This window comes from Perca fluviatilis, chromosome 13 (assembly GCF_010015445.1).
Source record: "Perca fluviatilis chromosome 13, GENO_Pfluv_1.0, whole genome shotgun sequence".
In the NCBI taxonomy this organism is placed as follows: Eukaryota; Metazoa; Chordata; class Actinopteri; order Perciformes; family Percidae; genus Perca; species Perca fluviatilis.
Genome location: NC_053124.1, coordinates 58262 through 130350, shown reverse-complemented (window position 1 = coordinate 130350; position 72089 = coordinate 58262). Strand labels below are relative to the sequence as shown.

The 72089-nt window shown below is 38.0% G+C and overlaps 1 protein-coding gene and 2 long non-coding RNA genes across 4 annotated transcripts; 2 read left to right on the top strand and 1 right to left on the bottom strand.

Annotated features, from left to right (window-relative positions):
* Window positions 1-20732: 20732 nt before the first annotated feature.
* On the top strand, window positions 20733-27357 carry LOC120571947. Of its 2 annotated transcripts, none has more exons than XM_039821107.1 (13): window positions 20733-21113; window positions 21246-21347; window positions 21450-21682; window positions 21773-21951; window positions 22034-22124; window positions 22619-22966; window positions 23059-23176; window positions 23334-23425; window positions 23598-23715; window positions 23917-24021; window positions 24685-24885; window positions 25101-25274; window positions 26027-27357. In XM_039821107.1, the coding sequence occupies exons 1-13, from the start codon at window positions 20735-20737 to the stop codon at window positions 26242-26244; spliced, it is 2358 nt and encodes a 785-aa protein (XP_039677041.1). In that variant the 5' UTR covers window positions 20733-20734; the 3' UTR covers window positions 26245-27357. The 2 variants fall into 2 exon arrangements, with proteins under 2 accessions (XP_039677041.1, XP_039677040.1); XM_039821106.1 differs by having other exon boundaries at window positions 25101-25277.
* A 6862-nt stretch (window positions 27358-34219) lies between these two features.
* On the top strand, window positions 34220-38676 carry LOC120571948. The gene is made up of 5 exons (XR_005641325.1): window positions 34220-34302; window positions 36169-36239; window positions 36843-36969; window positions 37501-37693; window positions 37985-38676. It is a non-coding gene; the product is annotated as an uncharacterized LOC120571948 (long non-coding RNA).
* Window positions 38677-47138: 8462 nt separating this feature from the next.
* On the bottom strand, window positions 47139-49673 carry LOC120571946. The gene is made up of 4 exons (XR_005641324.1): window positions 49540-49673; window positions 48086-48303; window positions 47809-47977; window positions 47139-47274 (listed from the first exon to the last, which is right to left on the bottom strand). It is a non-coding gene; the product is annotated as an uncharacterized LOC120571946 (long non-coding RNA).
* Between the last annotated feature and the right edge of the window lie 22416 nt (window positions 49674-72089).

Sequence of the window (72089 nt, the reverse complement as noted above, 5' to 3'; positions counted from 1 at the left end):
CATGCGAATCAGTCATGTCTGTAATTTGTAAAGTAATAATTCCCCCGCAAATGACCTACCATATTTCGCCGAAAACGGAGGTCCTGTGATAATATTAGTCCCGTGCGAATCGGCATCTCTGTGATTTGTCCAGGATTTGGCGGAGCTTTTTTTTTTTTCAAGGTACCTATTTCCTTCTTGCGCCTTTTTATCCATCTTTCGCGAACAATGGAGGGTGCGTTGGAGTGTTTTGACAGTGTTTTGGGTGCTGGGTCATGTCGCTATACATATACAATTTGCAGAAAAAGAAAGATGAAAAACACCACAAGTGCGAAGACAAAAAGAATGATTAGATGGAGATGGATGACATGTATAGCAGCATGCGGTAAGTATATCTTTTTATGTTTGTATCATACATCTAGAGATAACGACATCTCCAAGCAATAGCTTATAAAAAATAATGCACAATCAAGCGAAGGGGCTCACGTCATAATTAGAGGTTAATGTTACAAATAAATCAAGCGTAAAGCTTGAGCTAATAGATTTTAACTTGGTGAAATGTTTTGTTTTATCCATCTAACCGGACCTTCAACCATACGCAAAAAGTGTACAGTGCCATATAGTCGCCCATTGAAAACATATTTCCACTGGGCTACAAGAAATGTAATATTTTTATATGGTTATAGTTTATTTTGTAACGTATTTTTGTTTATTTATCATTGCTATCCGTATCTAATAGCCTACATGGCACTTAAATAATAATAGCCTATGAATAATTATAATAAAAATTATATATATAATAATAATAATGCTTGCCCATGTGATACAGTGAAGAATACAGACTACAGTAAAGATATGTAATAAAAATGTGCTACACAAATGCAAGCAATATTGGCATTTTTTTTTTTGGTGGTCTACTTGTATAGTTATAAAGTGTAGTCAGTCAGGGCTGGGTATAGGTATTAAATTTATATTACCTGAAAATCAAAATGTAATTCTTAAATTTCTTAATACATGTTATTGTTCTTAATACATGTTATTGTTCTCATTTGAATCGTTTTCTGTATTTAGGTACTTAAATTTGTAAAAAAAAAAAAAAAAAAAAAAAAAGTGGGCCTTCCTCTGATTTGTATTACTTACGTCTGTGTTGAATATTAACTGCAAACTGACATTATGTACTGATGGCCTTCTCTTTTTCATAGCAAATTCATGGTACATTGAGAGAACAACACGGGAGCGAGGCCCTTCCTTTTGGGAAACAGAGGTGCTCCAGAATTTTCAAGACAATGATTGGTACCTCAACTTCAGGATGCCCAAAGAGGCCTTCAATATCCTTTGTGACCAGCTGCACCCATACATCAAACCCCAAACTACCAACATGTTGGATCCAATACCTCTAGAGAAGAGGGTAGCAGTTACAATCTACAAGCTTGCCAGTAATGTTGAGTTCCACGATGTTGCCAACCTGTTTGGTATTGGAACCACCTGTAATATTTTCTGGGAGGTGTGTGAGGCACTGAGCAAACTCAGGAGGGTTTTTGTGAAGAGGCCAAAAACTGTCCCTGAAGTCCAAGCCATCATTACAGGATTTGAGAGGAAGACAGGATTCCCCATGTGTGCTGGGGCTTTGGATGGCACACACATACCAATCATAGCCCCATCGAGCTATCCCACCGACTACTACAACAGAAAAGGATGGTACAGTGTTCTTCTTCAAGGCCTTGTAGACCACACTTACAGCTTCCTTGATTTTGATGTTGGCTGGCCTGGGAAGTGCCACGATGCATACGTTTTTGAGTGTTCACGTCTGTGCCGCAAGCTGGAGGATGGTACCTTTTTCCCTCCAGTCAGCAGGAACATCCAAGGGGTCGACATACCTGTCCTGATTGTGGCCGATTCTGCCTACAGCTTGACTAACAACATAATGAAGCCATTTCCAGAAGGTACAGCAAGGGGTCCCAGGGCAGCCTACAACGCCTCCTTGAGCCGTGCTCGTATCCACGTTGAACACGCATTTGGCCGCCTCAAGGGTCGTTGGAGATGCATTATGAAAAGAAATGACTGTCAAACCCAAAATGTGAAGTATGTTGTGTCTGCTTGTGTTGCACAACTTCTGTGAAATGCAGAAAGTTGCTTACCAGGAACCCCTGGAAGATGTGTTGGATCAGCCAGAGGCAGGACCAGAGCAGCAGATATTTTCTGCTCTCTCCCCAGCAGAGCACATCCGGCAGGCCTTAGTAGCCCATATTAATTCAAATAAGTAAAGTGCAAAGAAGCTTTGGAAGCTCATACACCAACTGTGCAGTCAAGACGCACGTGAAATTGAAATCAAACATTTATTTATAATGCAGAGCATCCTTCATTTCTGAACTTGGCAATTCACATAAGTTTGAAGTTTTGTTCAACTTTTTTTTCCAGTGTTTTGATATAAAATAAACATTTTTTACAAAATATAAAATAAATGTGCAAATATTGCTTTCCTAAAAGAAAAAGTCACATTCGGGGGTTTTTTAAGACCTTTTTCCCTACATAAAATGTGCTAAATATTGTTTTCTGTAGGGAAGCACTGAATGCATACACAAATCAAAATAAAGTGAAATAAATAAAATGGTGAACTGCCAGACCTTGTAAACACAATAAATCTAAAAGGCCTAAGAACAAATAATGCTTTCCTGCAAGATGTTAAGGCACAAAAAGCTAGTTGGGTGGGTCATTGTAGTAGTGCACTTGATATGCTGCTGGGGCAGGGGGTCCAGGGGTTGTGGATGGAAAGTCCATGCTCTCAGCTGATGGGCGTTGATGAGGTGATGTATAAGGGTAGTAATGTGGGGCTGAAAAAGGTGAATGCTGGGACTGGGGCCTAAAGCACTGAAACATCTGGAGCATTAGCGCCCTGTTCTCTTCTGCTCTCTTTTCATCAGCTTCCATCTTCTTTATTTCAAAATCTAGACGTTTCCTTTCCAGCTCCATTCTATTTCTCTCTATCTCTTTCTCCCATTCAAACCGGTCCCTGTCGTAGTCATGGGTGTTCTCATTTTGCAGGAGACGGTCCAGACCCTTGGCCTCCTTTTCTTCTGCGCGATTTGCTGCAAAGACAAAACAATTATTTCAGCAAATTCCAATGTTACAACCTATAAATACTGGGAACATTCAATGCTACAGTGATTAATTTAAATTCCTTTGGTAAGAACTATGTAAAGGTAAATTAATGGTCTGTGAATATACCTTAAGGACATTTCTTTTGTTTACATCTGTGTGCCTGGCAATGTCAGTGTGCCACATAATGTGCCAAAGTTCAGTTGAGTGATGCACCTGTTAAGAAATGGATGTATTTGAGCTCTCATAATTCCTTTTATTTTTATTCTCAATGTGATGTGTGGTCTGTATTTTATGCTATAATGATCGTAGTCTACTATAAGCATGGTGAGGGAGACGGTCCTTGGATTTTTTAAGTGCAGGTTTATTGCCGTCCACCACAACATAGACCAGACAAGTCTCGTTTCACATCCTATTCTATTCATACATGAAAGTGCACACACAAAGCATCACTGTAGATGATAAAAACAATAAAAGTTATTATGGGAGCTAAAATACAATTCCCTGCTCTTAGCAGGTGCATCAATCAACTGAACCTAGTGTGTGGTAGTGTACTAAAGGTACATTGACAAAATATTGATACTTTTAAGTATCATAGTAAAGCTAACCATATCATGCATTCGCTCCTAAGTAACTACCTACATTGGTGAAGCTTATAGAAAACTATTACCAACATGAGAGCCCACCTTGTGGCTTGGGTTCAGCAGCAGGAGGATGTGGTGCTTTGGAGGCTGAGCCATGACTGGATGCCTCATCCTCTGCATCATTTCCCCTTGAAGTGTTGTGATCATTAGTGCTCTCAGATGAACCTGCTGAAAACAAAAGAATATCAAACAGGTTCACTCAGTAATGATTTACTATGCTTCTACTTATTTCTTTATTTAACTATAGAGAAGATACAATGTCTACATATAAATTAACACAATATAACGTTACAGTAATATGTACTGTACAGGCCAGTGTAGGCTGCTTACCACAGTCAGATTCCTCATCTGAACTCCCCCCGTTATCCATCCTTATGTCTCCGGGGTTGTTCATAGGTCGGCAACCTGTATATAAAAACATTAGAAAACGAATGTAAAACTAATGTGCTTTGCTGTGGATCAACAATTGGTTGTCTAAATTGTGTGGCATTACTAATGTTAGCATAAAGTTAACGTTACTGTACGTTGCTGATAAAGTGGCTTTTACTGTAGCACGTTTGCATTACGTTAAACTTAAAATAACTTACGTTAACTGTTGAAAAGGAGAAACGTTTTATAGCGGCTAAACTGGCTATTACTGTGCCATGTGTTAGCTAGCTGCCAACGTTAGAAGGGAAATGTTGATTAATCTTACCGAGAACAGCGTCCAGTTCATCAAAATAAGGACATTTAATGGGGTTTGTTCCGGTCTTGTTGTTTTTGAGGCAATCACGGTACTTTCTTCTCAGGTAGTCCAACCTTTCTTTACACTTGGTCCAATCTCCAAACTCCTGTATAGACGGGCACCGGAGGACGAGGTCTTGGTAAATATTTTCCCAAATGGTGTGGTTGTGCACCATTTGTTCGAATTGCTTTTGGTAACGTGGTTCATCCCAAACATCGATTAAAAAGAGTGTCTCCTCACGCGTCCAATGTCGGGTTTTCTTCTTCGCACTAGCAGCCATGGTTGAGAAGCGTAAACAAGGAAGTAGATGTACGCAAAGTCTTGACGTCACATCCGGGTTCCGGCTTCCGGGAGATATGTCAGTAAATTCGAGTAAAATCACAGGCTTCGCTTATGCCGTTCGAATGCGCCAGATGAAAATCAGACGTGGGTGGGTAATTTAAAATTCACAGAGGTCCCTAGATAATACTTATCCCGTGCAAATAGGGCTTAAGTCTGGTCGTGTTTTGTCCAGAAGTCACTGCTCCAAAATATACACTCTTCAGTGACTGTTCCTTAACCCTTGTGTTGTCCTTCGGGTCCCAGTGACCCGAAGGACAACACAAGGGTTATGTACTTCCGTTTACTTTGTTGAGAATTGCTCTCTAAACAAGGGTTAATACAGCACCTTAGTTCTTGTTTGTACAGCATTTTGGTCAGCTTAAACTGTGTTTAAATGTGTTCTAGAAATAAACTTTACTTACTTACTTTACAAGAAACAGGGTTTAGAGAGCAATTCTCAACAAAGTAAAGGGAAGTACATAATCCTTGTGTTGTCCTTCGGGTCACTGGGACCCGAAGGACCACACAAGGGTTAATTCCAGACGTCATTAATATATTGTTCGATTTAACAGATAATGTCTAAATTATAATAACGTTTGACTTTGCACGATCCCTGAAAAAAAACATTTTAATTTCGGCTGATATTTAACTTTAACAGCTCTTCTGTAAACTAAGTTAGAGCACGACATTAAGCTGGCTCAGTTTAAAACATTCTTGACGTTTCTGTTTTACTGTCATTAATGTTAATGATAGCTGGGTGAAAAAAGGCTCAGCTATTTGCAAAGGGGTCCCTTGACCTCTTAATTTAAGATATTTGAATGAAAATGGGCTGTGTAGGCACCCACGAGTCTTCCCTTTACAGATATGGCCACTTTTTGATAATCCCATGCAGTTTATGCAGCGCACATGTGTTATTTTCGCCTGTTCTATAAGGGTGTATTTAGATATTTCAGCAGACTGGGGTCCCTAAACAGCCTTGGAGTTGCATAAATTTAGTCGACTAGACACTTTTGTGGACTCAATAAATGTGTGATGATGAAAAAAATGAAATTCTTGCAGAAATCTTATCAAACGTTTTTGGTAACAATGACAGAATTAATTTTGTATCTCATATCTTGGTGTCTTAATGTGGTATTTTGGTGGTAATTTGACAATTTTTAACCAATTCTTGAGTGGCCAATAATGGTTAAATTTAACATCAAATCTGTGTAACAAATTATATCAACCCAAATAGCTGTAACAACTTATTTTAAAGGAGGAAAATGGCCATCATATACTTCCATCATAATGTTATACACTCTCAACTTTCAAGATTCAAATATGCGCCTAACACTGTTTATTACAGATTTATGACTAGAAAACTTGACACACCATGCTTAGCTGCATCTCAAATTTTTCACCATCCCAATTTTTGGATGATGTAGACCATGCTTTCCTCGGGTCTATGTTGGGTCTCTGAGGGTTACATAAACAACATATTATTTTTCTTTTTGTATAACGGGCCTTCAGACTGGCATGGCAGCCAAAACAGAATATAATGAATATTGGCTGAGATAGTTAGAGCTTTTGCTGATATTGGGTTAGATCTTAGTTCATGTTATACTAGGCAGGCATCATTAACGTAAATGTGCCCAACCTTATTAGTAACCAAATGTGAGACTAATCCAACATAACGTGTGTTTTTCACCTTTTGTGTTGTTTAAGCTAGCTACAGGTCGAGGAGAAACATCCTAAAGTGAGCGCCATCGCTGCACAGTGATCAACAACATACGTGGCTGAAGATGATTTTCACACTTGATTTAGAAAAGTTACTGTAAATTTTGAATCCATTTTTCTTTATCTTTTAGGTGTTGGCAACAGCAGCTGACGTTGAACAAACACTACAGCTTCCTGACTCTTTGAGACTAATTGTCTTAGGTAATCTATTTTTTTGTAATCAGTTGTAAAGCCTTGCAAAGACAGTCTATGAAGGACACACATTAGTTAAATGTAGATATGTTTATGTGGAAGGCAACAGAATTTTTTTTGCATGTAAACCATTTGTTTATTTATATTTAGGTGAATTGCTCACAGCAAGCTTTTGGATGCTGAGAGTCGAGGGTCAGGTGGTTTTGACTCCACATCCCAACTTCTTGGCTGGAGTGGCAGCTTTGTTTTCTAGCTACTACAACTTCAATCTGGTGTACCAGGAGCAAGCATCTTGCACACTGGAATTCATTCAAAGGTAACTATGTGCTTGAAGTAGAATGCGGTCATTATTTTGTAAAGTTTGCTATTATGAGTAACAGAGATTTTATTTTGCTTTAAGTGTACTTACACTAAATACCTTTAACGTGATTTTTGAGTTTAGATAAAGGGTAAGTTAGCAGTTATTTACCCAAATGCTTTATACCATTGCAGAACCAATTCCTTTTATAATAATGACTAATGCTAAACTGTGTTCTGTTGTTTTTCAAACATTGACAATAAAGATCTATTTGATTATACATTTTGAAAAGTAGTTCTGCATTGGGGTAAACTGAGCATTTAGGTGAATAAACTGCAAACTTGCTTTGTTCTTTTTTTATTGCATTCACAAGAAATCCCAGATGAAAGTTAATTTTACAGTTATGCATGATTTTCTATGCCCACCCAGCCCCCACCCTCCCCACTATGGCACAGTGATGCTCAAAGCAAACACACAAAAAAGGATCTGTATGCATGTATATACATATACACACTCACGTACATATATTGATACATAAACATACCATACACACCTACCTACATGTTTTCTTTTTAACAATTTTTTTTTTGAGATTTGCATGACCTTTGACAATAATTCAATTATTCATGGGTAAAAATGAGACTCAGACAAGTTTTAAAGAAGGCGCTTTGTTGTGGAAAACAGAGTCGTAGACATAGTTCATTTGGAGTTTTTCGGGCGGTAGAACCTGTACCTGACCCGTGTAGTGATATAGTTGCATGGACATAGCCCTGGGCTAAGAGTTCTTTAATTGGAGATCTCCGGACCAGCCCAACAGCAGCAAACTTAGACAACCGAAGAACATTTACCAAAGACATTTCTTGTGTTCCTCAACAGAATACATTTTATTTTCCTGCTTTATGGTGCCCTCAGACCACTCCCTACGTTGGAACAATTTTGTTCATTACAGACCGTATAACTACGCAGTAGAGCCTTTCTGAAGCCTGCCCGGTGAGGCTCCGTCGTTATCCAGAATGTTTTCACAAACAAAATAGTTCCAATGTAAGGAGTGGTCTGAAAGCACTGTAAAGCAGCTAAATACACTTAATATGGTGTATTATGTTATGAATACTAAAATGTTATATTGTTGTGGTTTGTTTGATGTATTGTTGTCCTTTGAAGCCGGGGCTAATCAGAAAACTTTCAACCAGAGGACCTGCTGCTTTAGGTTATGTTGATACAACTAAATGATATCACTACCTAACCCTAACTCATACAATTTTGTGACTAGAAATCCAAACCATCCTAACTGTTATGACCCTATATTTTCACTATATTTATTTAATTTGCATTGCAGAGCCACTTACTGGTTTAGCTTGCCTGGACAGCACAACTGAAATGAAATGACTAAGAATTACCAGCCTCATTTTTCTTTTGCTAGTTTTCTGCACTTAAGCTGAAAGGGCAAATTAGCTTACCTTGCACCGCCTGATGTATGTTGCGCTCTCTTGTAGAACAGTTAAGGCACTTTTACTTTTTCATGAAGTTTATTTTCATGTGATTTTGTGATTTCAGATGCTTTTTGGACTGAACCCCTCCAGTGGGACCAAGACAACAAAGATGGTGAGCCAAAAAAGTGGGAAAGTACAGGAGAAGAAGAGAAACCCTCACGTTTCCTCTCTACTCAAGCAGATGATGGATTTTGAATGGCTTCAATTGTAAGTCATATACAAACGACTTCCTCACTATTTGAACGGACATTGTTCTAATCTTCTCATGTTTTATTTTTGCCTGTTGTCGAGGTTATGTTTTGAACAGTTATGGTAATCCAGGTCCTGACATTAAATTGGATCTTTAAGCAATGCATATTGTGAATTTTAATATTGCTGGACCTCGTTGCAACTCTTAATTTGAATTCCATTGAATGTTTAATTAGCTGTTAAGAAAAAGAAAAGTTACTACTTCTGAAAACGTACAGTCTTGTAACACAGTATTGCTTTTTAATAATAAAATTTCATGATTTTGCATCTCGGACTCTGGTTTTACTTAACAGTTGAAGAGAATCTAATGCAATGATTTTTGGATTAAAAGCAAGCCTGGTCTTATTTAAAACACTTTACAATAGGAATCAGCAAAGCTGTGAATCTAAAAATTTCATTTTGTATTGTGAAATATTTACAGCTTTTTGCTTGTATTTCACAATACAATATGTTGTTGTAAAAGAATATTTACAACAACATATTGTATTGTGAAGAAATTACAGATATTACCTGGCAACTCGAGTGTAATTTGAAAAGAATACAAGATAATGTTGTAAACTAAATTACAATAAAGTGTTGTTTTCCTGTAAAAATAGCAATACATTGCTGTAATTTATGTACAACAATAACCTGTAAACGAAATCCTGTATTATACTGTAATTATTTTCACAGTTATTAACAGCAATTTTACAAGACTTTACTGGCAACTTTTTTGCCAGGTATTTACTGTAATATCTACAGTCAAATTCGTTACAGTGTTCGTTTTGAAAAGAAAACGCAGTAGTGTGGCTGGGGCCTAAATGGATGTTAAAATACTGACAGACAATTATGTGGCGGTGGCGCAATGGATAAGGCTATGCCTTTGGTGTGAGAGATCTGGGTTCAATCTTCCACTGTGACCCATCCACCATTGTGTCCCCCCGTATATAGCAGCTGTAAGTCGCTAAATGAATAAAATGTAAATGTAAAATGTTTCTACAGACTCCATCGGCCCTCACTCATGGAGTCTGTCATGTTGAACATACATGAATAGACAAACAGAATATAATATATATGGTATTTTATTTTTTTGTGCATTTTTCACGGCCACCATAGCTTTTCCTTCTTGTTAGGAAGGAGAGAGTGAGGGCAAAGCAAGGTGGTTACACTGATAGATGCCACTAAATCCTACACAACTGTCCTTTTCAATGTTTTATTTTAATATGACCTTCCTTTTCAACTTGTAATAGCATTGCAGTCTTTATTTAAATTTGTCTTGCAATATAAAAAATACACTAACCAAAACCCCCTCTATTTATACTGTTGTAGAGCAGTGTTGAGGTACAAATGGAGGTAGCCACAGAAAGCGACCCCCCACTCCCTCAAAGTGAAGATAGATCTGTGAGACATTTACAAGACCACAGGAGAGTCAGACAGCAAGGGCCAGCAACTCAGGGCCACATCAGGGAAATATGCCAGCCTCAGTACCACGTCAGGGACATGTGCCTACTCCTCAGACCAATGATCTACTTTCCTTTGAGGAAGGAGGCTTTGCTGGTCTGTTAACTTGAAATTACACATTGCATGATTTATTTTAGTAATTTGTTGTTCTCAACATATATGGATTAAATACTCCATCTATCAAGAGAGAGAAAATTATATATATTGGGTGTATATATAATTGATGATTTTGTGTTTGTTTTTTTACCATGTTAGATTGGGACATTGAGCCAGATCCTGCAAAGGCAGCAAAGATGTTCAAAGACAACATTTTGAATCTGCATGCAACTGGAAAACCTCTAAGTCTTGCCATGGATCTTGGAGACAGTGCAGAGGATAGGGAAAGAGCAATCCTTTCTTTTATAAGAAGGCTCATGTTGAGTGGGCTTCCCCTTTGACATGCACATTGAAGGGTAAGTGTGTGTGTGTGTGTGTGGGGGGGGTTAACAAGCTAAAAGATTCATTTTTTTTGTTTATTAAACCTACATTTATACAGGGCAGCATAGCAAAGCATACATGTTCTTTTATAGCAATTTTGTGTTTGCAGTTAAATCACAAGGAAGATAACAAAGCTAGACAAACACGTGCAATGTGCAAGCTCAGTGAAAGCAGTCACAATCATGTGTAGAACAGTTATTGGGAATGTTCGGTAACGCTTTAGATTACAACCCGGAAATTAATGCGTAAGTACTCGGAAATTACAGCGTACTTTTCGGTAATTATAGTGAACTTATAAAGTATGTATATGTAATTATCAGGGAACAATTTATAATATTTGGGTAATATAGGGGTAACAACCAGGAAAAGTACGGCGTAAGTACACCGAATTTACAGCGTACCTTTCAGTAATTATAGTGTACTTATAAAGTATGTATATGTAATTATCAGGGAACAATTTATAATATTTGGGTAATATAGGGGTAACAACCAGGAAAAGTGCACGGGGGGTGTACACGAATTTACAGCGTACCTTTCAGTAATTATAGTGTACTTATAAAGTATGTATATGTAATTATCAGGGAACAATTTATAATATTTGGGTAATATAGGGGTAACAACCAGGAAAAGTACAGCGTAAGTACACCGAATTTACAGCGTACCTTTCAGTAATTATAGTGTACTTATAAAGTATGTATATGTAATTATCAGGGAACAATTTATAATATTTGGGTAATATAGGGGTAACAACCAGGAAAAGTACGGCGTAGGTACACCGAATTTACAGCGTACCTTTCAGTAATTATAGTGTACTTATAAAGTATGTATATGTAATTATCAGGGAACAATTTATAATATTTGGGGAATAAAAACCAGGAAAAATATAAATAATATGCAATATTTCATATCTAAGGGCTAACTATTTTAATATTACATGGTATGTAGGCTATGACATATGCTAAAAAAATATAGGGCTAAATGATTTATACAGTAATTCATATCTTAGTGGTAACTATTCAAATGTTAGGCCTATGTGATATAGCCTATACATGCAAAACAACAATCTTATGTTTTTAAGAGCAATAGCGAGAACACACATTCACTGAATTTGCTCTATCACACTTGTCTCCATATAGCTGGTGTGGGGTGATGGCACTGGTGTCGTTGTACCATGGCTGCTTTCACATCATCCAAGTGGTTTCTGCAAACTGTGTTGATTCAGAAGAGACCTCTGAAATGGTTGTAAAGTGTGCTGGGTCTTCATTCAATCATAAACCGCTATGGTTTTATCTAGAATTTTCAATAGCTTACCTTAAGAAAGTAAAAGAGTACAGGATTTTGTTGGGTCATCAAGCAATATTAAAAATAGACAACTATGCTGAAAACAAGGCAAGCAAAACTATAAATATTTTCTGCAGTTACAGTATAAATATACCATTGTTTTTTGTTGTTACAGTGTAAGTCAAACTTGTTACCCCCTTGTTTCACGTAGTTACAGGGTAATTACAACATCTGCGGGCTGTAAATTAAAGTGGCTTGTTACCCCTTGTTACACGTAGTTACAGGGTAATTACAACATAGCGGGCTGTAAATTAAAGTGGCTTGTTACCCCTTGTTACACGTAGTTACAGGGTAATTACAACATAGCGGGCTGTAAATTAAAGTGGCTTGTTACCCCTTGTTACACGTAGTTACAGGGTAATTACAACATCTGCGGGCTGTAAATTAAAGTGGCACTTGTTACCCCTTGTTACACGTAGTTACAGGGTAATTACAACATAGCGGGCTGTAAATTAAAGTGGCACTTGTTACCCCCTTGTTACACGTAGTTACAGGGTAATTACAACATAGCGGGCTGTAAATTAAAGTGGCACTTTAATCAAACAAACAACTTCAAAACAGATTGTGAACTTTTCAATTTTAATGATATAGACATAAGTTAACATTTTCCCCCATTTTTTTTGCTCTTCCTTTGTTTCTTTCTTTTTCTTCTTCTTTTCTTCCCTTTCTCCGAGGAGTCTGATGATGAGGAGCTGGTGGAATCCCCGACGTCTTGCTGTTCTGTATTATATAAAAAGAAAAAAAAAATATTTGCAAATATGTTAAAAACCTACTTTTGCAAACTAGTCCCTTTTTTTGGCCAATCAGAACCAGACCAGTCTAGGACACCTCTCTGGACTCTCTAGATCAATAATTATCGAATTATTGATGTTTTACTTTTGGATGGCTATAACAGGGTCATTTAGAAAAACGGAATGAAACAAATTGCACCCACAACCAGTACTACTTTCAATTTGAGATTATGTAAAATAATCTCTTACCAGAAGTCTAGCATGGCTAAACTAAATGATTCAGTATGGTAATCAAATTTAGATAGGCCAATTAGGTTCAAACCCAATGTACTCAAACCACAACTTAAATATCAAAAACAAAGAAAATTAGAAATATAAAACCAAATTAACCAAAAACTGAGATCTCTCATTTCATAGAGATAAACAGGGGAATACTAAATCAGTCTTTGTTCAACCCTGTTTCATTAGTTTAAGTGCACTCAAGTTCCTACCACCACCCTTAGCAGGTAAAACTGTCCATCCTGGCTCCTCAGAGAATGATGTAGGGAAACGACGGGAACATCCTGTGAGTAGTGGAGATGATGATGGCGAAGATCTAGTGAGCGGTAAGAAGATGGTGATGATGAAACCCAGAAGGCAGTATGACGACAGTGACTTGAGCAGCACAGTTCTGTCTCTAGTAGAGTCTCACCAAAAAAACAGCCTGCACAAAATAGAATAGTAACTCACTTGTCCATAGTAACAGTTCACTTGTGTTTCTCCTCAAGATACAAAATATTCTTACATACTACACATTTTAACCACATTTCACTTAAACATTTTAGCTTAAACTCAATGTTATTTGTCCATCTTAATTGACTAGTTAGCTTACAGAAAACATAGCAGTCACAACTAAAGGACGGAAAATACATACGTGTCTGTAGCTGAATTAACCAACAGCTAAGTTAACATTTTCCTATATGTACAATGACAACAATTTCAATATTAACCATACCCTTTTATCAGGTTCATCAGGTTAGTAGCTAATTCCGACTGGCTTTAAAACACAAATCAAGCAACTCTCAAGGTAAACAACACCGATAGTAGTAATTTGCTGTTAGCTAGCTAGCAGCTAAGATAACTCACCGGAATATTCAATTTCACGCCCCTTACGGGGTCGGCAGCTCCACGACGTTGTATAACTTCTCTTTCACCCTTTCAAGAATCTCTCCTTGTTTATTGTTGCTAGTTTCCTACTTTAATCAAAGTGGTTAGACCATTTCAACAACACAGGAGCTACCTGCTGGCGCTACTATTGTGTCCACGTTAACTCTCTCCAGTAGCGGCCGGGGAAGAGTTGAATGACAGGTGTTGAGAACCAATCAGATTGGATAAAATAACATATCTCCCGATTTGCCAGACGCCAGCGAGGTGGCGTGCCGAGGAGGAATCTTTAAGAAACCAATTAGAGAGCCAGCTTCAGGTCACATGCTGGCGAAAGTTTAAGGACTCACATACCATCCATTTGGCCGGGCCCTGCAGCCAAACCGGAGGAAACATATTGAAACATAGAAAATAGTTAACGGATTAAAGCCAGTTTTTATTAAATGCTGAGGCTCTTACTACCAGCCGGCATATCGTATGAGTAAACTATTTTATTTTATTTTTCATTTTTTTTTATCATTTTTGTATACATTTATATTTACGCCCCAGCAAGCTATTGACAAGCCGCCACTGCAAACATAAGATTGTTGTTTTGCATGTATAGGCTATATCACATAGGCCTAACATTTGAATAGTTACCATTAAGTTATGAATTACTGTATAAATCATTTAGCCCTATATTTTTTTAGCATATGTCATAGCCTACATACCATGTAGCCTAATATTAAAATAGTTATCCCTTAGATATGAAATATTGCATATTATTTATATTTTTCCTGGTTTTTATTCCCCAAATATTATAAATTGTTCCCTGATAATTTCATATACATACTTTATAAGTACACTATAATTACTGAAAGGTACGCTGTAAATTCGGTGTACTTATGCCGTACTTTTCCTGGTTGTTACCCCTATATTACCCAAATATTATAAATTGTTCCCTGATAATTACATATACATACTTTATAAGTACACTATAATTACTGAAAGGTAATTTCTGAGTTAAAAAAAGCTGAAATTATGAATTATTTCGACTAACGGTTGAGATAAACCGGAATATATGTTGATGGGTTATCACAGTCTGGTATAAGTCAAAGTTTAGTCAGGATACTGTTTTGAAACAATTTAAATTTTTTTAATGGCAGCCAATATTCACACTCAAAATTTACCCGGTCTGTTTTGCCTATTAATAAAGCGTAAAGTATAAATTATCACCCAATTCTATTTTACACCTTCTTGACAACTTCATTCCAAGTCATTACCACTAGTTTTACACTTATTTTTGGAATTTATGGTGAATAAACTTCATTTACATGAAAGAATACCTAATTTTTGTAGGAAAATAAGCATACATTATGAATTATTTTCATTATAGTTAAGATCAGATGAACCTATGTTAGTGATTAATCAGGATATGGTTTTGAAACCATTTTATTATTTTTAATGGCAGCCAATAATCCCACCTGGTGTCATCCCAGGTTAAAAGTGATATAAAAGTTTATAAAGCATAGGCAAGTATAATTAATCACTCAATTCAGTGTTACCACTTTTATCCACCTTCATTCCAACTCATCACAACTAGTTTTACACTTATGTATTCCATTCATGGTCAACATACCCCCTTTACATGAAATTATACCTAATTTCTTAGTAAAATGAGTATCATCAATAATTAGTTGTTTTGGATTGATGGCTGGTATGTGACAATTATTAGCCAGGATATCCCCAGGTCAAAATTAACTGATGCAATTGTATTCACAAACAACGAAGGGCTAACAAAAAGGAAAAAACTAATTTATGGAAAATTGTCTTGTCTCCATTTAGGAAAAGACACATCAAAGGTTTACAAAGCTGTAGTTTGAAGTTGTGTCTGTATGTTTGTATTTGTGTGTGCATGTTCATGTGCTGGAAAGCACAATAGCGTGATCTTTTGCAGGTCTTAGCTGTGTGTGTGTGCATGCGAGCATGTGCGCCTGTGTGTGTGTTCATCTGCTGAAAATCATAATGATCCATTGCCCAATTTCAGTATGTTTTGTGTTTGTGTGTGTGTGTGAGAATGCATTGTGCGCACACACTTGCGAAGAGCGTCATTGGGGAACCACTTATTACTTTTGGTTATTTGGTTGAAAGAAACCCATATTTCTGATAAAGAAAATTTGACATGACAACACAAGGGTTAAACGATAACACTTATGTTTTTCTTACGTTCCAGGCAGCCATTGATTTTTCTTTGACAATTTAGTACACTATAAACTTCAGACTTAAAACCTGTTTGAGTTAAGTAATCAGTCATAATGAAATGTCTGATGTCGAGACTATGTTAAGTAGTTGATATACCTTTTCATTATCACAGCTTTTCATTCATGTTACTTTAATAGGTTAACCTAACTTTTGTCATATAAATGGAATTCTTATTTTGTGATTATTTAGGCATAGGTCTTTTTGAAACTGAGATCACCCTACTTCCAGTGAGAAGAAAAATGTGATAAATCCAAAATGTATTTACCCATGTCAGAAAATGTGTTCATGTAGAACCCCATAGCTCATTTTATATTAGCTGATGATATAGGCTGGTTTGTTCATAAACAAATAATGAATTATGGTACAGTAAAACATAGTAATAATATAAAATGTCTTTTATAGAAGGAAGTTATAATTGTTGACAAATACATTAATAAACACTTAAAATTTCTTTATAACTGCATCCGTAATAAATCATGTTTATATGCTGATTATACGCAACAAATATGGGGATTTAAGTGTTACTGAGAAAATGGTAACGATTAGGGTCATCTGTCTTTCACAGAAAAACTTGGTGTGTATGTATATATATGTGTATGTATATATATATCTCAAGTTTTGCAGTTTAACATGTTCCTTCTAAACAATCTCTGCACTGATATCATTGAAGCAGGAGTTAAAGTGATGGTTCGGAGTAATTTCACCCTAGGGTCCTTTGCACCATGATCTCGAGCCAAACACCCCCCCAGAAGCTTTTTCACCTGGGTCGAACATTGGGAGCGTTAGCGTAGAGTAGCGTTAGCCGCTGAATAGCTTAGCGCAGAGGCTAATGGATCCGAAGTGTCTCTTAACATTACCCCACTAATAATGCCCGAAATGATACCAAAGGTCTACAGTAGTACAAATAGGTTATGCACTCATAAAACGATGGATTGTAAAATTTTGGAGTACACCAGAAGTTTATGTAAATAACACTTGCCTGCTGGCTTCTGCTCTCTGCTGCTGCTGCTGCTGACTACCGGGCAGTAAGAGTGCTTAGGGACATCTACAAATTACAACACCGAAAAGAGATGCAAAAATAAAAATATTTATTAATTTAATGATTAAATAAGGTAATGTCTCCAAACTTACCTCAATTATTAATTGTCTCCTGCTAGTTATACTACAGCACTTACTTTAAAAAATAAGTTAAATTAAAAAATATTTTTGTTGCATCTGTTTTCGGTGTTGTAATTTGTAGATGTCCCTAAGCACTCGTCTTACAGCAGCAACAACAACAGCAGAGAGCAGAAGCCAGCAGGCAAGTGTTATTTACACAAACTTCTGGTGTACTTACAAACTTTACAATCCATCGTTTTATGAGTGCATAACCTATATGTACTAGTGTAGACCGTTGGTATCATTTCGGGCATTATTAGTGGGGTAATGTTAAGAGACACTTCGGATCCATTAGCCTCTGCGCTAAGCTATTCAGCGGCTAACGCTACTCTACGCTAACTCTCCCAATGTTAGACCCAGGTGAAAAAAGCTTCTGGGGGGGTGTTTGGCTCGAGGTCATGGTGCAAAGGACCCTAGGGTGAAATTACTCCGAACCATCACTTTAAGTGAACTATAAGGGGGTGAAAGCTCTTTTATAACGTTCCTTGTGTTACATTAAGTAAACCGTTAATACAGGTGTTTAAAGTGAAAAGAACTGGACTGGTTTCATTTTTGTAATGTTACTATGCTGCACCTTCCTCATTTTCTTGTCTTGCCAAAGCAATAACAATAATACAATTCAGATTATGCAAAAAATGATTGTCTCTCTCAACTCAAAACTTAAGTCATTCTGATCAGTTCTTTCACAGACCAAGAAGCTGCTCACAAAATTGAACTGCAGCTATGTAAGTATCGCAGCCAAAGGACTGGGATGCAGCTCTTGGGTTAACTGCATGTCTTAAAGCTGTCATTTGTCCATCGGTCAGGGGGCATGCAAAGTGACAGCAGAAGTGTGTTTCATTGGCAATGCTGAGGATGCCCTCTTTTTCCAGGTAGTGGAGAACATCATAGTAGATGCATGTTGCAGCTGCCCACAGGTCTTTCCACAGCCGCTCAATCCTGGAAAATTTTAATTGGAAAAAAATAATTATTATTTTATGAAAAAGGTTTTTATCCACAAATGCACACAAATGTAAGATATCCAACTGATTTAATAGTCTTTGAATTTCTTCTATATTTTGTGTTTATGCATAATCCACTATATTTGACTCGCTCTGACTGATATACTGTATATGACGTGAAGCATGAGTGTTAGAGCAGCATGTTACTGTTCTAGGTCCACCTCCAGTAGCTACTTTACACTACTTTATATACAGTAAACTAGTTTAGTCCAGTGGTTCCCAACCTAGGGGTGTGCCCCCCCCCAAAGGGTCAGTAGATAAATGGGAGGGGTGGTGAGATAATTGGTGGGAGAGGAAAGAAGAAAAAACAAAGTTCTGATACACAAATGTGTTTTTAGTTTTTGAATGTTTTCTCTAAACTTCTCACATGGTTTAAATTTCAATAAATGTTCAAATGATCCAAGATTTCAGCAAAAATCAAAGATGAGACAAAAAGGTTGGAAACCATTGGTTTCATTTTTAACAAGCACCTCAAATTTGTACTTAAATGTCCCCCTCGACTCAAACAATAGTATTTCTTCTTGTTGCCGGTTAGAGTTTCACTGTGCAGAATTCGATACGTGTTCAGAGTTCAACCCAGTATCACGCCTAAGTGTGTAATACACCCGCTGGTCCACTGGGTTTTGCGTGTCAGTGTCACGGTTTGCCTCGCCGAGGCGTGAACATTACACGCATTATGAAGGTACTCTACCAGCAGGGGGCGATACTTTTCCTCAATGCCAACAATTCCCCGCCGACCAAAGAGAAGAATAGTATATTCCAACTTCCTTCCCTACCAGGTAAGAGAAAGATACATCCTTGATAGATTAATGTATTTTAAGTAATGAATTGCTTTTGTTTCAACTGTGTTAGCTATATTACCTGTAAGTGTTGCCATGTTAATTTAATTTCATGGTAGAGAGCCGAAGGTTATTAACGTTAGAGATGAGAATTGAAGGATTTAGGAAATAAGTAGCATAAATAAGCTAGCCTTTTACGCTTAACGTTTAGCAAAACAAGCCTTAAAAAAGGCTAGCTTTATATATTTTAATTCATTAATGGTTTTGTTTAAACTGTTATAGCTTGTCTATGAGTGTTGCCATGTTAATTGCATTGCGGGTAGAGAGCTGAAGGTTATTAACTATTAGCTAATAAAGTAACGTGATTTACATTAATACGCTAACGTTAGCTAGCTCTAATGTTAGCTGCTGAAAGGCTATCTTGACAGGTCCGACGCGATCCGTCGGAACGGGTCATGTCGTGTCCGGTTGGATCTATTTAAGCAATCGTTTATCCTTATTTTGCGTACTTTCAATAATGCTGTAAAGTGTTGTAAACATAGTTTTAGCCTACGTTACCTCTGACATTACGTGTATTCGTGAACTGTAACGTTAGAGCTTTGTAATAGTGAGCTCAAATAGCAATCGTTACTGTCCCTTATTTTGCTAATATTCATGCAGTTTACATGTTGAGTATGACTAAATACAAATTGTTTACATTAATCAACATCTCCATCAAGGTTATCTTTTTTTTCATTTTGATACACTTCTGTATTTTTAATGTGAGAAATTCATGCTTGCTGCAAGATAAATAACCATGTTTTGTTTTTATTTTCCTCTCTTTGACAGCTCCTGTTACCAACCACCCTTGTCCCTATTACCTCCACCTCTACAGTACCTCCTTTATTAATAAAGCAACGGCTCTTTTAAGAGCCACTCCTAATATTTTCGACACACACAAACACACACACACACACACACACACACACACACACACATACACACACAGGCAGTTTCTCTCTGTCTCTCTCTCTCTGTCTCTCTTTCTCTCTCTGTCTCTCGCTCACTCTCTCTGTCTCTGTCTCTCTATCTGTCTCTCGTTCTCTGTCTCTGTCTCTCGCTCACTCTCTGTCTCTCTCTCTCTGTCTCTCTCTCTTTCTCTCTCTGTCTCTCTCTCTGTCTCTTTCTCTCTCTCTGTCTCTCGTTCACTCTCTCTGTCTTGCGCTTCCCCCCCTGCTGCGATCTCCTATGGAAGGCCTACTGTCTTCAAGTAAGTATTGTCATTCTATTCCTTCTTTTGTATTTCACATTACTGTCTTACTGACCAAAAAACACAGTGCATGAACATTTGAATGTGCCTATGGCATTATTTTTTTCTGACAATGTTTTTGTCTCACTTATACAACATAGTATTGTTGAAATGGCTGATCAGCAAGACGACTGGGAAGCAGAAGATGCTATTTTCCTTGCTGATATGCTTCTGGCTCAAGAAAAAGTAAGACTGTAATCTTGCCAGTGTGGGAATTAGAGAATGATATTTGTATTTCAGTGTTGTCATACAATGCTATATTTCTGCCATCCAAGGAAAAGAAAGCCAAGGGCGAAGCAGACTCTGCTACAGGCAGTAGTTTTCAGGTCCGATGGGTGGAAAAAAATGCTGAAGGAAGTCCACTGCTAAAAAGAAGCAGAAGTGGAGAGACACGAAATCGTGCTTCAGTGCTTTTCAGAGACTGAGATGAACAAACTGCAGGACATTCTGCAGACCTCAGAAGATAATCCAGATGCAAGTGGGCATCCTTCCACCTCCACATCATGGGGCTTGCGCCAATCTGCAGCCCAAGATGAGTGGCGGAAAGCGAGGTCTCATCATCTGAGCTGCTTGCTGTCCTGCAACGTGGTTCCAGAGAAGAACTGCAGCCACTGCACATCTCCTGCCATCATTCGATGCAGAGACTGCATGCCAGAGGAGTGGCTGTGTACGGAGTGTGACATACACATCCACAAAAAACACACACTCCATAACAGGGAGTCCTGCATTGGGGGAATTTACAAGCCCATAGAGCCAACAGTGTGCTGCGTAAAGCAAAATGGCGGATATACACTCGTCAATCAAGGTAGTCCTTTGATCTTTTTGATAAAGTGGTTGAAGTTGTGTCCTTGTTTTTATTAAAATTTTAATTTAATAATAATAAATTGCAAATAATTGTTTAAAGCTTCTCACTATTTATTGAACTTCTCTCTTTCAGTATGTCTTTTGCCTACAGTGAGGCCTGTCCAGTTGTGCACGTGTGATCCTGCAACCATAACAGAATCAGCTGGTAGAGCAATAATTATGGTTTGCATAAATGGTATAAACTATGGCTTTTTATTTATTTATTTTTTCTTTTCCTGTCCAGAGTTATTTTCAGGACCTAACCATGCATTAAATGTACTACCTTTTCTTTTTATAGGTCGGTATGATTTGCACTTGCCAAACTTGTCTTGCAAATTATGTCTGACACAGTGGACACCTGACATGAGTGACCTCATACGCAGTGGGTACTGGCCAGCATCTGTGAATGCTGACACATTGTTTTCAATGGATGTCTTTACTTCATTTGAAGAGTTGAAAACTGTGGCTCCCAGTTTGTCGCGTCAGGGTTTTTTGCGGATGTTGGAGAAGAGGACCTGTCAATTTGGAAGGGTAAGATCAGCGTGGATAATAGTTGCCTCAAGTAAAAATATTTTATAACTATTTAATTTGACTTTTTACATATAACTTGCAAATGTATAGGCTGGCAAAATCCACGGAGACGTATTCCAAAGGAGTTATTTGGAGTACACATTCTGCCAGTACCATTGTGAGAATATGGCCAGTGTAGAGCACTTCACCTGCCCGGCGTGTACACCCAACATGATAGCTCTTTGCGCAGATGGCAACAGAAAGCAGTACCGATTTCGACAGTCAAAAGGGTTGGTTGTTTTACACTAAGTCAAATGAACTGAACAAATAATGTCTTACACTGAATAAGATCTTTTTTCTTATTTTATTTAGGTCAGAGCAACCATATTTTGACGGTACTTTCATCGCCAAGGACGCTGAAGTACAGCATTTTGTTGAGGAGATCAGGAGTAAAATGAAAAGTGTTAGTTAAATATTTATATATTGTTTTTGCAATGTATGGCTTAAAACTTGAAATGTAGGATTTTCCATTACAAATTAGTTATTTCTTCCCTCAAGACCAGATGGTGTCAGCTTAAATGGAACAGACTAGTATCTCCCAACCAGATATTTAAGCAATATGTTGCATCTCATCAAAGTAATTTGGGGTTTGAAATTGGGTATGTGTGGTGACATCCAAAGTGGCTAGATTTTGGTAATAGGTAGTGAGTTATTGTTTGTTACGTAACTGGAGATAGGAAAAGTAAAGATGCATTTTCTGAAGCTCATTGAGCCCTGACTAAACCTCCAGTTGTATTTTGAAAGTAAATATTTAATGTCTCCAATCATTAAACAGATGCTCTTTGGTGTAATGTAACCTGACTCCATGGTCCTGATGGATTAAATAATTACATAGGATATTTTTGTTTTGTTTTTGTTATAAGCATAACTATTTTGTCAAACTATTTTGTCATGCAGACTGCCGGCAGAGGAATCTGTGGAGCCAGTCGGTGGTCTGCTGCACGGGAGACAGCCAGAAGAGCTAGTAAACTGGATGAAGAGGGCATTGAGGTGGTTGTTTGCCGACACGGAGTGCTATTGAAGGCCCTCAACATGTATAGGGGGGAAATATTTGCTTATCCGCTGTTCCTGCAAAAGGAGCTTCAGGCAGCCACAAATGGACAGTTCTTTTGCACGGATATTGCTTGCAAGTATTGGCCCTACCTTGAAAAGTTGTCGGTCTCCATGTCAGAACTCAGACCTTTACTGCAGATGAGACCATTCCTTTCTGTCATGCATGCCAAGGCCCATTCAACAAAGTGTGAGGTACTACATGTTCTTTATCATACAAATTTAAACGGTAACTTTTATGTATAATACATATGATTATAAAATAAATGTCCACACTGATTTGTTAGATAATCTGGAGTGGCAAAAATCAAGAGGGTGCTGGTACAACTGCAGGGGAGGAGGTCGAAATGGTAAACAGCTACCTCTCTCGTTGTGCCCTCACAACCAAGTACATGACAAAATCTGGTAAGTCGATCTAATCTTTGTTTAAGATAAAACTCTAAATAATCCCCTATGATTGTTACATTTATCTGAAATTAAAGCTCAACTGTGAAGAAGTTGACTAACTGAATGACCATTAATGGGACTTTCCTCCATCACTTTATTCATTATGTTTAAAAAGCCAGGAATGACATGTTAACAGTCCATGCTATTGGATGGAACCGACGGAAGCAGGAAGGCCTTCATCTTGCATTATCCAGCAGATACGTCAAGGTATTGACCAGATAACATGAGACATGATCAGGTTTACTGACCATATTCATTTAAAATCAATGTCATGTTTGACCAGTGTGTCTTAGATACTGTATAGACAATATAAAGCCTCTATGATTTGTCTTACCCTTTGAAGATAACATCTTAAAAATCTTGCTTTTTTTTACTGTAGACTTGTGAAAAGGCGGAGGCTGATTCTCAGAGACTGGAAGATTTGACCAATCATCTTGGTTGCCCTGAGAACATGGTGCATCAGTGGGTTCATGATGTCAGAGAATGGGCTTCCGATGGTATAATATTTTATGGAAATCCTTTACATAGTTTTCTAATGTATTGTGATAGTCAATTATAATATATGACTCAGACTTGTTTCCTTGCATGGCCCTGCACCTCCTGCTCCTTCCCCAGCCATTAGCTTTTGCTTGTACAATCTAAAAGATCGATCAGATTTGTTTTGTTTTTGGTTGTTTATATTGCTTTTGTATTTTAAGATTCTGCAGGTACCAGATGTGATGACCAACAACCTCTTCAAGAATCAATTGAAGAAATGTTCCTTGCGGTTCATCACAGAAAAGCCAGCCTTTATAATCAGACTGGTATGTTGATAACTGATCTAATATTGTCATTTATATCGCTTGCAGATATCTTGTCTGGATTGTTTTATTTCTGTATCTACTAGGGGTGGGAATCACCAGAGGCCTCACGATACGATATCATCACGATACTTGTGTAACAATACAATATTATTGTGATTTTCAACATATTGCAATATTCTGCGATATATTGCAATTTCTTACCTTTTTGTCCAACTTGAAATTTTTCCCAATTTCAAATGATGTCCCCAAAGGAAACTTTGTCAACATCTGTTTTATCTAAAAAGATACTTTTCTCTGTTTGTTCATCTCACTTCAGTTTATTGCTGTAAAATGGGGATTGTCAAGCAGACAGACTGACCAACACGATAAAAGATTGATACTTGCGTCTGTGTATCGATACAGTATTACCACGGAAAATATTGCAATACTCTGCTGTATCGATTTTTTCCCCCACCCTTAGTATCTACAAGTCTTTAGTTTTAAAATCTATTTCTTTTGAATTTTACAGATACTAGGGCTATTTTGTCTTTTAATTCATTTGTTTTTCTTTTTTGATTTATCAATTGTTAAATGATTTTAAGTATAAGGCTTTAACAGTATTGCATGTATCATATCTGCATACACATACTTGTGCATTATGTTTTCTCTATTTTGTAACTATAGACAGCAACAAAATCCGACAGTTGCGACGAAGGAAATTGGGAGAAGAGAAGAAAAAACTGTTTGAAAAAATCAAGCTGTACAATGAGCAGGTTGCAGATGAGGAGCGCATCCTTGAGGATAAGGTGGAAAGCAGACTCTCTGTGGTGGAAGGAGACAGTGGGGCAGACTGTCTAATATGGCCGTGGGAAGTGCACAGCAGAGGTATTGAACAATTTCTGTATGTGTGTATTGCTAGTATTTATGGGTTTTGCTTAGGAGTTGGGCCATTTTTCATTACTCATTGCCAGACCCTTAATCTTTCGGATTTGGGTTTGGATTTCCAGGCTAGGTTTTGCCTACACTACTTATCTTTTAACAGGTATGCTTTCTGTACAAGTCAAACTTGTGTTCAAAGGATGTTATTTTTGTGACTTCAGAATCGAGCAATATCCTTACGAAGAAGAAGATTTTTGATGTTTACATGTCAAAAATGCGGCTTCAAGAGGAAAAGATCATTTTGATAAGGGAGATGAGACAGCATTGCACCTACCTCAGAAAGCTGGCCTGGAGTCTCCGCAAAATGATGTCCGAAATGTCTTCTGGCAGGAACAGTGGTAACAAGCCAAATTACATTTTTTATGTTCTCCTTACAGTGACACTATAAATTCCTAAGCAACTTGTGCTGCAGGTCCTGCCTATTGATTTGACTGACACCATGACCTTTTGTCAGTGGTCCTTAACCATCCAGTGCACCGTACTTAATTGGACAGTGCAACATTAACAACAACCGCTCAACTGAAATTTACATGGCCAAACCTCGTCAATTGTTTTCCAGTGCAAAGACACACTATACTTTACAGGCAATGATAATAAAGTGCTACAGAAGGTTCACTTTATAAAATCAAGTGGTATTTTATAGTCACTGTTGCTAAATGATCTCTTTGTTCAGCGTTTTGTAATTTGCTCAGTAGAGAGATGCTAGTGAGGTAGGCTATGGCAAAAGGTCTGCGTGAAGCCTCTGCAGAAGTATAAATTAAGGGGTAAAATTAGCTAGGCCTAGCAACTTAGTGTTTTTTATAATTGGGGTACACAAGTCTCCATAAAGCACAGGTGAGTTTTCAGAATTGAAAAAAACAGCTTCTGAAATCACTCAATGCGGTTTCAAGGTCCCTTGATGATAACAAAATCATATTTGAATAAATGTGCCCATTCTCGCAACAGGGAAGCCTATATGACCTGGACTATCACTTTGAGGTCCTCGGGTATTACATTATCTGTAGTTCATTCAGTAAAGTTAATGACTAGCTGAGCTACATTAACTCAATTGAGGTATTGTCACACCTCTTTTTCATTTTCTTTCTAGGCAGTTTAAGTGAAGAGGGGCATCGTGGGCTGCTGTGTCTTCATCAGAAAAGGCTTGCTGATGTGGAGGAGAAGTTCCAAGTCGTTAGCTCAAGGTACAGCCAGGCTTTAGGACCGAATGCTGCTTCTCTGCTTGAGGATGGACCCGAGGACATACCGGAGGACGACAAAGAACATGTATATGAGAGTTCAGATGAGAGTGATTTTGAGGCAGTGTAAACCAGTTTTTCGAAACACTAGCTTTATAGATGGAAAGGTATTGCATCGGATTTATGTATGTCAAGCGCGATATAATCTTCCCTGCAAGAGCATGTATGACCTCCAGCTCTCTCAGAGCAGACACTTCCTCACACGAGGTGGCTGCTCTGTGCGCGTACTGTGTAGTTTCATACATGAAGATGTCATTATGTAACTCTTCCAATGCTTTGTGTCACGCTCTCAGCTACCTGCACGAGTCTTGGTTGTAGAATTGTTATGCAAAGACTAAAATCTGTGCGCAGCATATATAATTTGCTTGTGAGCATGTTTTATCCTGCTCGCGACATATGACATAAATCTGATCCAATATTCAGAAAAATATGAAAACAACACATACAAAACTACAAAACCAATACAACAACAAATATGTGCTGCAAATATAAAAATATGTAGCTAAATGCCTTAACTAATACGCAACTGCAAACTGCTCTAAACACAAATTAAGTAAAAAACAAACACTGAATACAAGTGCATTAACAGGGATTGACCACACCTAGAGGATGACACACACCACGCAAACTATTTAAATTCATTTTTACAATGACAATGTAGTAATTGTAATTTCTCTGCAGTTACATCTGCCATGTCGTGTTGTACATTTGGTTGGCTGTCAGTGTTTTCTATCTATAACTATTTTCCATCAAATCGCTCTGAAAGTGATCCCAAACAATATTGTTTACCACTGTTTGTCATTATTACATATATATCATGTCATGCTGTTTCACTTAGCACTCCTTTTTAGACAAGTAGAACTGTTTTGACTAGATATGCAGTGTTTAAGTTGCATATGTTTTGGGGGTTTGGAATATTCACTGCATGTTTCTGCTAGCATAAGTGCTTTGAACCACTGTAGCGCATTTGCCCAGGTCGGCCACTGTATGAAACAGCATTGATCGTATGACACGCATAACGGCAACATGAATGTCCAAAAGGCAAAGAGATAATCATATTTAAATAGCTACGTTAAAGATATCTTTACCGTATCTGCCCCATCCGTTTGGGGGCAGAGGACTAAATATTGTAAAATCATGCTCTTAACTGTAGAATTAATCGTCATTCAAAAATGTGAAAAACCCTGTTGTAGATACAGTGCCTTGCGAAAGTATTCGGCCCCCTTGAACTTTTCGACCTTTTGCCACATTTCAGGCCTCAAACATAAAGATATAAAACTGTAATTTTTTGTAAAGAATCAACAACAAGTGGGACACAATCATGAAGTGGAACGAAATTTATTGGATATTTCAAACCTTTTAAACAAATAAAAAACTGAAATATTGGGCGTGCAAAATTATTCAGCCCCCTTAAGTTAATACTTTGTAGCGCCACCTTTTGCTGGGATTACAGCTGTAAGTCGCTTGGGGTATGTCTCTATCAGTTTTGCACATCGAGAGCGACATTTTTGCCCATTCCTCCTTGCAAAACAGCTCGAGCTCAGTGAGGTTGGATGGAGAGCGTTTGTGAACAGCAGTTTTCAGTTCTTTCCACAGATTCTCGATTGGATTCAGGTCTGGACTTTGACTTGGCCATTCTAACACCTGGATATGTTTATTTGTGAACCATTCCATTGTAGATTTTGCTTTATGTTTTGGATCATTGTCTTGTTGGAAGACAAATCTCCGTCCCAGTCTCAGGTCTTTTGCAGACTCCATCAGGTTTTCTTCCAGAATGGTCCTGTATTTGGCTCCATCCATCTTCCCATCAATTTTAACCATCTTCCCTGTCCCTGCTGAAGAAAAGCAGGCCCAAATCATGATGCTGCCACCACCATGTTTGACAGTGGGGATGGTGTGTTCAGGGTGATGAGCTGTGTTGCTTTTTACGCCAAACATAAGCGTTTTGCATTGTTGCCAAAAAGTTCGATTTTGGTTTCATCTGACCACAGCACCTTCTTCCACATGTTTGGTGTGTCTCCCAGGTGGCTTTTGGCAAACTTTAAACGACACTTTTTATGGATATCTTTAAGAAATGGCTTTCTTCTTGCCACTCTTCCATAAAGGCCAGATTTGTGCAGTATACGACTGATTGTTGTCCTATGGACAGAGTCTCCCAGCTCAGCTGTAGATCTCTGCAGTTCATCCAGAGTGATCATGGGCCTCTTGGCTGCATCTCTGATCAGTCTTCTCATTGTATGAGCTGAAAGTTTAGAGGGACGGCCGGGTCTTCGTAGATTTGTAGTGGTCTGATACTCCTTCCATTTCAATATTATCGCTTGCACAGTGCTCCTTGGGATGTTTAAAGCTTGGGAAATCTTTTTGTATCCAAATCCGGCTTTAAACTTCTCCACAACAGTATCTCGGACCTGCCTGGTGTGTTCCTTGTTCTTCATGATGCTCTCTGCGCTTTACACGGACCTCTGAGACTATCACAGAGCAGGTGCATTCATACGGAGACTTGATTACACACAGCTGGATTCTATTTATCATCATTAGTCATTTAGGTCAACATTGGATCATTCAGAGATCCTCACTGAACTTCTGGAGAGAGTTTGCTGCACTGAAAGTAAAGGGGCTGAATAATTTTGCACGCCCACTTTTTCAGTTTTTTATTTGTTAAAAAAGTTTGAAATAGCCAATGAATTTCGTTCCACTTCATAATTGGGACCCACTTGTTGTTGATTCTTCACAAAAAATTACAGTTTTATATCTTTATGTTTGAGGCCTGAAATGTGGCAAAAGGTCGAAACGTTCAAGGGGGCCGAATACTTTCGCAAGGCACTGTATGTGTGCCCTAGTTTTTTTTTGTTTTATTGCCTAATCCAGTATATTGTTATTCATAGTGACAATGTGGCTCATTTGAATTGAAGGTACATGCTACTACATTTAACTTTTTTTTTTAAATTACAATGATCATTACCCATGAGTTTTGATTGTAGTGTTTCCTGTTTATACTGCTGTTACTGTTAAAAAAAATCAACAAATTTCCCAATGCCATTACTGCAGGAATAAAACAATGTGTAAGTGTAAGTGCATGTAACCTTGTTTATGCTAATATCTTCATGAAAATAAAATATGTGCAAAATAACAAATTTCTTTTAACATTGTATGCCAGTTGTATACAGGGTGATTAAAATAAGTAAAAATAATTTTCAGACAATAACATTTGACATTTTGGATGTCAAGTAAGTATACAGTTAGATATTGTATTAATTATTGCATAACATTAGAATAAATATATTTTTCATCATCCTGCTGAAGGACTGCTGTGGATACTATAATTAACACAATGGGGGTTCTTATTTGGGTTCTTTTACCAGGGATACTGGATTGCTAAATTGATATTTTAAAACTATAACGTTACATTAATCTACATTTACATTTTACATCATGGTATTAATTTATTTAATTCAATTACATTATTTTGGTCTTATTACTGGTGAAATATACCGTAGTATGCTGCTGTAAACAAACACTACGGTACAAGCTGAGCGCACTCAAATTCCATATCCCACAATGCATCATTCATTCATGTCATAGAATCGGACAGCGATCAGGCAGTGCTTTAACGGCAGAATCGCTTCAATGTGGATATTAAATGAGTAATTTTGTCACCAGCAACCGTAGCTTAGTTTTTCCAGTAAGTTAAGTACCGTCTAATAACCATACACAGTATATAAGATAATAGGCTAACGTTTACTTAACCGGGGATCCGCCGGATGTGACGTAGTAATTGCGGATCCGAAAGACAAAATATATATCACAAAAATACATATCACAAGTATATTGATTTATTTGTCTAACGTTGTATGTGAGGATGTAAACAATAATGATAACAATAATAATAAAATACAGTTTCATGTATTTGTCTCATGTATTGTGTGCTCGGTCAGCCGGCGGACGGCCGCAATCTGAAACGGAATGAAGCCCACTCACGGCGGGCAGCAGAAACCGGAGTCGAACACGTCCACCCCGGAAGAACTACAAGTATACTGGTTTGGAACAGATTCTGGGGCGCGTATCTACTGGGAGTTGTAGTTTTGAAATATATTGGTATATTTCTCATAATTAGAAGTTGGCAGTGTATAATTTTGGATACACCCTGGGGTTTTTTGGGATGGAGAACACACTGGTGTCATCAGATTTTAAAAATCAAATCGTTAAATAGGTGAAAATAGCGTTTTACCATATTTGACAGTGCTTACAGTGGGTAAATTTTGGTGACCATATCTACATAATAGCTGAGGTCCAGAGCTTTCTAGAACAGCTGGTCTTATGTGTGTAGCACCTTCTGTTGCTAAATGACAAGCCTTCAAAGATGTACTGGGTTCAAGGTTCAGAGGTCAATATTTCAAAGCAGGAGTGATGGATCCTCTTCAGACTGACATATGTTACTCTCCAGATTGAGACCTTTCCAACGATGTGTTTAGTATAGTCTTACGACAAGGTTTTATTTTTTACTACATCATGGAGACCACTTTGCAGGCAATACTTTATTGTCCCCAGAGGGATATTTGTCAACATAACAGTTGACATATTGTTTTATCATACAGCTGGCATATACTTTAAATTAAAAAAAAAACTCAGTGGAAGCATATCACAGCCAAAATCTATTGCTCATCTTTCACAAAGAGTGATTAAGGCAGCCTAACCTCATGCACCATATAATGAAGCAATTGCCCCTGCAGCCTGAAGAAACATTATTTTAAGTTTCAATTGAGGCAAGTCCAAATCAGGCCTAGTTTAAAATAATGTCGAGTTTACATTGGTTTACCCTATATCTTCTTCCAGAAGACCTTATACTTGCTGCGCACACCGGTACGCACTCTTCTCGTTATAAATACGGACGTGCGTTATGCAGTCCTGCACGAGCCTTACGCTCCTCCCAAGGTCGTCCCATATTTGTCCTAATAAGGTCCATGTTAATCAATCAATGAATATTTCAGCCTTGAAAGGAGCCCTCGATCACCAATCACGAAATGGAAAAAATGGGGAAAAAACACGATTCAGTGATTGTGAGATGGAGGTGCTCCTAACAGAGGTAAAACATCAAAACAAAATCCTGTTTGGAAGCCTTAACCCTTGTGTAGTGTTCATATTTTTGATACACAAATTTAATAATGTAATGTAACAGATTTAGCTCAATTTACAATGACACATCATTTATGTTTCGTATTTGCCATTTACCCCTATGAGATCACATTTATGATCATATGATCATTGTCGTTTTTTGTTAAAAAAACAAGGAAATTCAATTATGCAGTTGTGCTTATTTCTTAAAACTTAATCAAAACAGGTGAAAGTGCTTGAAATGTAACAATTTGGTAACTTTGTGTTGGAATAGCAGGTGCAGAAAGACAACATTCCCACACACAGACACCTACAATCAGACACTGGGTTGACACGACCACATAAAGATATGAGGGGCCGTCAGGGACATTATTCAGAATTACCTCTCGCACACACTACTGAAACGCTCTCACACATACAAGTGAAACGCAACGCTCTCACACATACAAGTGAAACGCTCTTATATATACTACTGAAACGCTCTCACACATAAGTGAAATGCTCTTATATATACTACTGAAACGCTCTCACACATACAAGTGAAACGCAACGCTCTCACACATACAAGTGAAATTCTCTTATATATACTACTGAAACGCTTTCACACATAAGTGAAATGCTCTTATATATACTACTGAAACGCTCTCACACATACAAGTGAAATGCTCTTATATATACTACTGAAACGCTCTCACACATACAAGTGAAACGCTCTTATATATACTACTGAAACGCTCTCACACATACAAGTGAAACGCAACGCTCTCACACATACAAGTGAAATGCTCTTATATACACTACTGAAACGCTCTCACACATACAAGTGAAACGCAACGCTCTCACACATACAAGTGAAATGCTCTTATATACACTACTGAAACGCTCTCACACATACAAGTGAAACGCTCTTATATACACTACTGAAACGCTCTCACACATACAAGTGAAACGCTCTTCTATATACTACTGAAACGCTCTCACACATACAAGTGAAACGTTCTTATATACACTACTGAAACGCTCTCACACATACAAGTGAAACGCTCTTATATATACTACTGAAACGCTCTCACACATAAATAAACGCTCTTATATATACTACTGAAACGCTCTCACACATACAAGTGAAATGCTCTTATATACACTACTGAAACGTTCACACACAAAGTGAAACGCTTCAACATACAAATTGAAACGTTTATATATTCTACTGAAACGGTCTCACACATACAAATTGAATATGTATATATACTACTGAAACGTTCACATACAAAGTGAACATAACGTCACATAAGTTACGCTCTTATTATTACAATACTAGCGGGAACATTCCATATTCACTGTGCAATATATTGCCTATGTGCAACTGCTGCTGATGCTACTATTTCTGTTATCTATTGTTTGTGGATTCTTACTGTTTTTTCTCTTGTACATAGTGTTTTTATTTGTTATTTATTATTGTCCTACTCTTACTGTTTTGTTATACTGTTTTTTTTCTCTATCCACTTTGCTGCTGTAACACTGGACTTTTCCCATTGTGGGACAAATATAGGAATATCTTATTTTATCTTTTCCACCTGATTACATAAAGGTGCATACACATACCACATAGCTAATAATAAATATACAAGATACAGCTTATGACAACGTGCCCTTCCAATTCAGATTACATACGTCTAATAAACATCATACAGAAACTGTTCTTAATGTTTTTATCTGGAGATACATATAAGTATGAGCATTTTCAGAATTTCAGTCCAACAACCGACGTTAGTTAATGTTACGTTCTCTGTCGCAGAGAGCTTGATTGACAACGGTGAGCGCGTGTTATGGCGAATCAACACATGGCTCATTTGAATATTAAAATTAGCAGGTCACGACAAGAAAATGTAACCAATGAAATTACTTATTTTGACACGGCTTTTTTGACACACATTTTAGCCAATAAGTATTAAACTAACAAGTTAATCTGTCAAAAGGTGGACCTTTTTGTTATTTTATCAAAAGTGAAGTCAAGTCATTTTATAGCACATTTAAATGAACAACAGTTGACCCAAAGTGCTTTACAGGTAGAGCAGGGAGGGCATAAACAGTATACCTTAAAGATACATTAATCAAGTAAACAAGGTACCATGAATACATTTTGGCAAAAGTAGAATCAAATAAAGTAACATAGAATAAAACAACAATGGAACATTTGTAAATACGAAAGGATAAGAAAAAGATGAGTTCAGTTCATAGCTCTGAATCTTAAAAAAAAAAAAAAAAACATTAGGAATCAAAGGAATTTAAACGCAAGAGAGTAGAAATGCATCTTCAGATTTGATTTAAAACTAACAATTGTATTACATAAATTGATCTGGGGTGGGAGGGATTTCCAGAGTTTGGGGGGCTACTACAGAGAAGACTCCGTCCCCCTCTGGTTTTTAGGCATGTCCGGACAAATGAGTGTCAGGCTTAGCCGGACTGTCCAGCCTAAAGCCTGAGGAATGGCCACCTTATATATATATATATATATATATATATAATATTTCACTATAATGTGTGAAAGGATTTCACTATAGTGTGTGAGAGGTGTTTCACTTGGTTATATGAGAGCTTTTCACTATAATGTGTGAAAGGATTTCACTATAGTGTGTGAGAGGTGTTTCAGTAAAACCGGAAGGCATTTCAGTCAAAACGGAAGGTGTTTCAGTAAAACCGGGAAGGGCTTCCGTTCAACAAAAAATGCGCAATTCACAGCGCCATTCACGTGTTGATCGTCAGCCACATTGTTCGCAAACACATAATGTCTGCCCAACAGCCTGCAAGCAGCCTAACCGAGGCAGCAGCGTTACTTCACACCGTACTTGCGTCAGCGGAGACCATCAGAACCGGCAACTTCAAGCCGCGACACACTGGACAGTCACATAGCGTCACTTTCCCCTCCGGACAGCACAGCAGCATGACACTGCCAACTGCAGCTCCAGTGTGAGCAACGCTTCGGCTCTTGGACATCAGCCACGAGGTGGAAAAGGTAATTATAAATAGTTTTTTTCTAAATTATTGTTTAATCCAACGCCAACGCAACAAGGCATGGTAGTGAGCTAAACAGTTAGCTGTTTGTGTCTCCACTACAAACATGCGCCATCACCGCAGACCGCTCACTACCACCCTAATAACGAAGGTCCTAAGAGTCTCAGATCTACTGCAAACTTGGCATAGTTCTTGCAGGGGCCTAGATAGGTACACTGTCGAATTAGGTGCATGTAAGTGCCAGCAGCTAACTTAGTATTGTTTGTAGCGTGGTTGCTATGGTAACATACGGCAATGTGCCTCACGTGGTGGTACGTCAGCAGGTAGTAAAAATCAGCTGTTCTTCACCTGGTGTGTATTGACTTGATGTTTTTAGGACTGTAGGAACATTTCACTTCTTGTGTTTTTAGCAGCAATAAATATACACAAACCAGCATTCCTCTACTAAATGTTTCTTCATCATTTCTGCACTGCTGTTACACCAAGCATAATCTAATGTTGTTATTTGGCCATATTGGTTGTTTACTTGAACAGTGCCATATCTTAAACTAATGTTACTGACTGTTGTTACTGTTGTCTGTTGTTACAGACTGTTACAGTCTGTAAATCCTCTGTTATTTTCTGCCCCACACTGAAGCAATAATGCATTTACCAGTGATGATCTTCACTGCATATTACTGCTGTGATTAAATACATCCTTCATCAGTATTTGAGTCAAGTACTTAAGTAAAAAATACTGATTATAAATAAAACTACTTTTTATGTATGCCCCCTTTTTTGTCTTAGCTTATTTCTCATCTACAGTACAGGCCAAAAGTTTTGACACACCTTCTCATTCAATGCGTTATATTATTTATTTTCATGACTATTTACATCGTAGATTCTCACTGAAGTCATCAAAACTATGAATGAACACATATGTAATTATGTACTTAACAAAAAAGTGTGAAATAACTGAAAACATGTCGTCTTATATTTTAGATTTCTCAAAGTAGCCACACTTTGCTTTTTTATTAATAAGGGAAATAATTCCACTAATTAACCCTGAGAAGGCACACATGTGAAGGTAAAACCATTTCAGGTGACTACCTCATGAAGCTCATTGAGAGAACACCAAGGGTTTGCAGAGTTATCAAAAAAGCAAAGGGTGGCTACTTTGAAGAATCTAAAATATAAGACATGTTTTCAGTTATTTCACACTTTTTTGTTAAGTACATAATTCCATATGTGATCATTCATAGTTTTGATGCCTTCAGTGAGAATCTACAATGTAAATAGTCATGAAAATAAAGAAACACATTGAATGAGAAGGTGTGTCCAAACTTTTGGCCTGTACTGTATGTCTCAGCATAAAGGAATGACCTTATTGCATATCCCCTTTTCACGTTACATTTATGTCACTCAGAAACACCAGTCCCATTTCAAGGTGGCTGCTGAACTCTGACCTTGCGATTGTCACCTCAGTTGACAAATTATAACCTTCCATGCCCTGTCCACAGCCTACAATATCTAATGAGTCTGTGTTAAAGGGAAGGGCAGACATGTGGTTTTTCATGGTAGATTTATGGCTCAGAGAGAAATCACGTATATAAGAGTGTTCAGGGCTTGAAGTGATAAAATTGGTTACATGAATATATTTGACCAAAATCTGAATATTAATGGGTTAAATATAACTGATATTGATAACCACTACCCATTATTTACTGTATATAATATTGATAGCGGGTGGTGGTTAGTATTTTGTATTGTATTTCCTATAGCAGTATGACATTATTGTACTGGCTGTTTTCATGTGTTCTGAGTAGTGTGCAAACAAGGTCCAAAATCATGGTTACACAAACATGGACACATCCTTTCTGATCCTTAGGACTGGGACCACCAGACTGTTTTAGAACGCATCAGGGATGGCTTTGGTGAGCACCTTCCAGACGATGTCAGGTAAATGCCTCTTTTTTCCTCTTACTTTCATGATTATTACAAACATTTGCTATATTTGCATATTTTAGTATGAAGCGTTGTTTTAATCTGCCCCTGTTTGCCCTGTTACAGTTACTGCATTATGTGATAAATTCAAAATCAGGTCTTTCTGTATCTGTTTTCAATTAAAATCCCTCTGCAGTTTCATAAAACATTTGCAGGAATGTGTTGTGCAAAACTTTGATTTGCAACATTCCCACATTGCCCTTGAAATTTGGCTACTGTCATCTTGTGAAACATGTATGGTACTATACAATCCAGTTTTCTGAATTTGGATAGTCACACTGAAAAGGAAAAGTCAGTATTTTTCACCCTGGACCAAGCAAAAATTATATTGCTTAATTTATTAGATTAAGTTATTGGAAATGTACATCATCCTTGGCATGCATATTATATTGCAGCTCACTTCTCCATTCATGTTTTACACCTAGCTTTTTATTTGTTTGTGTCAACCACGGCCCTGGTCATCATTCGAGACCCGGCCTTTAATTGACAGCCAGTTTTTGTTTGCCGAAATGTGGTATTTATCAATATTGTTTTTCCTTTTATGCCATTGTTTTGCAGCTATAAGAGAGGACTGGTAATACATTGCTGGCAAAGCCATTGCTGTGAGCTTGGTACATGGCGGTCCACCACCAAACTTCCTCTCTCAGACATAGCTGACACAGAACTCTTGGAAAAAGTCAAAAAGGTCAGTTGATAGATTTTGAATGTTATACTGAATTAGTTTACATTAAAAGGTTCTCTTGTTGTTTTCCCTTTTGAAAAGGAGTATCAGCCCACTTTTTCCATATTATGTTGTAGTTTGAATACCACCACTATTCAACGGACAAGTGTCGACAGCAAAGCATATTTTCCCTCTTATTTATCGCATTGTAGCAATGTACAACCCTTGAGGACCTTGAAAAGTCAAATGCACCTTTGCTTGACTACTTGGCCAATGCAGGATGTCTGAGGCCTATGCGGTCGATAAGAGACAGGGATCTGCTGAAATTGTCATGTTTCAGGTCATCCACAGAGTTCAAAGTCCATTTCAAAGGTATTCAGTGTTAGTTGTTGTACAGTCAGATCAATCTCAAAAGGAGTCATAATTTTAACCATTGACCAACAAGGTGTAAGACTAGCTTCACAAAATCTATTGTGTTTGTATAAAACCAAGGGACAATTTGACAGTGTACAATTGAATTATGGATTGCACAATTATTCCATGTTGTTTGTACAGATTCTGTGAAGGACTGAAAACTCTTTGGGTTCAGGACCAAATACGACGACATCCAGACAGCTTTCGACCCCTGTTCTGCTATGAGCTGTGGATGATCTTTTCAGCATTCGTCTCTCTCCAGAAGGGAGCAACAAGAGAGCTGCTGACGAGATGGTCGTTACTTTCTGGAGGGACTATCTCCAAAATGCAGAGGGTAATTAATGGTTTAATGGACATCTGTTTTTTTTAGTATCATTGTTTTTATTTTATTCTCTTGGTAGTCATAACATTATCACAAAGCAACCTGCGAATGTTGAAAGATGAAAGACCTGTTATAAATGAATTGCTATAAGAGGCATTCAGATTTTAGACGCTTTGGTTTTGAGAAGTGAAATACTCTTACTGGACAATTTATTCAGTATCAGCTGATGTTAATTGCTTTAGAGATGATTCACATACATATTAATTGGACCAACTACCACTGATAATGTTTTTCTTTTTATAGAAGAAGAAGGGCCATCCAAACTAGAGAAGATATTGGCCTTCACAACTTGAGCATCTGACCAGTTCATTCACAAAGGAGATGATGGCTTCTCTACATCAATGTTCCCTCTTGCCAACAGATGTGTTAACTGCATCAACTTGCCACTACATGTGTCTTACCAACTGTTCAAGGAGAAGTTTGACTTTGCATTAGGGAACACATATGGGTTTGGCAGGGCATGAACATGTCATGCTCTGAAAACTGTTTCTGTCTGTGTCTCACTTTCTCTGTTTGTCTCTACCTTTCTGCTTGTCTGTCTGTTTTCTGAAAAAAGTTTCAAACAAGAGTTATTATTTTCACTTCTGAATGCCGTATGCAATATAACTTATGTATTTTATATAGTTTCACCACGATTCAGTTGACTCAGTCAGCCTATGTTTTAAAACATATTTACATTTTAACGGCATGTTTCATATTTTTACCAAACTTTTTACCAAATGTTAATTTATTTTTCATAAAATGTTTTACGTTTTAACAAAACTTTAATTCACAGAATACACTGCACAAGTGAAGAAAACATTTTAACAAACCTTAACATAACTCCTATGCTATTCACTTAAAGGAACACACCGACTTATTGGGAATTTAGCTTATTCACCGTAACCCCCAGAGTTAGACAAGTCGATACATACCCTTCTCATCTCAGTGCGTGCTGACGGCTCCAGCAGCATCAGGCCAGCACAGAACATCAGGTGAATGGTTCCAGTAATCCTACTGCTCCGAATAAGTGACAAAATAACACCAACATGTTCCTATTTAAATGTTGTGATTTATAGAGTCACAGCGTGTACAAAAAACAACGTAACATGAGACACAGCCATCTTCTAACTGTAAACAAACCGGGAACTATATTCTCAGGCGGAAGAATATAGTACTTGGGCGGAGTGATATGCTCGCAGCAAGCCTGTCTGAGAATATAGTTCCCGGTTTGTTTACTGTTAGAAGACGGCTGTGTCTCATGTTATGTTGTTTTTTTGTACATGCTGTGACTATACAAATCACAACATGTAAATAGGAACATGTTGGTGTTATTTTGTCACTTTTGTCACAATTCGGAGCAGCAGGCTAGTTGGAACCAGGTACCTGCAGGATCTGTGCTAGGCTAAGCTAATGCTGGAGCCGTCAGACAGCGTTACAGCACGCACGGAGATGAAAAGGGTATGTATCGACTTGTCTTACTCTGGGGGTTACGGTTAATAAGCTAAATTCCCAATAAGTCGGCGTGTTCCTTTAAAAAAAGTGCAGAAGTGAAGAAAAAACATCTATTCCATGGTCCCCATCATTTTCAAGTGGGTTTACTTGTTGAATAATGTTAGTTGTGGTCTCATTAATAGTTACATCTATGTCTGGAATTACAACATTATTATTGGTTTGAAGTTCAGGTAATGGCCCTTCTTCATCAATGCCATAGTAGTTATCAGCATCAAAAATGCTGTTTAGAGCTGGATGGATTCCTGCATTATTAATGACACCTGAATGCCACAGCTGGAGAGGTGTCTGCCCCCCTGGTGTGGAGAGGTCATGGTGGTTCTATTGATTGATTGATTGATGAATTATGTTACTGCTCTTTCAATCCTTGGTAAATAAAAATAATGCAGACAAAATAAATGTAGTTCATTCAATGAATCCAGTACACCCTGTTCCTCCATGAAGTTAAAGATGTTTATAAAGTGTCTAGATACAACACTATTGAGTTCTGCCCATATTCTCTCAATCCTTTGGTTGTGTACTGATAAACCTGTAATAACACTGTTCAATCATCTTCTTTCCAACATAAAACAGGCAACATTTATATTTTCCTTACCATGATCACATCTGACCCTTAAGGGCAAGCTATATGAGCACTATTTTACTAGTATTTGGTAAAGCTTTTTTGTAGTTTATGCAAAATGTTGTGCGTGTAAGCAAGTTTTTCAGTAGTGTATATGAGAGCATTTCAGTAGCGTTTATGGGAGTGTTTAAGTAGCATTTATGAGAGCGTTTCAGTAGCGTTTATGAGAGCGTTTCAGTAGCGTGTATGAGAGCGTTTCAGTAGTGTTTATGAGAGCGTTTCAGTAGCGTGTATGAGAGCGTTTCAGTAGTGTATATAAGAGCGTTTCACTTGTATGTGTGAGAGCGTTGCGTTTCACTTGTATGTGTTAGAGCGTTGCGTTTCACTTGTATGTGTGAGAGCGTTTCAGTAGTATATATAAGAGCATTTCACTTGTATGTGTGAGAGCGTTTCAGTAGTATATATAAGAGCGTTTCACTTGTATGTGTGAGAGCGTTTCAGTAGTATATATAAGAGCATTTCACTTGTATGTGTGAGAGCGTTTCAGTAGTGTGTGCGAGAGGTAATTCTGAATAATGTCCCTGACGGCCCCTCATATAAAGACACACACACACACACACACACATCAAACAAACAACGCATTTTACGGGGGAGAGGCAGAGAAGAGCAGCGGTGTACAAAGGCAATTGCGCTGGGTGCAAAAAGTCTTAGGGCCTGATTTACTAACGCTAGAGCAGTTTGCGCTGCGTCTGTTTATGCGAGTTCGGCAATAGCGCACGCTATGCTTCCACATTTTGCTTAGTAGCCTATTTATCAACCCTGACACCCATCAGGCAATCAGCGTCTTTCTCCGCCCACTAGACCATAAATTGCGCTGTAGCAAAGCCATACTGGTGCTATGATATGACTGAGTGCAGACTGCGATATTCCCACTGCTGATGCTAGGACTGTTTTATATGATCCTGATGCCAATATTTGTAATGTAGCGAGGAGTTTAACAACTGCTGGAATGGGATGTGAACGCTGAGTGGGAGATTCAATTTCATCTTTGATTTCTTCCAGTAACTCTAATATTGCACGGCTGCTTGATCTGTAACGCTAAATTATGTTGTGCTCACTGACAAAGTGTGATTCTTGTGTTAAAAATATTTTCAGCCTCGCCTATGTCTTCGTCTTGCTCAAATTACTGTTGCCATTTCACCAGCGGCATAAAGGTCTACGAGGAAACTCGACTGCGGCTGGTTTAGACCTGCTTTAAGAGGCGGAGAATTTCCCCCGCAAAATAGAGGCGCGCTCTTACTGACAGTCTTTGTAAATACCACGGGATATATAATTAGGCGCACTTTGCGCTTATGCACCCACCTTTTTGGGTGGAACTCCCACTTTCCCCACGACCCTCCCACGAACGCATATTGAAAGCGCAACTTGTCTCTTCTCGCTCATGTGGCAGACAATCTGCGATTTTACCCAAGTGCGCCCTGTTTGTAAATATGCCGCATCGGTTACGTCCGTCTTTGCGACCAATTAGCTTGATAAATCTAGCCCTTAGTGTAGTAGGCTGAGGATAGAACAAAATAATTGACTATTCATAGGATAGCCAGTACGGTTTCTATATACTGCAGAAATTTTAAGGATGCCACAGCTAAGAATGTTGACGTGCTTTTTTGAAACTATTGTTTTAACCAAATTCCCGGATATATTTTAGGTTATCTTGGATGTTGATAAAACTGAAGTAGACTATTCAATTAAAAGTGTGTGATACTAAAAAAAAGAAACAAGTTCATTTGTCTGTTTTATTGAATGAAGTGCACTAAACTGAAATACAACATTAGCTTAGAGTGACAATTACAAACAAACACAAAAAAGTACATGCATTACAAGTTATTACAATATTAACACAGCCGCAAAACGGAAATGGATATATGACACTCGAACACTGACTGTAAATATTAATGTAAAAAGCATCTGTTTCAGAGAAGTGCTGCAAATGCGTTAGTGTCTTAAACCTGTAGAAGTCTAGGAGAAAGTCAGCCACTTCTAACTTGATTCATGACCTCAGTAAACATTTTCATAATGAGTTTATGGTCTCAAACGCTAGTTTTAAGTCTTCTGCAACACAGAATGATATTCATTTTTTTAATTATGGTCTCGATTTTTAAATCAGCGATAAAGCAGGGGGTGTTTAAGGGCGTGGCTTTGATGTGATTGCCAGTAAAAGTGTGTAACGTAATGTAGAGTGTAAGTAGCGTTGATGGCTCCTCCCTCACTCGTCTAAAACTGTCACATCCCCAACCCTGATCGCTGCGCCTAACGGCAAACTCGACGACTCATAGCAGATCTCCGCACACCAATGGCACCTACAATGGAAGCACTAACAAGTGTTGTCATCCGCCACCCACTCCAATGGCCACTTCTTTCCACTGTAAAACAAAAAGGAAAGTTTGAGTTTGAGTTATGCAGATAAAATGTAGACACAATCAGGCTTCAAAATTAACATTTTCGTCTACCAGCCAAATGGCTAATGAATGTTCAAATATTACCAGCCATTCAATAGATTACCATTGGGTTTTTTGGCTGGTGAGTGAAGCAAATCTACCAGCCACTTGCATATTTCACCAGCATTTGGCTGGTAAACGGTGCTAATTTAGAACCCTGGACACAATGAGACAAATTTAGACTTCCTGTAGATGTTACCATAGTATAATATTCCAATGTTACTGTGTACAATAATTCATTGAGTTTATGATGTGAATCACGGTTTGGAATGCAATATATATATATATTGCATTCCAAACCGTGATTGATCGATTATTTATTTATATATATATATTTTTAATATATATAAATGTGTTCGTGTGTGTGTTTATATATATATATATAGCCCTTATTATGAAGTGTTAAGTAAGATTTATGGTACTTTGTGTCTACCATCATCAAAACAAATGAGGAATATCCTTCTGAAAGGTTTTTAATCCAAAAAACAAAAAGTCTGTAAAAATCCAGCGTTACATCATAAAAATATGTAAATTGTTCACTAACAGCCGGGATTATAGAGGGGGAGTCAGCCGCATACTATGATACAATACAGATGTTGTCTCACTGTGCTTTCTGCCGGCCTGTTAGCTGGTATTTGAGTCATGGTGGTGGTGTATCATTAACGTAAGTGCAAAAACATGAAAACATGAATCAATCTCTCCCTCTTACTCGTCGCTAAGTAGACTGTATGTGCACACCTGATTACCTTAACGTTAACAACCTGCAAGCAGGTGGGCAGTTCTTGAGCGTACTATAAAATAAATCAAACAAAGAGAAATAGTCTTCCCTCGTCTTAAAGTGATAAAAAAACAAAACGATACTATAGTAACCTATTTGCTTTTCCATTGCAGCGGAAGAGAAATCGTCTGCACAAAATAATTTAAGTGTCTGATGGTTATTTATGTGTGCTTTAGAACATAATCACTGCAAAACAATCATTACTAAGCTTTATTTATCCCTCTCAACTACACAATAACAGATTCAAGTAGCTACAAAATATGAGTTCTGCTGGTATACAGCTGGACGGGAGTATGTGATGTTAGCTGTTCACTGAATATGACGTGTAAAGCTCTGCCCATTTCTATATCTTAAAGTAATTGTTATGTGTGGCTCTCGGCTACCCAGGTGATGTCATGACCAGGGATTTACCCACGTTGACTGGCTGAACATATAATCAGGGTCCAACCCTGGTCACCGGTGTGAAAGAGGTATAAGATGTATGTGGGGTATACTAAATTAGTTTTCATAAGTAGTGTTTAAGCACCTATATAGACTAACTTTAACTTAGAAATGTACATACATTTTGTCATTAACTTGTATTTGTTGCACTAATTGACAATGTGTTAACCATGAAAAGTCATACATACCAGAGTTTGCATGGCTCCCACTCGACCTGCTTCATTTTTTGGCCCTATAAAACAGTGAGTTTTATAAACTTTAAATTTGCATGTCTTAACAGTTATACTATTCTCTAAAATATGCTTTTAAGACAATTCAATTCCAAACAGAAAAATGCAATCGACCCTTTTCGACTGGTACAATCTGTATCTTCAGACTTTCATTTGGTGTGAAGTTCAGCAATTGCTTTTTTTCCTCTTACACTGTATGAAGAACCAACTTGCTAAGGTGTGCACTCGACACCCAGCACTCCTAAATTCTTGAGAAATATACATTTTCATTTGTAAGAGACAAGTTGGGCTCCTGCCTAAAACAATACAACTTTGATTGAAAGCTGTGTTAAACAGCAAAATCAAATCAAAATCTGATTCCAGGAAACTTAACTGGAATCGTGTTTTTGCTAAATGAAAAATATTATATATATATATATATATATATATATATATATATATATATATATATATATATATATATATATATGAAATTGACTATACAGCAAGTACAGTCAAGTCCTTACAATTGAAAAGGGCCTTTGAAAACATTAAACGAAAGGGAACGCACAAACTGCAAAACATATTTTCACTTAATTTAATTTTGAATTTCTTATGACAACGGAAGGAGCTACGTGATGCCTTATTTATCATTAACCTTAACAACTTTGCATTTGGCAACCCTCTTCACAGGGTAAAAATCCTGGCTCCCTGTCAGTGTGTGTAGGCATTCTGAAAGGAAAAATATATTAACAAGCTTACTACACTGAACAAGCCTTTACAGAATTATAAGAGATTATTGAAAAAACATTACTTATCGAGTTTTCTTATATCAAAGTTATTCTTGTACAAAATGTGAATGCAACACTGGTAAGATACTCTATACAATGGTCTGGGTGAATACTTGATTCTTATTGGCTGCAGGGTGTCACATAGTGTCAGAAATTATTTCTGTTTTCCCCACTGTGGATCAATAAAAAGCATAAGTATAATAAATTAATTATATTTACTGGTTGTCAACAGTAAAAAAATGTTAACCAAGGCAAAACATGTTGGCTTTCTAACTAGTGCTAAAAAAAGGGTTTATGAGCTGAGTGGACAACAAATATCCCCCGTTTCTATGTGTGGCAAGTCATATCTAAGGTTGGTTCTATTTACTGGAGCAGTGAACACTGTTTGCATTGCATAAGAACCTTATGGAACGTGAATGTAATGCCTCAGGCGTAACCATTGAAACATAGTAATTGTTTAAAAAAAAAGTGACCATGGTATAAGTGGAGGCAACCCTTATAAGTTAACTATAAGTAAGCTATAAGTAAATTAACCCTTATTTATATACTATAAGATTAGGCAATAGGAGAATTTTGTTGGCATTCAGTGTCGAAATCCCATGAATCCTAATCAGTAAAAGTGATTGTGGTGCCAGGGAGTTGTGGAACATATTCTCACGGCAGATACCGGCTTTTGGGGAAAAGACATTTCTTATTGATGGATTGGCAGTAGTTAATGGGGAAAGAGACCACAGATTAAATTTAGCTTGATTTATTTAAATGTCAAGCTTACCAACTAAATAAATAAATGTGGATGCATCGCCAAAACATAATAGGTTACAACCACTTACAAATGCAAATACAGCAATAATGAGGACTCCAAACAATGAATTTCAATTCAAAATGTATAGATTTACACACACACACACACACACACACACACACACACACACACACACACACACACACACACAGAGTAAATGAACAAACCTTTTCTTTTACGTGACACCACTCTACTGGGAGCTGGACAGCCTCCTTCAACACTGTCACCTGTTGATTACAGGGAAAAACAATCAAACTATTTATTAAGACAGTTTACAATTGAGATGGTCTTTATTGGCCCTCTGATATTAATTATGGACCCAATGTCTTTCATTAGGGGGTCTGACAATTTTGGAATATGAGTTAACACGAAGGCGTGCAATTAATACTTTCTTCATCTGGGACTGAAGGCAGCGCAAAGTGTTTACTGGATACAGAAATTACACCCTTTAGGATAACCAGGCTCTGCTGTTAGCAGGAACAGTATGTATTGTGAGGGGCTTACAACTTATTTCCAGTACTCTTCATATAGAACCTGTTCTTACACAGCTTAGTTGAATTCGACGGCATTCAATGGTCTGCTATTTCTTTAAAACAGACCGTTGCAATGTATAACAGACCGTTGCCATGCATAGCAGGGTGTCGTCATGGTCGCCATCAATCTGCTGAAAAGTGGGGAAGAAGTGGGGAAGAAGTGGGGAAAAGTGGAGCGAGCAACTCCTGCAATTCAGGCAATGGCAGCAGAACTGGTGAGGGCCGATTGCTACATTTGTTCATACAGTCTATGATAGCTACGCAGTAACTTCAGCCATCGGGACAACAACGCTAATTAGTTACATTGCAACATCGTTTTTACATGTGTGTCACAAACAAGATGAATGAGGACAGAAACGTCAACATAAATAGTCCCATTCACTTTTCACGTCTCATTTCACCATCAATGGAAATGTTCAGTTCAGTCAACCAGCACTGATTAAAACAGCAGCTGGATGAAGGAGTTTTCTCCACCTAGCTAGCGATAGCAGGGCATCACCCCATTACAGCCTGACTTATTTTGGCGGTAAAATAGAAAGCTACTACCACAGCCTGTAATTGGGGGATTAAATGCATGTTGGACCCTGGCTTTTGCCAGAAATGCATGTGCTGCAAACAGCTGGCTATCTGGTAGGCACACACACTGATGCCAAGCATGGAGGAGGAGATACTGTGGTGTTGAGTGACTGACGGAGGGTTGTATTAAACAGCTACAGTTTACGTTGCTATGGACGCAGGATACCAACCATAGAGACGGAACAGACCTTTTTATTTATCGGTAGCCATACTATTGTTTTTAAATTAATATTTGGTGTCAAATTATTTATTTAGTTAAGTAGCCATGTAATAGGCAGGATAATGCCTCACTCTACATTATCCCTTACTTATGCTTACCTTTTTCTTGAAAAACTTGGGAGGGTCCAGTGGAGGCTACTGATAAAATCAAAGACTTTGGGGGTGTAGGTGGAGCTGCAGGGGGATGAGGCTGGGCAACAGCAACCTGTGTTGTTGGTGTGGCCCGTTGAGGTGTAGGTGGAGCTGCAGGGGGATGAGGCTGTGCAACAGCAACCTGTGTTGTTGGTGTGGCCCGTTGAGGTGTAGGTGGAGCTGCAGGGGGATGAGGCTGGGCAACAGCAACCTGTGTTGTTGGTGTGGCCCGTTGAGGTGTAGGTGGAGCTGCAGGGGGATGAGGCTGGGCAACAGCAACCTGTGTTGTTGGTGTGGCCCGTTGAGGTGTAGGTGGAGCGTGCAGGGTATGAGGCTGGGCAACAGCAACCTGTGTTGTTGTTGTGGCCAGTTGAGGTGTAGGTGGAGCTGCAGGGGGATGAGGCTGGGCAACAGCAACCTGTGTTGTTGGTGTGGCCAGTTGAGGTGTAGTTTGGGGTTCAACTGGGGATGATGAATGTCCTGCAGCAACTTGTGGGGTCCAGCCTTCATTGGAGGAGTGTTAAATGATTAACAGTAATAATACTTGGACTATTTTAAAGGTAAAGTTCCCTGTGATGAAGATTGTTGTGAATTAATTAGCTGTATCTAAAAAGGGTTATTTTTTAGATGTCATATTAAACTCTGCCTTTCCTGTGGTATCCTATTTTGCAGGTTTGACTTTGGCTAGGATTTGTTTCAAGAAATGTTAACATGGTTCACAAGAATTCAAATTGTTTTCTCAAAATCCATTATCTTCTCACTTCTTTGCCATACTTATGTCTTCACAGTAGTAGAGAAAAGTAAAGAATTTTGAAGAGGCCTGAACCAAAAAACTCTGTAATGAAAATACCTAATAGCATTTAGCTAGCTGGTATGTTTTTAACATATCTCAATAAGTTAAGTTTAAAAAGCATAAAGCATAATTATAAATGAGATTGCTCCGTTAGTTGAGAGAAGGCAACCACAGCCTTATCTGTGACAGGAACACAAGCCATCAAATACAATAATGTTTTTTTGTAAATAACAGAACATTCTTACCTTGAATAACAAGTTCATAGAGTGTCTTTATTCTTTCAAGACACTTTTTAGAAGTGTCTGTCAGTTGACAACGGGGTGCCAAAACCTCTGAAACCCAGACATTCTCTTTTCTTCCGGGCTTGGACAAAACTATTACAGCCCTTACACCCAGGGCCTGCAATTTTTCAAGCTAACACACACACACACACACACACACACACACACAAATTAACATGAAAATGTACAGAGCAACACTGTGTAACTTAACTGCATGGAAATAATAAAAGCAATTACATACCAGCATAGAAGCTTCATCCACGATGTGGGAGGTGGTCCGATTTTTTTGGTGGGTATGGACCCAGCTCTCCCGCTTTTCATCAAATTTTTCTAATTTTTTTTTTAGCCTTAGCTTTTGAGGTTGCTTTGCTTTGCATGCCTTGCAAGTTTTGCATGCGACATTGATTTCTGTGTGGCAGACCACACACTTTCTTAAAGTTGTCCCCTGACCTGGCATTTCTATCAGAAATACAGTAAGAGAAACAGAAAGGGACACAAAAAGATTATGATAAATAGGGATGTCATGAGAACCAATAGCAGGTACATACATACACACACACACACACACACACACATATTGTGTTTCTACTAGAACATGTTCACATGGTTCATTATTAAAAAAAAAACCACTATTTTATTTTACTGCCCACAGGCAAAGCTGAATTGACAAGCGCTTCAAATTGAATTTATCTACCAACAAGGTAAAGAAACCCATAACTACGAAATATAAGCTGCCCAAATGAAAAAACTCTTAAGGTGCTGACACACCAAGGAGATTATCAGCCGTTGGACAGTCTGGCGAGGTCAGTGACTCAAATCTGTTCGGTGTTTCCCGTGCCGTCGTCAGTCTGGGGGAGAGCGGGATGAGCGTGACTAGAGTCTCTCAAAATCTGACGAAATCTTTTAAACTGACCTTTGTTGATCTGAAATGAAGACAGATTCAGCAACTGCATCACGGCCTATTTCTCCTTAAAATGTTTTCAGAAACACGTTTTGGTGAATTATTTTAGTCCAATATGAGATCGTATTCTCAACGAGCCGCCATGACAGTCTGGCTTTGAATTTCCGGAAAGAACAAACCCATGTGACGCATTCGTCCAATCAGCTGCCGGTTTTCATTTCTTGGGCAACAATACAGATTAGGGCCGCCTGCTGTTATAGAGATGTTTTACGTCTCATCTCTTTGGTGTGTTCTGTGGCACTTTTCGGACCAACACGAAGACTGATCATTTCGACTGACTTTTCTGTCAACGGTCAGCCGTCTGGTCGGTGTGTAAGCAGCTTTATGAAGATGTGGATACAGGCGTGAGAAATCAGCAGAAAGAATGGGAAGACTGTGATTGACTAACCTAACATCATGCTTGACTTTACGTGTGCAAGCATTTTGTTACCAAATCAGACGATATTTCTGTAAATTAAGTTAAAGCATTTTGACGTGATGCAGCTTGTATTGGACAGAATGTGGTTAAATATGAAGGCTGTGCAGTATAATGTTTTCAAGTCCCTTATGTGAAAGAATATACAAGGAATACAATGACAATACTCACTTTAAGACAATAGGCCAATAAGTGAGACAAAAACATTGTCATAAAAAAAGAATGCCATAGGCACGTTCAAATGTTCATGCACTGTGTTTTTTGGTCAGTAAGACAGTAATGTGAAATACAAAAGAAGGAATAGAATGACAATACTTACTTGAAGACAGTAGGCCTTCCATAGGAGATCGCAGCAGGGGGGGAAGCGCAAGACAGAGAGAGTGAACGAGAGACAGAGAGAGAGAAAGAGAGACAGAGAGAGAGAGACAGAGAGAGACAGAGAGAGAGACAGAGAGAGAGAGAGAGAGACAGAGAGAGAGAAAGAGAGAGAGAAAGACAGAGAGTGAGCGAGAGACAGAGAGAGAGAAAGAGAGACAGAGAGAGAAAGAGACAGAGAGAAAATGCCTGTGTGTGTGTTTGTGTGTGTGTGTGTGTGTGTGTGTGTGTGTGTTTGTGTGTGTCGAAAATATTAGGAGTGGCTCTTAAAAGAGCCGTTGCTTTATTAATAAAGGAGGTACTGTAGAGGTGGAGGTAATAGGGACAAGGGTGGTTGGTAACAGGAGCTGTCAAAGAGAGGAAAATAAAAACAAAACATGGTTATTTATCTCGCAGCAAGCATGAATTTCTCACATTAAAAATACAGAAGTGTATCAAAATGAAAAAAAAGATAACCTTGATGGAGATGTTGGTTAATGTAAACAATTTGTATTTAGTCATACTCAACATGTAAACTGCATGAATATTAGCAAAATAAGGGACAGTAACGATTGCTATTTGAGCTCACTATTACAAAGCTCTAACGTTACAGTTCACGAATACACGTAATGTCAGAGGTAACGTAGGCTAAAACTATGTTTACAACACTTTACAGCATTATTGAAAGTACGCAAAATAAGGATAAACGATTGCTTAAATAGATCCAACCGGACACGACATGACCCGTTCCGACGGATCGCGTCGGACCTGTCAAGATAGCCTTTCAGCAGCTAACATTAGAGCTAGCTAACGTTAGCGTATTAATGTAAATCACGTTACTTTATTAGCTAATAGTTAATAACCTTCAGCTCTCTACCGCAATGCAATTAACATGGCAACACTCATAGACAAGCTATAACAGTTTAAACAAAAAACATTAATGAATTAAAAATATATAAAGCTAGCCTTTTAGCTAACGTTGGAATGCTAAAACGAGCTAGCGCTAGCTTATTTATGCTACTTATTTCCTAAATCCTTCAATTCTCATCTCTAACGTTAATAACCTTCGGCTCTCTACCACGAAATTAAATTAACATGGCAACACTTACAGGTAATATAGCTAACACAGTTGAAACAAAAGCAATTAATTACTTAAAATACATTAATCTATCAAGGATGTATCTTTCTCTTACCTGGTAGGGAAGGAAGTTGGAATATACTATTCTTCTCTTTGGTCGGCGGGGAATTGTTGGCATTGAGGAAAAGTATCGCCCCCTGCTGGTAGAGTACCTTCATAATGCGTGTAATGTTCATGCCTCGGCGAGGCAAACCGTGACACTGACACGCAAAACCCAGTGGACCAGCGGGTGTATTACACGCTTAGGCGTGATACTGGGTTGCAGAGTTTGATGCTAAAGTACGGTGGCCGGGAAGTGCAATGCAACATTACAAAGAATGAAACACTTTTACAAAGCTCAAGACAAATTTACATTTTGGAAAACAAATTTACATTTTAGAAAACAAATTAACATTTTGGAAAACAAAATAACATTTTAGAAAACAAATTTACATTTTGGAAAACAAAATAACATTTTAGAAAACAAATTTACATTTCGGAAAACAAAATTACATTTTAGAAAACAAATTTACATTTTAGAAAACAAATTTACATTTTAGAAAACAAATTTACATTTTGGAAAACAAAATAACATTTTAGAAAACAAATTTACATTTCGGAAAACAAAATTACATTTTAGAAAACAAATTTACATTTTAGAAAACAAATTTACATTTTAGAAAACAAATTTACATTTTGGAAAACAAAATAACATTTTAGAAAACAAATTTACATTTTAGAAAACAAATTAACAAGATGCAAAACACTTTTACAAGTCCCGAAACAAATTTACAAATGACAGATTCTTCACGGAAAGGGAATGTACCACATACCGGAAGTGATGAGGTGTTGCGGTGTTGTGCCGATGAGCGCCGTCAATTTGTGTTGTTGAGTATATGGCGTGAATGAAGTTTATGGTGACTTTACGTGTGGTGGTTGTTTGGAGTTTTTATATGACGCCGACCTGACAGAAACATGGAAAAACGGGGAGAATGATCGACAGCCGCGGCCGGATCGAAGCTACAGCGGGGGCAGCTGAGTCCGTCTGCAGCTGCAGGACCTGGAGCTCACTGCCCATTCCTGGGAGCCAAAACGACACCACGCAGCTGGAGACCCAGGCCGTATTGCTGGGCCCGCTGGAGGGAAGGGAAGCCCGGCAGAATCAGATCCAGGACTGAGCGGAGCGGACTGTCACAACCTGCTGAAGTTTAAATCACAGGTTTCCTAAAGGGAGTCTGGCGGGACTCGGACTGTGGATGACGAAACATGACTTTAAGTCTCGTTAAATGAATAACTACATGCAGAAATAAATGAATCATTAGTGGGGGAGTGAGCCTGGACATTTCAGTCTGTTTAAACTTCACTTTGAAGCAGAACCTCTTAGTTCAGAAGGGTGAAGTTTCCGTTTGTACTCATATCTGTGAACTGATTATAATAAATATTCTTTGTATTAACACCTTAATTAGTCTCTTTGTCTTTTTGTTTAAAAAAACTACAACATCGCATGAGATTTTGACGATTTATAGTGATTTTATTTCCGTTAGACCTTTGCCTACATTGACGCTGATGCATTAAAGACGGCCCATAGACAGTATATAAGGGAGTGCCTCCCCTGTTCCAAGATGGCGGCTCTATTGACGCATTCGATCCATAACTGCCGTAGTCAAGGCGACATGTATACAACACCTCATCACTTCCGGTATGTGGTACATTCCCTTTCCGTGAAGAATCTGTCATTTGTAAATTTGTTTCAGGACTGGTAAAAGTGTTTTGCATCTTGTTAATTTGTTTTCTAAAATGTAAATTTGTTTTCCAAAATGTAAATTTGTTTTCCAAAATTTAAATTTGTTTTCCCAAAATTATAAATTTTTTGTTTCTAAAATGTAAATTTGTTTTCCAAAATGTAAATTTGTTTTCTAAAATGTAAATTTGTTTTCCAAAATGTAAATTTGTTTTCCAAAATGTAAATTTGTTTTCTAAAATGTAAATTTGTTTTCCAAAATGTAAATTTGTTTTCTAAAATGTAAATTTGTTTTCCAAAATGTAAATTTGTTTTCCAAAATGTAAATTTGTCTCAAGCTTTGTAAAAGTGTTTCATTCTTTGTAATGTTGCATTGCACTTCCCGGCCACCGTACTAAAGGGCTGTTTTCACATTCATCTGCTGACAGTGGAAAGTTTGAGTTTGTTGAAAATGAAAATGTTAATTAATATTATTCAAAGTAAAGTATTTTATATACATCTTAAAACCTGTCTGAAGGTGATCTTTAAGTACATTACTTGAGTAAATGTTCTTAGTTACTCTCCGCCACTGCTTGTACTGTTGTAGTGTAAAAACTCCCAGTTTAAAATATGCATTTACCTGAGAGGAAACCCAAACTTCTCAACAGATTGTAGGAAGAAAGCCAGGGTGGTTGATGCAAGGTTGTTGGAGGCTGCACCAAGATACATTATCTGCAGCACAAATGTAATATGTCTATGAGACACTCAAGTATTTAATGATTACAGAAATGTGTACTCTTAGTCCAAACAACTGTGCTTACCTTACGGGGAAAAACGTCAATACCACCAAAGACAACAATGTTGTAGCTGAAAGAGAAACAAATAATTTGTCAGCTGTATATAACATACTGCAAGTAAGAAAAAAAGTGTTCTACACACAGTTGTTAAATGTCATAGACTAGGTGTATACCATTTTAAGAGCTTAGCTGTGATGGTCACTGGGCACATTTTATGGAAAAAAATAAAGATAAGCATAATATTCTTAAATTAAACATTTATTTATTTATGTTTTTTATTGTTTCAAGTAAGTTAGTTAGCCTAACATCTCATGAATATCTGAGTGAGTTTTCAGAGCTGAGCTTATTTATTTTCATATGAAAAATGCTATTTATAAATGTCCTCTGTAGTGGACGTCAGGACTGTACTTTCCCCCGGAAAACAGCCTCTGTCACCACGAGTGAAGGAGTCAGACAGCGACCAGTTCACTGATGGCGATAATATGTAATTTAGCGCGAAAAACGTAACTTTGCAAACAGCAGTGTGAATGGGGCTACTAACTTATGAGCAACCCCTACCCAAGCTGTTACCAGTTAACACTCCCAGCTGGCCACCGACGTCAATAGACATTGATCTTTGGTTGGATATAGGTTGTGACGTCGGACAACCAAATTCCAACATCAATTCAACGTCTAATGCCAACGTCAACTTGATGTAGAGTATTGACGTCAACTGACATAGATTTTTTGTTGGTTTTAGGTCGTGGTGTTAAGTAACCACAATTCAACGTCTTCCAAACGTCTTGTGCCAAAGTCATATTGACGTAGAATACCAACATTTGGTCATGAGGTACCGGAACCAAAACCCAACGTCTGCTAAACGTCATAATGATAACGTCTACACAACGTTAAATTACAACGTCATTAGATGTTGATATTTTGTTGGTTTTAGGTCATGGTGTTAAGTAACCACAATCCAACGTCTTCCAAACGTCTTGTGCCAATGTCATATTGACGTAGAATAACAACATTTAGTCATGATACGAGAACCAAAACCCAACGTCTGCTAAACGTCATAATGATAACGTCTACCCAACGTTAAATTACAACGTCATTAGATGTTGATATTTTGTTGGTTTTAGGTCATGGTGTTAAGCAACCACAATTTAACGTCTTTCAAATGTCTCATGCCAACGTCATATTGACGTAGAATACCAACATTTAGTTATGAGATATGGGAACCAAAACCCAACGTTTGCTAAACGTCATATTGGTAACGTCTACACAACGTTACGTTACAACATCATCAGATGTTGATATTTTGTTGGTTTTAAGTCGTGGTGTTAAGCAACCACAATTTAATGTGTTTCCAACATCTAGTGCCAACGTCATATTGACGTAGAATACCAACATTTAGTCATGAGATACAGGGACCAAAACCCAACGTCTGCTAAACGTCATAATGATAACGTCTACACATTGTTAAATTACAACGCTCTTATTTTTTTTTTTTTTTGTGTACATTAGATGTTGATATTTTGTTGGTTTTAAGTCATGGTGTTAAGTAACCCCAACCAACGTCTTCTAAACGTCTCATGCAAATGTCACATTGATGTAGAATACCAACATTTGGTCATGAGGTATGGGAACCAAAACCCAACGTCTGCTTAACGTCATAATGATAACATCTACACAACGTTAAATTACATCATCAGATGTTGATATTTTGTTGGTTTTAAGTCATGGTGTTAAACAACCACAATTTAACGTGTTTCAAACGTCTCGTGCCAATGTCATATTGGCATAGAATACCAACATTTAGTTATGAAATACAGGTACCAAAACCCAACATCTACTTAACATCATAATGGTAACGTCCACACAACGTTAAGTTACATCATTAGATGTTGACATTTTGTTGGTTTTAAGTCATGGTGTTAAGTTACTAAAATCCAACGTCTTCCAAGTGTCTCGTATCAACGTCATATTGAAGTAGAATACCAACCTTTAGTCATGAGGTAAGGAAACCAAAACTTAACGTCTGCTAAACGTCATAATGGTAATGTCTACACAACGTTAATTGATATTTTGTTGGTTTTTTGGTTTTGGTGTTAGGGTTAGGTAACAACAGTTGTTGGACAATTGCTTCACCAGGAGTGTGGTGATCCAAAATTAATAAAGTGGAAATAGACCTGAAAGCAATGTGATTTTAAGCAGCAACCCAAAACTTTTGAAGACAGCACAACAATACACATTGGTTTATTAACCTCAAGATTGTATCAACGGTTGTCAAAATCTCTCAAATGTCACAATGCTACTACAACGTTGATCTTAGATAAATGCAGGTTGTCAGTAATTCAACATCTAACACGCAAACGCTCAAGAGCTCCATGACCAAATTTGAAGTTGTTTCAGGGCTACAACCTGTTGTACCAATTGAGCTACTAGGCCACCTATTAGCCCTGAAATGTTTGTTATAGCAAAAATGTATAATCCAACCACTGTATCACCGTGGCTCGGTGGCCTTTCTATGTGGAGTTTCCATGTTCTCCCCGTGTCTGCGTGGGTTCTCTCCGGGTGCTGCGGCTTCCTCCCACCGTCCAAAGACATGCAGGCTAGGTTAATTGGTGTCTCTAAATTGTCCTTAGGTGTGAATGTGAGTGTGAGTGGTTGTTTGTCTATGTCTGACCCTGCGATGGACTGGCGACCTGTCCAGGGTGTACCCCGCCTTCCACCCAATGTAAGCTGGGATTGGCTCCAGCCCCCCGCGACCCTGTACGCAGGATAAGCGGTTAACGATGGATGGACAATGGATGATGGACTTTGCACCATGACAGTATAGCTGTCAGACAAATGCCAAAACACACAACAAGAGGTGTCAGCCTATCTGGCAGCCATCATTGGCAGTGCAGCCCTTGAGAGAGTACAGTCATAGTTGGTACTGGGGCACACGCCAGCAACTTACCTGATGGTGAACCTGGGGCTGTTGCATATGAGACGGATACAGAGTTGCTTTGCCAGGATGTCATCTAGACTTGAACAGTAAATATCAGCTATATTTTTGGCAGATGTTGGTTGTTGGTGATCAGCCAGCTACCTCCAAGAGGGATATGCCTTGGCTTGCAGTGGTTGAGGTAGCCACCAAGGCAAGTCCTGTTTTGATTTCCTAGACTGCTTGGTTAAAGTAAAGCAGTTATAAATGTGTTAACAAATATGTTTTGTCTTTTGATGTTTTGGGGTCAAACTTGATCTATACATGACAGGCAATGACCTACCTACCTATTCTGGGCCACTGATGGCTTGGTTGTTGAGAGGGACCTCCTATGATAAGGGTTTTTTATGGCTTGGTAATCAAGCACTGATGATAAACTTTTATAACTGGTGAATCACATTGAAACCTCAAATAGATTTTATCTATGTTGAAATCTATCAATGGTTGGGATATTATACTTATTATGTTTAATTCCAATGCGTTCATTTGGGGATAGTAGCTGTAATCCTTGAAGGGACCCCTGTTTAATTTGCTAAGAAACAATATAATAAAGGTCAATTAAAATATCTATCGTGCATTCAGTGTTCCTGGCCATAAGGGGTTGAGTGGCATTAGCCCATGTTTATCATACGTATGCATCCAGAACATCCCATCCCTTAATCACGAATAATTTTCTTTTAATCTGTCTATCTCTAACATAATAATATTAATTAATTTAATAACAATAATAACAGAAAATCTACTTGCACAAATTATATAAATTTTCATAAAGTTGTAGATTTTTGAAATAACTTGACTTGCTCGCGTGTTTTAAATACATAGTTGCAGGTATATCTTAAAAAAAAATGTAAACACATTTCTAGCCAATCACTGTGAATGTGCCGCAAGGCTTCCGCCGGAAAGCCAGAAGAAGAAGAAGAAGAAGACAATCCGACTCCTACGCGCTCTATGGTCTTGCAGCGGAAAGATACCGGAGTAAATTGCCTGTCGGACACCTTTGTTTCATCTGTGTGCTTGGTGGACGGTGTTCCGGTTTAACTGGTTTTTGAATTAACTGGTGATATGTGTTGCAGGCAGGGCTGCACCGCTGCAGTAAACAATTCGGATGAATTCGCCTCTTTTTCACATTCATTTGAAAACATTACGGTATGAACGGGTTGCTGGGACAGTAGTTTTGGACCCGACAGATATACATGAACAAATGAGTCGTTTATGTTACGAAAATATCACTCGTTGTCTGGCGAGTGTAACGTCGTGTGTCTCTACCACGGTCTCTGACTGTAAACCATGCACGGACACATCGATTTTTTAGATTATCTAGTGACATTCATGCTTTAGTTAGTTATAAAACGGTGTCCAGCCTATAGGTAGGGTAGGCCTATTATAGATAACAAACAAGCTAACAACAACGACACCAGCACAAACCTGATATTTCACCTTTCCACACCTGCGCCTAATATCCAAATCGCTATAAAATGGGAGTTTGACCGTCCTGAGTCCTGTCCAAATATGATGAATGAGTAGTAGTGTACACTACCTTGGTGGTGAGATTGATGCACGTCCGTAGAATTCAGTATAAAACACAATCACCGGGATAGAAGTTGTGTCACAAATTAATCTGGCATCAGTCGTTGCTATCGCCACAAATATTACGTGCAAACACCTCAGAAAGTATGTTTCACTTATCCCTGTATGAAAGCATCTCAAATCAACTTGAAGTCAGATTAATAACGGAATGATAGGCTACAAATATAACACAGATAACGGAAAAGTTTTGGAAAACACACTGACGTTTGCAGTAGCCAATTGTGAACAGGCATTGACACAGCCACCTACGTTGTCAGTCTTCGTTCTTGCAGCGGCATCCCAAGTTAATTCAATAACAGTACAACATGGATTAAGTGTATTGAGATCGGTTAATATTTAAATACAGCCTGTAGGCCTAAGTAAAACATAAACTACATTTGAGGTTTTTACACCCAGCTGAACGCAGCGTGGAGACAGCGGTCAGCTGTGGAAAAATGTGATCCGCTCAGATTAACTTGTGATAGGCATTTAAAAATAGACATTTAATTATGTTTCTGTAGGCTACGTAGATGTGTTATGTTAAGCTACAGCCTCTTCACAACCACATTTTTTAATATCCATTATGCATGTACTCATTAACACTTTATTCCGTTTTGGGGGTAAAAATGAAACACGTCAGTCATGCGCAAACGTGATCATTTATCATTGTTATTAATGTGTAGGTCTATCTCAGCACAGTCTCTTCAACCTGGGCCGCAAGTCAAGTGATTATAGTTGTGTTTAATTTCATATGACCCATATTAGGAATCTGAATGATATCAAACTCTCTCGAGTAGCCTAGATTTGTAATCATATACCATGATCATTTTGTGTTGTCAAAGTAGGCCAACAAATTATGTGTGGGATAAATAAAAGTCCAACTCTGAGAAAAAAAAGCTTCATATGTTCTTCACATCAAATCACTAGACTTTTGCTGCAACTCACTTCATAACTTAACCGAGACTAAGATAACACTAAGTCGCGCGAGAGAAAACGAGGATCAGCACTTTGCTACAATACAATGGCCATATGGTCATAACAATAGTGTATAGGCTACCATAAGACAAAAAGCGCAATTCTGGGTCGACATAAAAACACAACTAGTTGACTCAAAAATGAAACACGTCAATCATGCAGCAGGGGCTACCTCAAATAGTGGCATCGGCAGCTCGCAGTGGCATTTCCGGTGGCAGGTTAAGATGCCACGGCATCTGCCTCGATGCCACGGCATCTGCCTTGATGCCACGGCATCTAACTTGATATGCCACGGCATCTGCCTCGATGCCACGGCATCTAACTTGATATGCCACGGCATCTGCCTCGATGCCACGGCATCTGCCTCTGTTAGCAGTGGCATTTCCGGTGGCAGGTTAAGATGCCACGGCATCTGCCTCGATGCCACGGCATCTGCCTTGATGCCACGGCATCTAACTTGATATGCCACGGCATCTGCCTCGATGCCACGGCATCTAACTTGATATGCCACGGCATCTGCCTCGATGCCACGGCATCTGCCTCTGTTAGCAGTGGCATTTCCGGTGGCAGGTTAAGATGCCACGGCATCTGCCTCGATGCCACGGCATCTAACTTGATATGCCGCGGCATCTGCCTCGGTTAGCAGTGGCATTTAAGGTGGTGTGTTGAGATGCCAACGATTTTTCCTGAGATGCCACGGCATCTTTCGCCGTTTATATGGTATTTCCGGTGGCAGCCTGAGATGCCACAAATTTACTCTGGCACCTGCCGATGTTTGTGTGTTATTTCTCGTTGCATTGTAAGATGCCGCGGCATCTGCCGATGTTTGTGTGTTATTTCTCGTGGCATTGTAAGATGCTGCGGCATCTGCCGATGTTTGTGTGTTATTTCTCGAATGTTGTGGTCGGGCTAAGTTCGGCTGGCATCCAGGCTAGGATGCCTCGGCAGCTGCCGCTGTTTTTGTGGGTTGCCACCGTTTCACCGTAAGATGCCATGGCACATTTTACCAATTATGGGGTATAACGGTCGCAAACAAGGGCTGTGTCCGAAATCACCCACTAGGCTACTCATATAGTAGGCATAGTAGGCTATATCAATAAATATTAACACTTGCCAATATTAGACTTGGTAGCATTTCCATGACCCTATTTGTGCAAAGGTTTCTTTGATTATTACGATATTTTATTTGTATTAGCCTACAGTCTGTTATGTTGCAGTGCTGAGGAAAGAAATTGGTGGTAGCCTATGTTTCTTTTAATTTAAAATGCAAAGTAAAATGACAAAATACTTTACTCACTCAATTAAAAGGCTGCAGTTTAAAGCATGATTTAGGCTAATTGTGTGCCCTTTATTTTTTAAATCTTGACTCTTTTTTTTTTCAGACCCTGATCAACAGAGATCAGCAGGACGACAACCAGCTTTCTGAAGAGCGATTGTGAAGCTCCGATTGTCGCCATGTCCCGGATAAAAGGTGTGGACTGGCGGTGGAGCTAAACGCCGAATGAAGCGTGGTTGCTGAGGCTAGCAGGAGAATCAACTGTAAAAAAAATGATGTTGTTATTTTTGTGGACTTTTATTGCCATTGACAGCCGAAGATGGACATGAAAGGGGCGAAGAGAGAGAGGGGAGGACACGCAGCAGGTTGGATTCGAACCCGCTGCAGCAACTCCGTAAATGGGTTGCCAACTCTACTAACTGAGCTAACCGGACACCCGGGGGTGGCGGGTGGATCAACTATAAAGATACAAACTTTTTTTGTATAAGGCTGTAAACATCTTATCTATTCTTTGAAGTTGGGCATGATTTATAAAAAGATAAATCTTTTTTTTTTTCTTAAAGGTTATATTCTATTCTATGTTTATTGTTATGCACAAACATGTTAAAGCAAATCTCTTGTAGCCTTTGTGCAAACCTACTTTGCATTAAAACTGATTCTGATTATTCTGTAGTAAGAGAACTTTGTACACATTTTACAAAAGATAGTCACATTTTTAATAATCCCAAACTTTTTGTTTTATAAACTTTATTTTACATTAAATTACTAACTTTCCAGTGGGAAAGCTACTGCTTTGGCATTTCAACTTGTAAACATTTGGTGATGTTTGCTGATGTCAGTATGCATCTGCTGTAGGCCGACTAGTGGATAATACTACTGAGTTTGTGAAGTGTTTAAAACTCCTACATAAATATCGTCACAGAGAGTAGGCTACAACACCAGTAGATTCATCAATTAGCAGCCAGTGACTTGTTGTAATAGAAAGGTTCCACATAGCCTACATAAACTTCACTTTGCCTTTTAATATTAATCATCTGAATACAGTTTGTTAAATTAAATGAAATTGAAAAAATATGTTATTACAATGACATTACAGTACACAAGACATGTTTGTGTGTTTTGTGGAAAATGGTTGCCAGATTTGTGTTTGTCCTGTAAGAATTGAAAACTCAGCCCTGATGGTTAATTACTTGCAATGTTTTATGTTGTTTGTAGGCATACTTGTTTTGTCTTAATGTATCCATTAAAATGTTACCCATTTAAAGTGTGCTGAGGCAACAGTTATGACAATATATTATCACAAGTGTCATGAGGTGATTGTCAAATTTGAAAATATAGTCTATGAACTTAAAGTAATCTTTAGTGCATGATATGTAGCGGAAAAGTATAACGCATGCTGATGTTTTGGAAATATATGCATGTTTTGTAAATTATTTCTGAAAAAGAGGCAAAAAAGAGATTCTTTGCTCTGCTGCCCAAATACTGGTATGTTGTCACTGACAAGATTTGATAGATTGTAGTTTGTTACCACAATCAATCAATGTTTGTTGTATGACTGGTATAATGAAATTGTCCTACTGTAATAAATAAATAAATATATATATATATATATATATATATATATATATATAAAGGTAAATAAGTAATACATTAATAATTGTCCAAAATGTAGCCTTTCAAACAATGATTTCAAACAATTGACATATCAGATAATTTTAACTACCTTATTAGAAGCACATTTAGTGTACATCTGAAGCTGCAATACTTAAATTACCTTCCATACCTGGCAACCCTGCAGGGCGTCATCTGAATCGTAAAAGGGGATCACTGCCCACCTTTTTCTCAGAGCAGCAATTGGGACATTTAAATGTTGTCTCTGCTATTGCAAGCACAGTATATAGTCTTCAACTGGACAGACCTTGGGTAATCACTTTTAGTCAGGTGTGTGCTTTTATTTATTGAAAACATTAGTTATTTGTAGTAGGCCTATTTAAATTGTCAATATGATTATAATGTTACTACTTATCTTTATCACGGGGCTGACCTTATAATAGCCTATTCAATTAACAAATGAAACGTATTTTTATAGGTGAGGCTACTTGGTTTACACTGTCAGTCTAGCTGTAAAAGAATATTAATAGCGTTGATAACGGTAACCCCTGCCCCACCGTTATTACAAGCTAGTGTAACTCGCTTTTTTTAATTGTGTTTATTTCCTATTGCATTTTAATGTAGGCTATAACAGTAAGCCTACGTGTAAAATATGTACTCCGTTATTTTCAAAAGTAATGCAATTTCTGGTGCAGGTATAATTTTAGTGTGAGAATGCAAAACAGCAGGGCCCCAGGGACCCGACTGCCAAATAATCTCAGGCGCCATTGTTAGTGTTCAACAGTTTCATGAGCGGTCTGTGCTGAGAAATGTCATGTAAAACAAAATCTTTTTTTCGAAACACCGCAAATATTGAAACTGAAATTCCAAGCCAACAACAAGGCATATGGAGCTGCAAACTGTTGATGTAATAATAATAATAATAATAATAATAATGTGTTTGCTATGCATTAGGCTGTAGAATTCAGAATATGCAGGTGGATGTGCAATTTCTTTATTTGTTATAATTTGTTGTTGACCATTTACGTTAATGTATCCACAGACACTTCACTCCTGTGTATGTTTTCATCTAAAAAGACAAAATGGAAGGTGAGAAAGGCTTCAAATAGCCTGCTCATGTAGCTTCAATGTTTTCATAGGCTACCTTCTTTTTAAGGTACACACAAAAGTTGAAGTCGTGGGGGAGGGGTGTTAATGACCCTGTTGTTGTTCCCAACAGGTTCCCATCAGATGTTCTCTGACGTTACGTCATTGTTAGCCTGTGTTGGTCCTCAGTGTATCTTCTGTTTTAAAAAGGAACTGGCAAATAATGATCACCTTCAGAAGAAGCATCTAAGAGAAGCAATTTACTTTTTGGAAAATAATAAAGGTATGGAGTAAAACCCAACTATAGACAGGTGTATGATTGGATAGCCTATTTACTTTAACTTGGAGATTTTTATGCAATCCTTCTAATATCTTTAACTTGTTTCTCAGAGAAATTTGTGGTGGCCTGCTTCTGCACTGACAGCAAAGATGCATCCAGAAGCCATTACCATTGCCCATTTTGTGACTTTAAAGTATTTGCACGGTCACAGACCTTCATACAGCATTTAAAATGCAAACATGGTATGTGTTTTCATCCACACCATTATGTGCATCATCCACAAACACCCTCACATTTTGGGACTTACAGTCAGTTTATTGTGGTGTAAATGGGTTGCCTGTTTCAGTTGAAATAATTCCACCTGGTATGATCTATATAATTATGACGCATTTTCTAAATCTTTCTCCTGCAGGTATTGGATCAGAGAAAAGACAAGGTAGGTCTAATACTTGGCAGTAGTTATTTATCTTTTATTAACACCAATAAATTAAAAATATTTAATATATATATATATATATAATAATATATTTTTAAAATGTATAAGCGCTTTTCTAGATACTCAAAGACACTTCACTGTGTTGTGAACGGAAGCAGGATTGAAATGGTGTTGTGGACAATAAGACTAGCGTACAGAAGATGTAAAAGCTATGGTGTGCAATAAAGTCACATATCTTCAAAGGAGATCATTAGAACATCAACAGACCCAAGAGACTCTGTCATCCTATTCCATACCCAACAATTATACAACTATATTCTAGAAATGTGATATATTTACAGGGCATGGTACTGTGGCTTAAGAACGTAGTTTAAACCTTCAACTCAAACGTTAATTTTATTTTCTTACAAAAAAATCTCTGATAAAACCTTTTTTGTTTTTGCAGGGAAGCCAAGCACTTCAAAGAGAAAAGTGGACACTCTCGAAGATGACTCCACAGACAACTTGGGGTCAAAGCCAGACGAGTTCACATGTCCACACTGCACAGCTGTGCTCAGTGCACCTAAAAACTTAAAAAGACATATCAGAGATGTCCATAACATTGACACTACACCCATGACATGTATAGATGTGAGAAATGGAATTTATGTTACTCCTAAATATGGCCATAGTCCATTTCTCCCGATTCATGTCATAAAGTCAACCTATCCACCAAAAATTGACTGCAAGGTAGACAAGTGCCGTAAATTCATGCAGATTGCTTGGTCATCAGGAAATCCTGGCAAAGAATGTGTTCACCTTGAAAGAACCACAAATGCCAAACCATATGCCAAGCCAGCAATCCTCACATGTACCTCAATACAGGACATGCAGAGCAAAGGCCTGATGTCATCTGAGTGGGCTGTTAAATGTGAAGAGCTGAACAATGCTGCAACCAAATGTGGAGTGGATAGTGTGTTTCCGGTTTTTGGAGAGGAGGGAAACTCCCAGCGGTGGCATTTTTTTTCAGTATTCACCAATGAAACAGACAACTGGTGTCAGTTTGGGAGGACAAGAGTGACCTTTGATGCTGTGGCAGGACAGTGGAACTGTCAGTGTCGTGGAACTGGAAAATCTCACCGTTGTATCCATCGTATGATGGGAATGTGGTGGATTTACCAGGAGTCCCCAGGTACATTGCTGGCCACTTCAGATATCCATGTACATGACATTGATGATTTGGAAAGTCACATTGTTGAAAGCAACATCACTTGTGAGCCACACAATGTGACTAATCCAAGAATTTGTGCAATGACGGAATATCTTTTAAGTCAAAAGCGCATCCCATGCCTACAAGAGTTACCTCTGGAGCTCAGGACTCAGGAGAAACATCCACCACCATGTTTTGTTCCCTCTGAAAACACCTGCCCCTACTGTCCAGGGCCCACCCCTCCAGCACTTAATGTCACCAAAGTGGTAACGACTCAAGCTATGGTGTATGGGATGAACTATGTCAAAAAGGGTAAGTCAATTAAGTCAGTACTGAAGTAAGTCAATACTTTTAAATGATTTATCCATCATGATATCACATTCATGTGTTTTCTATGACAGCTTTAACAGTGAAAAATTGGTTTTGTGTTCACATAGTCCTAATACAGATAAAAACATTTTTAACAGATGTTTTCATTATCAGGTGTCTCTGTTGCTATAAAAGACTGCCCAACACGTGGCAACATCATTCTGGGTTCCATAACTTCAACAACCGTGTCTTTTTAACACTGCCGTTATGTGAGCTTCTGCTGTCTGGTCTTGCGGTAAGGCATCAACAAATGCTTTGCATGATACACAAGCAACTACGTATCATGAAACCTTTTTAACATATCCAACTTTTGTAAATCAATTATTTTACCAAAGACTTCACTTTACTATGTTGTTTGATTACAGAACAAGATAACTACTGGTCGCATGCTGGACACTATATCATTTTTTAATGACAATCGGTACCACCACCAAATAGTGCGGCGAGCTTTCCACCACTTCATGTCATTGACAAATTTTCAGTTTGACTTCTCCTGCTACCGGTGTGGACACCATCCAGCTGTGGTAGTAGCAGATGCTAACTGGAAACTGGCCTTTGATGTCCCATGTAAGAATTGTTTTGATGTCTGTAATTCATACATTGTAACATTAAATGAATGATGATTCTAATAGCTGATTGTGTTGAAAAACTGAATTTGCAGTTGAGACATTCAAAAGGCCTGATCCAGATACTATTTCTGAGAAAGATTTAGAAGTGGATATTGTAAAGGCCTGGGCAGATCTGGATCGGTCATTAATAGCAGAAGGCCTCATATCAGGTTTGTAAAACATAGTGACAGTGCTATATATTAACAAACATTTTGAAAAGTATAATGGTATAAACCTTAAACTAAGAAGAAAACATATTATATACTAACATCCTTGAACAAATTTATGATATTCCTTTGTTTACTAAAAGGAACATCTGTGGCAAACCCATACTCCACCACTCCTGGCCACTCCACTTTGGCACCATGGATGGGAGAGAACACCAGGGTTGGAAATATCCTCCCAAAAACTGAGGTGAAAAAGGCACTGAAAAGAAAACCAGACGACATCAAGCATCCGGCAAAAAAGATGAATGAAGACATAATACTCGAAATCATTGAGTCAAAGAAGGTATACGTTGTTCTTATATATTGCTGGTTTTATATTTCTGGTTTGTCAGTAAACTGTGACTTCAGCATAGCAGTCCATGTAATGTTGTTGTCTGTCCTATATTTATGCGTGTCGGTTTGATACAAGATGTTACATGATACAATGTGTGTTTCATGTAATTTGAATGTGTCTTCAATTTACAGCCGCAAAAAAAGGAACTCCAGGATGCTTGTAATGCCCTTGGTGTGTCTTCAGAGGGATCCATTGCAGACATGATGAACAGGCTTGAGGAACTGCTAAACTTCAAGGATATCTATCCAAAGCTTTTCCTGAAGTTACAGAAAGCTGGTGGTGAGAAATACCTTCATATATGATTTTTTATTTTTTTATCTACCAATAACATTATTGTGCTGTATAATTTTTATTTCTATCTTTAGGTGGAGTCCTTCATTTTTCTTGCATACATGGGGTGGTATACTACCTGAACTTTCTGTTCTGGACTGAGTCAGCAAGAGACCACACGGACGGTTTACTGAGTTTTAAGCACTTTCCCACCTGCTTCATCTCTGATGTAGCTGGACAGGTTGCCCGCCATACAAACAATCGCACAAAACAACTTTTTTTCCAACCACATGATGGAAGACTCTGTGCCCCGACCTCTGATAACCTGAAACTGGCAGCCAAGAAGGAATTAAAAGTAGAGATGCAGTGGGTAAAGAACATAAGGGCTCCATTCCCATCACAAGAAAACCCTGATGATGACAGACTGGAAGCAAGACATCCAATCACTGGGACATGTGAAAGGTACTCCTTGTATGATAGATTCCACCAAAAAAACCAAAAACGCCCAGAAGAGAAGTTGCGAAGCCTCAACATCTGCCCCACCCTAAGAACAGAAGTGAACTCATCTGTTGCAGAGCAGTTCAACCGTGAACTTGCTTCTGTGAGGTACTCATTGTGCCAAATGAATGAGCCACATTTTAAGCAGACAGTACGGGTGTTAATTGATTTGCACAATGAAAAGATTAACAGGAGTTTTAAGGCAGAAATGGAAGCCTTGTGCAACATGGAGTTATCCATTGGCCTGCATGGGATGCTGGGACTGCAGTCTGCAGGTAAGTTTTGTTATTACTTGCTAAGATATTAAAATTGACAAGATGTTTGAAGTTGTAGAAATGTTACAAACTAGTGTGACAAATTAGCCCATTTTTTTCTGAAATTCCTAATTATTGTCTATTGTTTTATAGAGGGGAAAGTTGGAAATGTCAACATACAACCTGACAGCGTTGTGAAGGAAAACACAAACAACCCCCCAGCAGCTAGAAGATCTTCGTTCTTGGCACAATCGTATGACGTCGACGATAAGGAGAAGGTAAGTAATAAATATCTGTGTCATTTTCCTTTTACTCTTACATCTGTTTATGAATCAATGGTAGTAACAGTTATTACTTTGTCATTATGTTTGTCTTCAGGAAAAACTCAAGCAGTTATTGTGTGGATCTCGTGATGAAAATCAAGCCCTGACTCATTCCACAAGAAGATATCCTGTGTCAATTAAGGACATGCGCAGTGTTTGCCCACTGGAGTTGTTGGCAGAGTCTTCACTGGCTATGCCATGGCTGACAGATGATGTAAGTGTAGAAAGATAATTTAGTTTTGGAACTAACCTCTGAAATAAAGTGCAGTGTTTATCATGTACTCCAAAAAAAAAAATGGACTTGTATTTCAACTTATTTCTTAAATTCCAGGCTGTCAACTATCGCATAGCACAGCTGGCTCAAGAAAACATGGTAATGTTTTGACTTTCTGACTTTCTGATTTTCTAATGCCTAAAGTAAAAACTAACGCTAGACTATTTTTTTTTAGTGTGCTTCTCTGGGTTACTTTGATTTTATTTTGTGGCACCGGGAATGGACAAAAACTGGAGCTGTCGGAGACAAGTTTGTGAAACACATCCCTGTAAGTCCTTTTTTGTTTTTATTTTTTTTTAATACAATGAGTATATATTAACAAAACACATCTACTTTTAATATGGACTTGGAGTTGTACTACCTGAGGGTTTTTTTTGTTTTTGCTACAGGTCTCTGACAAAATCTTCATGCCCAGGATCTTAGGTCATTCCTCTCCAGAGACAGGGAACCATTTTATTCTTTGGGTGAGCCACCGTGAATGCAAGGTTTTATTCTATGATTTGATTTGACTTTTACAGAACTGGATATGTCTGTAAGACTTTCTGTACAGAAGTGATCTTCTGCAGCAGCCTACATTTGGAGATGCTGAAACATACGTACATCATGACCTATATTTATTGAAACATTTGTGTTATTTTGTCATATGTTGGAAGGTTGTATAAACTGATGTGTTTCCTTGTAGGTGTTTGACTTCAGAGCCAAAGACATTAGGGTCTACGATTCACTTGGGCTTTATTCAAACATAAGTGACACTGACATGGACCTCCTCAGGTAAAGGAAGAGTAACATAAAATATTTTATTTTATTATTTTTATTTTATGTTTTTACCCCCAGGTATTCAAAAGGTAATGTGACAATATGCAAAAAAAATAGTTATGCTTTTTTTGGTAGAAATGTCTTCAGATTTTCTGGCAGTCTTCAAGGATGGAGTGTGACATATCCTCCACAGTGGAAGCAGCAGGACTCGGTTAACTGTGGAGTTTTCGTGTGTTCTGTGAGTAGCCTGTTCTGTGTGCTGCTTGTATTCATGTCCAGTACAAGTGACATCTGTAGGTTCATCAAAGTAAATGGTTTTGTTCCCAACTAGGCTGCTGAAAATGAAGTGCAACATGTTGCGGTCAGTGCAGAGGCTCTGACTCTCAACCAGTGCAGGACTCTGCGGTTGCATCATGCTACCCAAATGATAAAAAATGTCAATGCTGAGGTAGGAGTAATTGATTTTATATTATGTGACAATAAAAAGTATACTGTTAGAGCAAAGTTGTGTTTTTATTTTTTGTTTGTCTATTTTACATAGGAATTCCCACTTACAGCAGAAGACAAATTTAAAATGGAAGAAAAGGAAATGAAATTACAGGAATCTGAAGCCAAAAAAACAGACTCCAGCAGCCATTGCCAGGCTTGGAAAACAAAGTCGTGTTTGTTCCAGCGAGCAACAGGGACAACCAAGTATGTACTACACAATGACAACTCAAAACTTCACACACAACATAGTGCACGAGGTCTATTATATTTAAGATACTACTGATTATATGGAAATACCTCTGTGAACATACTGTGGAATATTGGTAAAGTTCTCACAATCCTGTTTTCTACCAGTGTTTTCCATAACCACATCAAGCAATACCAATGGGTACAATGCTCACATTGCAAAAACTGGCTGCATTTCGAGTGTGCTGGTGTAGAAGGAGACTGGACGTCAAAGGATTTCTTTTGTGGATGCAACAACATCCCAGATATGTAAGAATAACCTCATACACGTCAGACTAATGGTTGCCATTCAAACAAAATTGATAACTCTTATAGTTTTTGATGAATATAGTTTGTTTTATTAAATTTGATTATGACACAAATATTAAATGTGTGAAATTAATTAACAACTACTTAAGTAAACATAAATAAATGTGTGACATTAATTACAAAGATATAGACAAGACAAATAATTCTTAGCCTGTACCCACATATCAGCAGCCAGTTTGATAGTTACATGTCCATTAAATCCAGTGTAACATTTTATCTATTTGCTAATCTAAGGTTGTTACGGCCACAGCAGACAACCACTACTTCAAAGGGCAATGTTAGAAATGAAAAGATGTACAAACACTGAGCCAATTTCTGCAATGCTTTTGTCTTAAACAGAGATGACATCCCGGAGGCTGTTAAACCAGAAGTCTTTGTGACAGATGAAGAGATTGCGGTAAAAACATACATTGATCTCAAATGACATGTACAAGGTTTTTACTAGGAGTTGGCATTCACAACTTTTACAAGGCTGGTAAAAACTGAATCAACATCTAAAAATACTTTTATATTATACTATTATAGGATCTGGAGAAAAACCTGCAAAGTGGAAATGTTCTGTCCAACAGAATGTATCTGTGGAAACACAGAGGATTTGATCCTGCCCTCAGAAAACATTACAGTGAACATCTCACTTTATTCAATGGCATGAAGGTATGTAGACTGTCAACTGCACAACTCCTGGTCTTCAACTGCAATCACAATAGTATGTGAATGAAAAATGTATTGAAGTCACGGATGTTGGTGTAAGGGAGTAATGAATAATTAAAATGTTGCCTTGACTGTGCACAATTTAACAATTTTCTTTGTTAACCCTTCTTAAAATCCCCTGTCAAAGTGTTTTCCTGCTTCTTACTTGTTACCACAGACAGACGAGATTATCCAGAGACTGGAAAAAATCTTGACAGTACCTGGAACTGTAGCTGAGAAGCAGCTATTCATAACAGAGGTCATTTTGCCAGAGGTAAAAATAATGAGGATATGGAATGTTAAGAAATAATAATAATATAACTAGATTTACAGTAAAAATAATTACTGAGTAAGTAATTCCATAGGACAAGTGTCACTTGACTTTGTATAATTTGGAGAATGTAATTTGCAGAATACATACCATAAATAGCAAAATATAATCATGACTTTCTGCTAGTTGTTAAAACTGAAACTGAAGTACTTAAGTAGACTATAAATGTTAGTAAACATAAATGTACAGTATACAAGGCTAGATACTTTAATGGGATTGAAGCTGATAATTTCTGACATGCTTATTAAAACTTGTATTTCTTGTAGGTGTTGATTCAGTGGTTGCAAGGCAACAGCAACATGTGCCGTTACCAAGCAGAATCTGTGCTTCTAACAATCACACCTTCAAATGAAAAAGGGTAGGACGTTCTTTCCGATGTTTGTGTGCTTGTTGATATGAAACATCACTGAATGCATTATGCTTGTTGTGGCATATAGGGAATTAGCAGGTGATGTTTCACATCAATCGCATTTACAAATTATTTCCTTTTCCCCAGAGCTGCAAGGAAGACAGCTGAGGATACAGACAGCACAGAAGAGGTAAAACCATCAGTAACCCCCCTCCTCCCCAAAAAAACAGTTGCCCACAAAAATGTATTTGACACAGCTACTTTTTCAAAATTGGCAATGTGTAATATATTAAGTGTGTATGTGTTGCAGCCAGAGAAAAAGACATGTTTCTATTCTGCTGAAAGTACTAGTTAATGCATCTACGTATTAACTCCAGCGACAAAGTTGTTTTGATTTTATGGATTTTACATCTCCGCACATTTGAGTAGCTCAAAGGCGACTCACATGGTGGAAGCCGTACAGCACATTCACAAGCATCACAGCTCAGAAGTTCATATATTGGAAACCCTATTTGTTGTCATTGATTATTAAATATGCAATGCTTACATGTAAAACTAACAATGGAGCTGAATGAACATAGTTAAGCAATAAAGTAATTTGCTAAATACAAAAATAGAAAAGGAAAATGAATACATTGTAGGGGCCCTGATGAACACTATAGTAAACATAAACACCCATATGAATGCCATTTAGCCTTTCACACAAAGTCATATAGGTGTACAATACAGCATCACTTACTGTGATGGGAAGCTTTTTTTGCACTCCCAGGACACAATGACAGTGGTACTTAATGATGGTTATTGAAGATGCTCTGGATACAGATTTGTTGCATTACAATGTCTTAATTTGTACAATTATGAATATATACTGAAATTTAGTTTGGAGGGTGTTAGATGGAACCCACAGTGTTGACAAAGACAGGATTTGTTGGTACTAATTTTTGTTTATTTCAAATGTACTGTAAGTCTGAAATATTTACTTGGGAACAACAAATTAGAACATACTTTTTTTTTACTGCAGGAAAACATTCTTATCAGAGACAGCCTAGCTGCAGCTGACTGGTGCCGTAAGGCAACATTCGATGGAGGACTGAAACTCCCTGCTGTCCTTTCAATGGACAGAGAAGAAAAGAAGAAAGCCCTCCAGGAGATGGACACCTGGAA

Bases quoted from the DNA above. Each gene is read 5' to 3' on its own strand.
- LOC120571947 (XM_039821106.1), top strand. From the start codon at position 20,735: ATGAACAAACTGCAGGACATTCTGCAGACCTCAGAAGATAATCCAGAT. The intron at 21,952-22,033 runs GTTGGTTGTTTT...TATTTTATTTAG, and splicing joins CGATTTCGACAGTCAAAAGG to GTCAGAGCAACCATATTTTG. The intron at 25,278-26,026 runs GTAACAAGCCAA...TTTTCTTTCTAG, and splicing joins GTCTTCTGGCAGGAACAGTG to GCAGTTTAAGTGAAGAGGGG.